This window comes from Phaethon aethereus, assembly GCF_964289735.1.
Source record: "Phaethon aethereus genome assembly, chromosome: 18".
Lineage (NCBI taxonomy): Eukaryota > Metazoa > Chordata > Aves > Phaethontiformes > Phaethontidae > Phaethon > Phaethon aethereus.
The window spans coordinates 7,074,801-7,135,867 of record NC_138594.1 but is presented as its reverse complement, the minus strand read 5'-3'; the positions used below and the strand labels follow the sequence as shown (position 1 = coordinate 7,135,867).

At 49.6% G+C, this 61,067-nt stretch overlaps 3 protein-coding genes across 3 annotated transcripts; 2 read left to right on the top strand and 1 right to left on the bottom strand.

Moving 5' to 3' along the window:
- Positions 1-2,538: 2,538 nt before the first annotated feature.
- On the bottom strand, positions 2,539-31,803 carry HID1 (HID1 domain containing; the record flags this gene model as incomplete). Its single annotated transcript, XM_082007962.1, has 19 exons — positions 31,186-31,803; positions 23,449-23,598; positions 20,957-21,127; positions 18,076-18,189; positions 15,109-15,215; positions 14,510-14,626; positions 13,540-13,762; positions 13,087-13,143; positions 12,831-12,971; positions 12,335-12,425; positions 11,549-11,700; positions 10,170-10,248; positions 9,334-9,498; positions 7,903-8,130; positions 7,276-7,409; positions 4,016-4,096; positions 3,541-3,632; positions 3,050-3,208; positions 2,539-2,602 (listed from the first exon to the last, which is right to left on the bottom strand). The coding sequence occupies exons 1-19, from the start codon at positions 31,249-31,251 to the stop codon at positions 2,539-2,541; spliced, it is 2,391 nt and encodes a 796-aa protein (XP_081864088.1). The 5' UTR covers positions 31,252-31,803.
- A 2,726-nt stretch (positions 31,804-34,529) lies between these two features.
- CDR2L (cerebellar degeneration related protein 2 like) lies at positions 34,530-52,264 on the top strand (the record flags this gene model as incomplete). The annotated part of the gene is made up of 5 exons (XM_082007960.1): positions 34,530-34,608; positions 47,129-47,241; positions 48,509-48,657; positions 49,666-49,830; positions 51,379-52,264. 5 exons carry the CDS (start codon positions 34,530-34,532, stop codon positions 52,262-52,264), a joined length of 1,392 nt encoding a protein of 463 aa, XP_081864086.1.
- Positions 52,265-57,365: 5,101 nt separating this feature from the next.
- On the top strand, positions 57,366-59,722 carry MRPL58 (mitochondrial ribosomal protein L58; the record flags this gene model as incomplete). The annotated part of the gene is made up of 6 exons (XM_082008320.1): positions 57,366-57,533; positions 57,856-57,892; positions 58,156-58,215; positions 58,841-58,923; positions 59,035-59,204; positions 59,495-59,722. 6 exons carry the CDS (start codon positions 57,366-57,368, stop codon positions 59,577-59,579), a joined length of 603 nt encoding a protein of 200 aa, XP_081864446.1. The 3' UTR covers positions 59,580-59,722.
- Positions 59,723-61,067: the final 1,345 nt, after the last annotated feature.

Sequence of the window (61,067 nt, the reverse complement as noted above, 5' to 3'; positions counted from 1 at the left end):
GTGGCCCAACTGCTCCTTTGTCATCTGCCATCTGCTCCACCATCCTTTGTCATCTGCCACCCGTGAACGACTTCCAGACCTCTCCCAGCTCTGATCCCGCTTGATCTAGTTCCTTTTCTATACCCTTTGAGGCAGTTACCTTGGATGGCATCTCATGCCATAAGCACAGAAATGGCCAAAAATGCACAGTTCAGCCTCATTTTCCAGAGTTCAGTCTTCATTTCTGATTATAATAAAAAAATAAATCCATGCACTGAAAAGGAAGCCAGCACACGGTCTCCTAAGAGCACAAATCACTCCAGCACAAGACAAACAAGATTATAATCCTAAGAGCACAAATCACTCCAGCACAAGACAAACAAGATTATAAACCTCTCTCTGGGGATAAAAAATAAAGCAACGAACTGCATGTTTCAGATAATCTTTATCTTTCTCTCTGTAAGTAAGCAAATAGTTTACAGTGCAAGTTGATTTCCACAGAACAAGGATCAGACTCCAAACACCAAGAAACAAACAAAAAATTTCCAGAGGAACTCACAAAGAAACAAAGCAGAAAAAAGAGGACGGAAGAGATCATGAGAACCAGCAGATCCACGGGAGGGAAGAGGCAAGCGCATGGGACACAGGATGCCCCATTCCAGCTGTGAGGTGCAAGCACCATACAACCAGAGGCTGGCCCCACCAAATCACATTCTTATATACAAGAGAGATTCCAAGTAAAACAGAGACCTCATCCTGTTGACATCTGAACAGAGATGGGGTCAGGATGGGAGTAGTGCTAGATGGCAAAGTGGGTTGGAGATGGGGGCAGGGGTGGGGAATAAACCTCTCTCTATTTCACATATTTCTTATCCTTCAGAAAATAATTCAAGCTTCATTTCAGCTATCAGTGGCCCGGGACTCCAGTCCCCTTTCAGTGCCCAAAAGGAGGAAACCACCCAACTATAGGCAGCAGGAACCAGCAGTACACTAGAGCAGCACTCTCTCTAGGAGAGGATGGTTGTGTTGCTATCACTCTAGCTTCAAAACTTAGGGAAGGGTTACAAGACACTGAAGTATGTGCCATACCTGTCCCCTTTAACACGTGAGACCAGTTTCCATGGAATGATCTCACTGATTCTAAACTGTGGCAAACAGCTCATCGCCAGTGATCCTCCTGAGAGCCTGAATACCAGAGCACCAAGGACTAAGCTTTGGTGGAGAGGGAAAGGTCTTAGTTCATGACAGGACTCCTCACATTTCACTGTCTAAAGACCACACAGGTCTAAGACAGCAGCCTCTCCCAGCAGAACATAAAATCTGACCCAAACCCCAGGATGTCTCTACCTACCAATGCGCAACCCTATGTGGCTGAACCAAGCCAGCAACAGCAGGTCTCCCACCAATTCTTGTTCCGGCATCCCAGGCTTCACATGCTTGGGACCCAATACATTCAAGATCTGACAACTTGGTCACTAGCAAAATGCCCTGAAGAATTGAACTTTGCCTCAGCACTCTCCACTCCCCAGTGATATGGAGATGCTTTTCCTCCTACAACTTCCAAATTCCTCCTACAACTTCCCTGAGTGCCTCCCTCAATCCTTTGCCTTAGACAGTAGTGTGCAAAAGACCCTTCCACTCCTTGCACTGCATCTGCCTGCCAGGCAAAGGTGGAAGGATATGGTTCCTTTCAAACCCGGGTGACACTGTCCTTTCAGTCAACAGGAGAAGACTGAGAGTTTAACAGTCACATCTCTTCTCCTTGCTTTCACTGAGCCAGTCCCTTCCTTCCTGTTGTGCTCACACAGATTAAGCAGGGCTTTCCAAAGTGACACACACTCCATTGCAACAGCCCACCATGAAGGACAGGCTGCTGGGCCTGGAAGCCAAGGAAAAACTTCTCACACCACACCAAAGCACCGGCTACTACAAAACTTCTTAAGCAGCTTTCCAGGAAAGGAGCAGAGAGATTCAGAACTGAGACACAAAGTTTTCCTTCAGCAACTTCTCCTTTTGTTTGGATGGGAAAGACTTCCCTACCAATATGCAACTGAGACAGCAGGGAGACACCTGCAGCCAGAAGGGATGCCCTGGAAACTTTATGGAGCCACATGAAAGTAACTGCAGTTTCCAAACCCCATCTCCTGCAGGAATAGCAGCTTCTCCCTTGCGCCCAATTTACAGCTAGCCTTTTTCAATTAAATGCTGACTCTGACTAGGGCAAGGACAGGGTCAGACTGGTTTCCAAACCACATCCAGGAGGAAAAGAGAAACAGAAGAGCTAAGAACAGCCTGATTTCTAGTGCAACCACAACAATGGACAATCCCTTAGACATTTTTCACTCAAGGTTCACGGTGAAGGGTGAGGGAAGAGAAGTGAGCTGGGGGTAGGGATGTCCAAGCAGGTCCCAATTAAAGCTTTAAATGACAAGGAAGTAAATGAAGTGATTGTCCTTTTGGTCTCTCAGCTGGATGTGAAATGCAGGAATAGCTGTGACGAAGCAGCACACAGCAGTCCTTAGATCCAGTGTACTTCTCTTAGTAGAGGTAAGTGCTCTCTTAGACCCGCTGAATTTCAAACAGCTTCACGTCTGTGTCATACCAGATAGGGGGATCCACATTCCTGAAAAGAAAAACAAGATCCACTTTACTCTCTGTGGCCAGGTACATGGAATTCAAATCTCACAGCCAAGATTACAGGAGCTGGCTATACAGAATGTCTTCAACTTTGCAAAAGAGAAAATGACCGGTTGAGAGACAATGGGCCTTAAAGGGATGACAATATCTACAACATCCTACAAAGCCAGAGCTTTGCATGAAATCTCTGCACCATGCCCTCTAAAAGCAGCAGCAGGGAATAGAAAAGCTGCCAGTTCCCAAACAAGCAGTACTCCCAGAACAACTCCCTTCATGTCTCCTGCTCAAAGTTTTGGAGCAGCTGATTCACAACAATATCTTTCCATCCTGCAAATATGAGACAATCCAGAGCTGGGCAAGTGCATGCAACACTCTCTACAGGCCCCGCAAAAGTTTGGAAAAGACCAAGTTAGACTGCATCCGGCTGGTTTACCTCAAATAAATAACTCCCCACATGTAGGTCCGGAACCACATGGCAGTGCCCGAGTTAGCCTGGTACTTGCGAATGAGGATGGGGTGAGGGACAGGTAGCAGCCCCACCAGTGTGCCATGCTGCAAGAACTTGAGGATCTCTGACTCATCAGTGAGACCCCTGCAAAGAGACCGATCAGGAACACCCTTAGCATTTCTGATAGACACCCCCAAAACTGCTGCAGCACAAAGTATCAGTCTAAACACAGAGCGGGCGACCATGGCCACCAAGAACACAAGAACACACACTCTCTACACTGAAAAAAAACCCAAAACACAGTCGAGAAGAAATCAGAAAAATAAGAAGTTTGGCAAGCAAAATAGTATCTCCTCCGCTTTCAGTTGTACTTTACAAGGTTCCTCCTAGAGTCCCTCCAAATTCATCAAACTCTGCCAACTTCAGAGAGCTCTCTACACACTGCATAGCCAGTTTCTCTCCAAAAATGTACTTACTTGTCAATGCAGATCTTCTCCACCTGAGGGACCAGCACCTGTAAGAGCCGCATGATTGTCTGCAGGGGAAGCTTTGACTTCCAAGACATTACCTGTAAGTAGGAAAGCCCACAGGGAAATCAGTGCACTGCACTAACTACTGTTATCTCCACTATCTCTACAACAAATGAGGTTTACAAAAACCACGAAAGTGGTGGATGAACTGAGTGCACAACAGCAACACAATAAATCCTGGAGCACTAGAATTATCAGCCACTCAATGAACCTAGCAGGGCATTGGTTTACAACAGGTAAATAAAAAATACTTCTTTGCAGATGGTAGTAAACTTCTGTAGCTTTGACCACAAGTCAAAGACATTCCCCATGGGAAAACCCTGCTCTGAAAGAGTCTCTGCTTTGGTGTGGGGGGCAAGGCAGGCATTGCTGCTACACGTCTTTTCCTCATTATTTATTTCCCCTGTCCAGATCCCCTTACCCAGTCAGGAGTTGGAGTCCACTGTCCACTGGAGGATGCACTAGAGAGACGCCTCCGATCCCGTTGGGGGTGTGATGCCTCCTATCAATAAAAATAAAAAAACCCCAAACAACAAAACAAAAGAAAATGCAAATGAAATCACAAAAAAGCAAGAAATACAACCCATTTTTTGCTGACTTCCCCCCCAGCTTTTCCAGAGCACAGCCTGTACCTAGAACAGATCAAACCCACCAGGCCTTCATTCACCTAAACCATGTGCTTTGACCCACTGAGTGGCAGTATTTGGTGGTGTTAAGTTGTAGGACCCTGTGGCAAGGTCACAACTCCAGTTACCACTGCTGACACTCTCTTGGAACAATGCACAGTGGGAGAGTTAAAACAGGACTGACAAAGACTGTTCAAGCATGCTTCTTTCTTCTAGCACAGAGATTAAACAGCTAAAGGCCACAGCTTTTCAGACCTCTGTCTACTGAGTACCTCTGGGGTTTTTGGTGCCCATCCTGGAATATCTTATTTTTTCCCAAGGGTGGGCTGTCAGCAACCCCTACCTAATAATCCCTGCCCCTTAAGGAACAATGTACTCATACCCCCAAACACGAACACCATCACTAGTCACTTTTTAGAAAGCTCTGGTCAAAAGTCCAAGACCCAATTCTCTCTTGTTATTCTTCTCACCATCACTCTGTTTTGATTTCTCTTATACTGAAGACATAATTATCACACTGGCTTTCCAGGTCTGCTAAGTAAAGCTCCAAATATTCATGGTGGGAAAGAAGGAAATAACCCTTTAAAATCACTGTTGATCTCTGCAGGAGGTAAAAATGGAGAGGTTTTTTCCATTTTGCAATGCATGCTGACCATTCATTACTACAGCCTAGAGCTGACCTTTCTATGAAACAAATGGGAACAGCACTTCCTTCCAAGAGCCATCCTGCACCTCCACATGCGTGGACTCATTCACACGTCACCTTCTCAACCAGAAACAGCAAGCTTGGGGCAGAGCTGTGCTGCAATCCACTGGAAGCTGACAGTGCAGTACCAGTCCTTTTCTAACTGGGGAACAGCTCAAGCCAGCTGCTGGACACAGAAATGTAATGACCCCTGATTATGTTTCATGGCCTGCTTTTCGTCTGCAAGTTCTCAGCAAAGATCTCACTTAATGGCAACATGGTGTGCTTAAGACACCCTGCTGACCATGGGCCTTCACCTGGTATCAGGGAAGGCCAGGAAAGATAAGACTGGTCCTGGGATATTCGGGAAATCTATTCATTCCAGCTTATTCAAAGCCTAAACAGCAATATTATTTTGCAGTGTTGTCAGCTACCACCTTATTGTTCAGCCTGTTCAGCTTCAGTGCCGTGTCCTCATCAAGCTTCTAAAAATAAAATTAATAAAAACATAAAAACCCTGATTTCCTTCCCACCCTCTTCCTCTTTCCTCCCCACTCTCCCACAGTCCTTGCCCCCTTACAGCTGCCATCCAAACGCTGGCATCCAGCTGACACATTTAGGAGAGGTAAGATGGATATACACTGAAATATGAAGGCTGTTGAACATTTCATGAGACACTTCTGAAACGGTTATGACTGATAGAGGAGAAAATTATAATAGATAAAGGAAGGAAAATAAATCAATCATAAGGGTGTCCATCCTAAAATTTATCCAGTGTCTCTTATTAATTTATCTTAATTCAGTAGGTTGGAACCAGGTTGGAACACAGAAAGAAGACAACGTTCAGATAGTCTGAAACACCAGAATCCCTGGAGACAGGTGTGTGCTACCTGAAGCGCCATGCGATAGCAGCGGTGATTCTCCCATAGCATATCCCACACCCAGCACTTTATTGCCCTTCACCTCCTGTCTGCTTTTTGGCCCCCACCCCACAAACATTCAGACATGCAAATAGCATTGCTGGAGCCAGGTGGGGCAGCTAATGGGCAACTGACTGTCTGAGACCAAAGGCCCCCACGTGCACACACACAAGGAGAACAAGCAGAGACGAGACGATCAGTAATATAGGAGGCTTCAGCCTGCTCCACTAGATCACGACGCCTTTGCAAACATCCCCCATTGTGTTCAAAAAACGTGTGGATGTGGCGCTTCAGGACATAGTTTAGGGGACACGGTGGCGTTGGATTAATGGTTGGCCTTGATGATCTTGAAGGTCCTTTCCAACCTTAGTGATTCTGTGATTTGCACCCCGATTCTGCAGTACTGTCTCAGCAAATGCATGTTGAGAGCAAAACAGACTGAAAGATTCTTGTAGCACCACCACAGTCCCTAACAGCCCATGATAAAATGCATCATCCCATCCCAACTCATCACCTCCTGCCCAGTTGGCTTCACACCTGGTCAGAGCTGGTGTGTCATTTTGGCTATTCCAGAGAAAACTAAGAGAGAAAAAGCTGGGAAAGTTATGTCTTTCACCATGGGGCAGTCATGCCTCCTTGTGCAACGTTCTTACTGCAGTGAAACAGCTCAGTGGACAGAGAACGCTCAGGCAGAGCGTGAGACAGTGCCAGATGTGTAAATGTGGCCTTGCTGAAGGAGGAGAGGACGGGCAGGACAGCCTTCGTAATACACCGCCTACAAGACAGCCTGGACATTTTTGATACTGGACAGGAAAGGACATGGACTGAGTTAACAGAGAAAAATAAAAGACTACTGCTCCACTGAATTTGGAAGAAAGCTGTTTTATCAATCTCAATGGGGAAAACTAGCAAATGCCAGAAGGCTGACATTGCCACCAGAGCCTAGGAAGCCAGTGCAGCCTTGATTCACAGACTGCAAAGCCTCTGTCTCATCTACATGGCCAAGCAGCCACCACTCTGAGGGCAGCATCTCAGCCAGGCCCTCATGGGAACACATTTTTCACAACACCAGCTAGACAGAATATTCTGGTAGAGCTCTCCATCCCAGAAAGGAGGGAGAGGAAAGAGAAGCAGCAGTCATAAGCCTCTGGATCAGGAACATATCCCTTTGCAATTACACACTTGCTGCTCTATCAGTAGCTTTCAAGGTGGAGAAAACTCAGTCCTCTGGTGTCCTAGCTCTTGTGTCACTAGCACAAACTTGAAACACCCAAGGTGATGCAACAGTACTTCTGAACCACAGTGTTTTCCAGCACAGCTCACGTGTGCATATTGCCTCTAATATGATGCCTTTCTGCAGTGGGCCAACCAGACCTCTCCTTTTAAGTCCCCCATTTTAGTTAATGTCATGCCCTTGACCTTCCCTACACACCAGAGCGTCTGGCCTTACCCCACTCCAGGGCTCCCCATCGCTCACAGCTGAGGGCAGGTAACCCTCAGGTGGAGGCTGTGAAGACTCGGGCTCCAGCGAACGCATGGTCCCGTCCTCTGATACCTGTGACTTCTCTGTGAGCTTGTCAATTCCTGTGTTCAAAAGAGAAAAAGCTCAGACACACGAGTGAATTAAACACACTTAAAAGCAGGGCGTTCTTCTCTGCCCTACCTGCACAGACACCCTGTGCATCTGCTGACATGTTGAGAGTGTTCCACAGGAGAAGCAAGATCTAGCCTTGATTTCACCACCCCAAAGGAGTTTGTTTGTTTCTGGGAAAATGCTCCCTGACGTAACAGAAACACAGGTTCCCATGGATATAGTTAAACTGAGGCAAAAGGTCAAGATTAGGACAAGTGGCCATGTGGACACTAAGTCTGAGAGGAGAGAAACTCAAGGCAGTTTACTTTGACTTGTTTGTGATCAGCTTGGGCAAACTGATCTGAAATGGAGACTGAGAGGCAGCAAGTAATTCACAGACATAAACTCTTAATCTCTCCCACACCCAGTGAAAGGGTGAGTCCACACCGTATCTCACAGAGAAAACAAACCTCTCTCCTGTTACAAAGGTAAACTATAGCTGACCTGGCGTGGCCACCAAACTTGTCTTCAATGTCCCTGGTTCAGCAGGGGCAGCAGGACGTGACCCTTCCATGGAGACCCCATCCTGGGAGTTGGTGCGAGAAATAGGCTCAGGAGTTTTCTTCTTGCGCTGCAGACCTTTCTGGATGGACTGTGAGTCTGTGGGTAAGTTGGCCAGCTGGTGAAATACATTCCGCTTGCGGATAACAGCATAGACCAAATTTGAGTTCCCTGGGAATCACAGCAGCGAAATGAGAAGTAAGACTCAAAGAGCTCTGCCAATACAGTACAGCTCACTGGGTACACAAAGCATGGTTGTGGAGACCCTGCAGCCTCAGAGAACCATGTTTCCACCCACAAAGGCAATGGCTCAAGGAAGAAAGAGCAGAATTCAGTAGCCTCTTATCCATTACAAAGCAGTACAGGAAATTCAGATAAATCCTTTCTATGCTGGAAGACTGACAAGAAACGGCTTAGTAACTGACATTCAAACAACTGAGAAGAAAAAGGACAGTTTAAACCACATATTAGCACCTATCTTGGAGGAAAAGGTTGTTAGCCAATATTCAACATTTCTCTATCTTCAAAAGAAATCACAAAACATATCGGGGCATTCCATTTGAGGAGAAACAGGCTTGAAATAGGAAAGCCAAAAGGCCAGAATTCTTACTGTCTGCAAGGTGGCAGAGAACAGAATGAAACCATCTCCTACAATAAAGCACAAATCACAGCTGCAAAGGCTGTTTTAGGGTCTGGCAGCTACCACTTGCTAGATTTCCATTAGGGAAGCGGAATGGCCACTCTTAATTTGCAGTTTTAAAGCAAAACATTAAATTTTGAGCAGAGAGAAATAAGAGCTCCCAGCAGGTTAAGGGACCTCACTATTATTTCCTTAAGGTAAAAAAACTGTTTGTGCTTTTAAGAGGGAAAGAATAAGGCATTTCCTAGAAAGGTAACAAGTAGCAGAACTTTGTTTGGATTGGGGCTGTTTGGTCTTCAGCTCCAGTGACTTGCCAGAGCACAACTCAGGGGCACTTTTAAACATTTAAGGAGATGGAAGTTGTTTTGTCCCCTCACCTACATTGCTGAGCAACATGAGCAGTTTCACAGCAGCATCCAGCCAGTCACAACTTAAATGCTACACTTTCCCTTCTTCTTCCCCTCTACCCATCTCATCTTCTGGTCTGCAGGAGGTTGACATTACGCTGATAATTAGCTGCCATCTCATTTCGCTGTAACCCAGCCTGTCTGGGCCAGGACCCAACACTGATTATCTACTAACTCAACTTCTCAATTCTATGCAAGTCTCCATGTGGCTGGTTTCTACACTTCTCCCCTATGCTCATCTGTTTGGACTTTCTCTGAACTTCCATCTCACATGCTATTGGATTAAAACTAGTGCAAACCCACTAAATACAGAAGTCAGTCTCTTACCATCAAACTGGTACTGAATGATGTTGTTGAAAACTTCCAGCAAGAAGAAAACGAGATGGTGGTTCTGGACAGCAGAGAATAGGAACCAGGTGGTGGAAAAAGCCTCCAGGAGATGCAGTAACTTGTTAGCAGCCACCATGGAGAGAGACTTCAGGTATGGAGACACTGTGGAAGGCAAACAAATGAAAACTGGATAAAGAACCATTTCACATAAATACACCACTAAAAATGTTGCCCTTGCCACCTTCCCACCCTGCAATTCTGAGAAAGCCTCATGGAATAGCCGAGACAAACAGGGTTCCCCAGAAACATTTCCAAATATAAAAGAAGTTAAACAGAGATAATTGACTAGTAAATGCAAGCATTTCTGCTTTTAGAGGGTCTTGTGTAGTTTTACAGCAGTATCATCACCTCTGGCTTGCTTCCTGAAAAGCTTACACAACTGGAGCCACCTGGAGACTCACTAAGCCTGAAGGAAGCCACTGCCATCACGGGGTGGTGGCACTCCCTGCTGGAGAGGGACAGCACTGCCAACCACCCTCACCAGGCCTTCTGGCAAATGCCCTTCTGCCACCTCAGAGGGGCTCCAGGGGACTCTGCTGTCCCACCCTCTGCCGTCCCACCCTCTGCCCCATCCAACAGCCCAGGCAATAACGCTGCAGGCAGGTCTGATCTGCAGCAGGCACCTCCAGCACAGGCTAGCAAGCATCAGCTTCCAGCAGCTGATCACTGGTCCATGCTAAGGGGCACAGGTAGGAGCACGGGGAGAGGGGAACGAGAGCAGCCAGAGGTGTCCCCTCTGTGGGCTGTGGTTTCACACTGTGCACAGTGCTTACCGTTCACGATGATGGTGAGCAGGCAGTCAAAGAGAGGCTGCAGCCGCTGATGCCCGCTGGTTATGATCTTGTGAAAGACCTACAGTAAGGAAAGAGTTCTTGAGCAAGGTAGTACCCTACTGAAAGCACCCTCTCAACCAAAACCAGTGCCACCCCCACACTAATCGCTTCCTGACACCATTCTTTCCTAGGCAGGGCCCTGCACACTCCACAATTACACAGGTGGGGAAGGCTGCTCTCACTACAGACTTGCGCTCCATGAGTACAAGCTTTCATTTACAGGAATCCTCTGGGGACCTGATTAGGGCTTTACAGCACTACAAACAGAAACTGACTGTGAACTGTTCCAAAATACACAGGCAACCCGAGACAAAAATAAACCACCAGGAAGTAAGAAACATCTTCACCTCCAATGGATTTTGACTGTGAACCCTGATGATAATTGCTTGAAATGCCACAGAACTAATCATTTCACATTTGATTTTAGTGCAAAGTTCTAACTCAAATGTTTGTCCTACTTTTCTTAACTATGCCCTCAGACATGGAAAGATTCAGCTGCCTCACAACCAGTTCAGACACTCCCAATCTTGGCCTTCCTACCTCTAGCTGGCATGCCTGTAGAGAAGACCTGCAGCATAATGAAAATACAGAGATGATCTAAAATTAATGGAATGTAATAGCAAAACACATAGCATCAAAAACAGTTCTGGTGGAACAGTTCCTACTGCTTCTAATGGGAATCTCCTTTTGGAGGTTGATCAGAAGCTGCCGAGAGATTCTTCTCTGGAAAATGAGCACTAACATGACAGGAGGGTAACCTGAGGCTGGTACTGCAAAACACACAACTATTTGTAGGCAGTATTGTGGCCCTCAGCACTAAAACAGACTGAAAGATGAATGAAATCTTGAAATAACCCAAAGCTGTAGGGTTGAGCGTGGTATCACCGGTGTTCCCATTATGACAGACTTGCTCCATGCAACTCTGGTTACTTGGGACAGAGCCAGCAATGCAGTCAGATCTCCTGCCTTCCCTACCTGCAATCACGTCTGGTAGAGACCATGGACCCATACCACTCATGCCAGTTCCAGAGTCCGTTAGACACCAGCCCAGCACCATCCGGGATTCTGCTCTTTGGGATCATTTCATACAGAGGGAATTGCATCTCATGAATATGCACCCTGCCAGACACATCACCTCAGGTTAACAGCACGCAAAGATCCCAAATGCTTGGATGCATCCCACACACTTTCTAGGCTGCTCAGTGGGCTAGCAATCTAGGAAGGATGAGTATATTGAAGGAGGAAGGAGGACCATTATTTGTGGAGGTATGAAACAGGAGTTAGCAAGGACAGAAAAGAACTGCTGGAGCTATACTCACTATGATGAGCAGGTCTGCATGTGTCCCTGTGAAGACAGGGATGTCCATAGGCACTCGTACAGAATACGGCTTGTTCAGTCGAACCCCAAAGTTACGCTCCCCACTGAGAAGCAGGAGGATAAAGACCCCAATGTGCATCAAGCCCACTCGAGCTGCAGAAAACAAAACAAGACAAACACACATCACAATGAGGCCAGTGGACTCCTGAAGACAGAAGGGCAGCGAGGAGAGAGGAGAAACACTATGGGACTGAAAGGAAAAACTGCACAGACCAGACCATCCTGATAATGGACATCCCACACAGAGCTCCCTCCGCTGCCAGTACCAGAGTCCTTCCCAAACATATCTATGGGGCCAGTACAACGTTAAGTCTTGGACAGATCATGCTTTTCTTCATTATGTTCTTGATGTAAACCCATCACTGCAGTAGGAAAGATCTGACTTCTTTCCACTACTCAGTTATGGAGTTATGCCTGATTTACATCCAAAGCAAGCAGATTGCTCATTTCTCCCTCTTCATGGGATCAGGGACAAAGATTTTAGCAAGTTAATATATGCTAAGGAGCTCACTTCCCTGTGTTGTGGCATAGACCATGTCCTGCTTCTAGTCTGTTGCACACATTAACACCCAGCTAATTGAACCACTCTACTCCGTGCCTGCAGAAGCCTAGGAACGCGCACTCAAGATGCCATCACATCTCAGTGGTAGGGAGGAAGCATCCTAGGAACATTCTAGATCAACTGCCAAGCACAGAACATCCCAAATATTGAAAGTAGCCAACTTACACTGGTCTGCTCTGGCATCATTGAGAAAATACAAGATTGGGACAAGGATGTCCAGAACATCGCTGCTCTTCAGCACAAAGAAGAGGAATTTCTGCAAAAAAGGCGAGGATTTCAGACAATCACAAGCATATTTCTTTTTCTGCACCATCTGCAGGACTTGAGACAGGTAGCCTCAAGCTAATTAGTCTCTCAAGAACATGAAAAAGGCTGGTGTATGCACCAGCTCTTTAACTCATCTTATTTGTAGAGTTATTATACCACCTGCTCCTGCATTTGCCTCAAGCACTGACCTTCAGGAGCTGCAGCCTCTCTCAAAAGCTCTCCCAGAAACCCACAGCCCATATAGCAAAGAATAGTGCTGCTGACCAGAGTAGCAGAGAGTCACTACTAACTACCTGCCCAGCACGCTTCACCAGGGCTCAGTCTGGCCACAGCCGCAACAGGCTCTGGGCAACAGGCAAGGTGTGGCAAAGCTCAACAAGAAGCAGATCCACACCTTGTTGAAGTCACAGAGTTTCCAAAAGAGGACGAGGAGCTCCTGATGGAATTGGATCTTCTTGGCAGAGTTTGGCAGGTAGGTCTGGACCAGCGGGTTTGATAACAAGCGGGCCACTCCTTTCAGGATGAACTGGAAATCCTGCCAACAGACCAGAAAAGAGACTGTAGTGGGCCCAGGGCAAATGCAATCAGCATGAAATAGTGATTCCTGTCATGAAAATGACAGGAAATAGTTCAGCACAGGAGCATGTTACCTCCTCTCGATGTATTCTTGAGAGGTAATTCACAAACAGATTGTCTGGTCCGGGAGGCTGCGTTCAAAGACAAGGAGTGAAACACTTACTGGCAACTTTACTCAAGAAGTCAAGTGTAACCAATGGCTCTGGGGGCTAACATCTCTCATTTCAGCTTTCCTCTTTGAATGATCCAGTTTTAAATGCTAGGAGACAGACCACCTCAGGGAACAGTAGAGTCAGGTGCTTTTCACGTACATGCTCCTGATTCAAGTCAGTGACCAAAACCAAGTGGTTTGGTCATGTACAGCTGCTTAGTGACCTACAAGAAAGAAGCAGGACTGGGACAGAGATAGTAGACTGCAAGGAGAGGAGTGGTGCTGCACCCTACAGGTCAACATTCAGTGCAAGCTGGTCTAAGACGACCACAAGGAGTTCAGGAGAGCAGCAAATACAGCTCCCAGTGTCACTCACATCTACATCATCCATGGCCGTGCCAGTGGTCGTGCCATCCACAGTGGGACTTGAACTGGTGGAGCTGTCATGGTCCAAAGTGACAATCAGCACCTGGGCTGCCTCCTCCACCAGCGGCTCACGGTAGTCAGAGAAAAGCAGGTGATTGTAAGGAATCCCATAACCCACCGGGTCGTAGGCACAGACCACGTTCAGGAGTGAGGTGAAGAGTGGGAGCGCATGTCTGGGGAGAAGAAAACATTCTCAGAAGGCAGAAGCAGGAAGCAAAAGGTTCTGCCTTGCGGAGAGACAGGCATCTCCCCAAGAGTCTGGGGTCATGACAAAACACTAGCATCTTCTCTAACCTGTAACAGTGGCTCCTGACTGAACAGCCCAGAGACAAGAGCTGACACTTCAGCTCCCAGCTGGTCTCCTAGACTACAGCTGGGAGCAATGGGGAGGTGAAAAAGGCCATGTGGCCTCCCAGAGGAATCCTGTGCAGCACTGTGAAAAAGGAGACAGGACCTCAAAGCTCTCTAGACTCTGGAAAGACAAAACCAGAGTCCGCCTTCAGCCAGGATTGTGCTCCCCAAGGCGAGCAACTGCCACCCGGGAAGCTGCAAGTCCCAGAGGAGACAATGTCACTAGAGGGCAGCATTCGCCTGCCCCCAACACCACAAACCTCTGCAGTGCCAGGCCACCACGCCCAGCAGGGAACAGGATCTGCCATTTCCCACAGGACAAGGATAAGTCCTGCATCAAACTCCAGTGACCACCATGCTTGGCCTCTCCTTTTACTGCTAAGGAACAATTCTCACTAAGCAGAGATGCTAATGGGGCGTATGTAAGACAGGGACAAAGGAGAAAAAAAAAAAAAGACAAGAGCCCCTAGGTGTTGGAGACGGCAAGTCCCCATTACCAACACAATCCATGCAAGAGATTTGAAGGTATTTTGACCCCTGGCACCCAGTTCCCCACCCTTCACCCTCACCTGTTCTCTGTAGAGCAGAAGAACTGCACCCAGGGGTTGGTGTTGCTGCTGTCTGAGGAGGGAGGCAGATACATGGCCTCGGAGAAACAGGTCAGCAACAGCTTAAGCAGCTCTGTCCTGAAAGAAGGGAATAAGCAAGGCCTGGAGCCATTCAGGAGCAGGGCTGGGCACAGGAGGCACAATCACTCACCACAACACATAAAGAAGGCTCAGTCCCATCTAGAAAGTCTTCCCCACAGAGAGCTAAGCCCATTTAATTTCATAAGCAACACTGCTGTCACTGGCACAAAGCTCATCAGAATTGCTGCCTTATGAAAGAGGAATACAGTACACAGCTCCTAGGCATTTTCAAAGCAGCAATGTTTTGCCAGTTCCTGCTGCAGACATTCTGCCTCCCATATCATACTACAAAAAGCCATTCAAAAGGTCAGCTGTTGGTTTTTTTCCTGTGTTGCCAGTCCTGTTAGCTCAAGAAAGGAGCAAGAAGAAAGCCCCTTGGGAATCACAGACACCAAAGGCGGCAAGGAGAGCCCATCTCCCCCAGATGTTCCTCTCCTGAGCCCAGCTTCTTTCCATTCTGCCTTTGCAGACCCGCTTACCTATTCAAGTCATGGATGTAGTTAGGCTGTGGAGAATGAGCAAAGCCCACTCCTGCCTCCCAGATATATTCACAGCTGTCAATGGAGTGGATATCTTCTGCTGTGTCCTGTGAGGAGAAATAAGAGGTTGGACCACAGAAGACAAGAGCAAGAGTTCACAGCACTAGTGGTATCCAAGGCAGATCAGCACCTCTTTAGCAATAGCAAAGAAACCAGTACAGAAGCATCCAAACCCTTGGATTGTACATACCAGCCCCACCCAAGGGGATTCCCTGACAAAGGACCTCTCGTCTTCAACAGGTACTGAGCACCATGCAGAATGAGGCCCTTCCTCTAACATGCTAAGGTGCAATGCTAGCCACCTCCACTGGGAAGGGCACCCAAAGCCAAAGGATCCAAAAATATATTCTGTTCTCATTACTGGGTGCATCACTATCTCCTCTCCTTTCCTCCACATCTCATGAAACACAGCCCAGGTCAGGGCTTTTCCTTTGCAGATCAAAAGCACCACACAGGGGTTCAGTCCTGCTTGACACCTCAACGCTATTTCAGGGCACGTCATGTTGAGTTTACCCACACAAAGGCGACTCGCAATGGCTGCACCCCAAAGGCAGGGGAAGCAGCAAATGAACCCTCATTGATAATAAAAGCAGATATGGCTGTGACTTGCTTTTCAGAGGGTAAAGCAAGAAGGTGACTGCAAAAATGTTATTTCTCCTAGTGAGAACCCTCCCAGTCCCTTGACATCTTCTGGCATGACTCCCAAACTCTTGCTTTGCAACCTGAAGAGATGAACCACAGCAGTTTGCCCTTCCTCTTTGTCATGGTCAGGCAGGTCAGGGTTGAGCAGCTTTGTGGAGACAAGCAGCTACGGAAAACTACCTGCCGACCCTCCAGGAATGAATGACCAGGAGCAAGGGCCCAGATAAATATGTTTGCATCAAGTGCACTTGTTACACTTTGGTTGTCTCCTTTCTGGGATTTAATTAACCAAATTCTACCACCTGCCTTTTCTCCTCCCTGTTCTTGGGGAAAGCAATCAGAGGACTCTTTGTAATTGCTCTGGGTTCCCATTGCACAACCTTCCTCCCTTCCACGAAGGCACTGATCTCAGGGCAGTAGGGCTTGAGGGCAACCAAGATACACTTACCACCCCAACCATGACTCCCACAAAACCAGCATGTTGACAGCAGCTACTGCTGACACAGAAGCAACTTCAGCTTCTTCCACAGTACCAGCTTTTCATGCCTTGCCACTCACTTCCTACAGAGAGGCCAGAGCTCACCTGCTGTCAGGTTTCTTACCAAGGTCCTCAGAAGAACCCTGAGACTGGAGTGCCCAAGAGCTCCCTCCACAACCAAATCTCAAACATCTCCTGCCAGGCACAGGCTTCATGGAAAGAAATGCTATTACATCCACAAACCTGCTTCTACCGTGTGTGACTAAGAACACTAGGAGGAGACAGCATGTTACTAGCCATCATTAGAGCAGTTCCCCAGGCCTAAAAAAGCAGGTGCTGATGTCTTCAAAGACCTCACCCTTGGAAGTAAGCAACAAAACACAGAGATGCAGGCACTGTGCATGACAGAGGGATTCCCAGTTTCTAGCCACAATTCCAGGGCTGACTTCAACAGGAGGGCAAACAGCAAAAGAGTATGGGCCACTCCCGGGTTTCCTTTGTCCACTCCCTCACAGCTCTTCCCCTTCCTCTTCACTCAGTTCTGCTCCAGCAACCATCCACCACAATCTGTATCTCTGGGGCCATACGCTGTTCTGCCATGAGCATGAGGTAGTTGTACCCATCTCTCTGCTCTTAACATGCAGTCAGACCCAAGACCGCAGGTCATACCAGATCCAGAGAGGGAAGACAGCTAGGCAAAGACTACAGAGGCCGCAGGCAGCAGACAGGCAGCAAGGAACATAGAGCATTCACAATCTCATTGTCTAATGCAGCTTGCCCAGAGCCCTGGAAAACCAGGCTGGCTGCTGCCAAGGGAGAAAGTACAGGTGCAGTGGCAAGCACTCTGCCAGAAACAACTGTTGTCACCCCTCTTGTGCAATCCACCCAAGTGACAGCACAATACAAGTCCATCTCTTTCAGCCACACTCCCGCTTACTCTTAGCACATACCCATGTGGCTCTGATCCAGCCTCACCCCTTCATCTCCAGGTGACAGATTTTAACCCTATTTCTACTACCCAGGAACTTCAAGCAAGCAATTTAGTACTCAGGTTTGTCAGGGAATTTTGCAGCCATCAAATACACAGTGATTTAGCATGTTCATTTTTAATTTACCTCATAGCTATGCCAAAAAGGAGAGATGCCCACTTTTGTTTATAGACTGGACCTACAAGAAACACCACAATCATAGGTGGGGAGAGAGAAAAAGAGAGGGAGAGATATACACCAGAATCTGTCCTTAGGTAGGAGATCCCTGCTTCAGGGAACTCCTCTGAAGTAAAGAAAGTCACCATAAAGATCAGAACACATTTGTCTTTTCTGCAATGATCGAAAGAGGGAAAGGAGGTGGAAAGACACAGAGACCATCTACTCATTCACATCACAGCACCTCAGATCAGGCAAACGGCTGCTTCCTGCCCCTGACTGCACCAAATCACCAGTAAAAGGAACAAAGTGCTGCTAAAGGTCTCTGCTCTAATGGCAACTACAGAAGAACAATTGTTTGCCAGCACAACCACCTTTTCCTGAGGGGCGAGTTGTAGTGTGGGGATAAGTGCCAGCCACTCCAGCTGAGACCCACCCAGCTGTCTCAGAACATCTGTTTTAGAAGGCACAAACACCACAGAGTGAACCCAAAATGTTGATCAATATTAGTCACTGCAGGTTCAAGTTCAGCAACTCTATAATATTTCCCTGCCTGCAGGTTTGCAGGAAGCTGCTGGCGTTTTCCAGGGTACCCCCCATGCTAATCTACCTCTATGCAGATAATCTCATGATTCAGCTTACCACCGTGCTCCTCCGGTGGCTCTGCACAGTGAAATCAGGGCAGAAGAGCAGATCTGCGACAGCAAGGAGCAACGACTCGGCCAGTGGCCGGGCATTTTCATCATCTTCATCTCCCTAAAAGCCAGAAACATAGAAGAGCACTGTCAGCATAGGGTTAGCAAACAGCACACAGTAACATTAGTATAACACAGCAAGAGAAGATACGCTCCCCCAACAATGTGCAGGGAGGCAAGAAGTTACAAAGGAATAAGAGGGAGAAACACACAAAACCCAGCCAGCAGAGGAAAGAAATGCCCCCCAGAAGGCAATGACTAAATAGGAACAAGCTCTTTAATTACACCAAACTGAGCAGACAAAGGCCTAGAGATGTCAGGGAAACAGAAGAGTAGCACTGGACCTTGTCATGTAGAGATGTTTGACCTATTGAAAAGGAAAGGGAACCATTACAGAAAAGAGAGTTTTACAGTCATGAAGAAGGGTGATTTGGGTAGTGCACAGAGACAGCAACATGAAGAAGCCAGTCAGCAGTGATAAGGTGTAAAACCTCCCAAAGTCCTGCATGGTCTGCCCAGAACTGGAGGTGACAAAAGCAGAAGAGGCTGCATACACCATGCTCAGCAAGGGGCCACCTCAGCCTGCCATGGCAGAGCAAGCATGACAGCAGAGGGGATTTTGTCTCCAGCGTTCAAAGCAATCACTCGAGTCATGCATGGCTACTCCTCTGCAGCCGTTGCCATGGGAAACCTTGCCAGATCCTGCCTGTCAAAGAGCATCCCGGATGGGAGGCCTTCCCCACCACACACTGGTGCTGGAGGGAAAGGCAGGGAGCAGGAATGGCAGGAGCTTATCTATCTCAGCCAGGCCTCTGTCAGCCTGCGCACGACACACGGCTCTTAAATCACAGCAGGCAGCTGACAGAGATAATAGCCTGTGCAGTTCTGACGTCTGTCTCAGTGACAACAGGAAGACTGCCGTCAGACAGATCCCGGATGCAAGGAGAGGCCCAGGGAGGATGGATGGTGCCAGCACAGCAAAGATACTTTTATTTGGGCTCACAGTCAGAGATGAAATGAAAAGAGTTAGTGTCCAAGGGGATTTATTTTCCAAGAATGATCTTTGCTAACATCACTTCCGTTGCCGGAAAAAGTCCCTGCAGGCTCTGGGTACCACCACATCCAAAATGGGTAACATGCAACAAACCAATAGATCTGTACACAACACAGACCCCTTACAGGAGAGGGGCACCCACCCCCTAGGAGCTCTGCCATCCCTCACAGCATCACAAAGCAGGTGAAGGAAAATCGCAGAGATATTTACTAATGGTCCAGACTTACCATCATCTTCCCCTTCAGTTCCCAGGGAGAAATCAGACTTCAGAAAGCAAAGCAGTTGCCCCTAGATTAGGCATGACCCCAGCTTCCCTAACATCTTAGGGCTTTATTTGTTATCCCTTGGCACACAGCTCAGCCAGCGTTACAGCTGCTTCTGCACATGGTTAAATGATGGAGCACACTGAACCACAACAGCTCCACTGACATTCAGGAGGCACAACGCAGCAGGAGGGCTCCCAAACCTAGCACACATGCACTGGGCTGGATCGCCTTGGGGTGACCCCACCACTGTAAGGCTGAGAAGCTCTCTCCTCCAACTACTGAAGAAGGTAGAAAAACAGTTCTAACAGCAGCCTGGCTGGATCAGAGCACCAGGCACCTCACATGTTCCTTCCCAAAACGAGCCACTCCATTGTTAAGCCTCTCCAGTACTCTCTGGCCCCTGCAGGGATGAAAGGGTGGACAACCACCACCCTCCCAATCACGCAGATCACATAACACAGCAAGGCTAGCAAAGACTTCCCTTTCCACCTGAACTGGCCTCAGGCGAAGCAGATGAGAGGTGACAGGCAGAGACAACGCAAGGTGCAAGGTTTGTACTGTACCAACCACTGCTGATCCTTTATAACCTTCCCCAAAAACACTGCAGTACACTTAAAATTCAGAGGAAAACAACACTCGTCAGTACAGCCACACTGATCTACAGATTCAGAAACTCGTAGGAGAGCGCTCTCTATGCACAGAGCAGGCAGCTGCTGAGGGAGCAAGCAGGCAAATTTCTGGCCTAACTCAACTGTATTTTCAGCACTATTTCTCCTATTTGCAGGAGACTCATAAGCATTTCACCCTGTAAAAGACACAGAAGACACTCTCTGAGAGACACAGAAGAGCACTGCTGTGCCTGCTCTCCAGACAGAGAAATGCAGGGAGGTTCAGAGACTCTCCTGAGATTATACATGTGACTGACAAAGCCAGAAACCCTAATTCTTTAATGAATCTTGCTCAGTTGTGGGCTTCACCTATCAGGCTAGGCCTCTGGTTAAAACTGTATCACTCAGCTCATAAGCAGGGTATTGAGTCACGCTGCTGAGAGCTTCTCTGGCACTATTTGCTTTTAATGTGGCATTTTAAGATCAGTGGAAATGGCACCTTCTTTAAGTTTAAAGTCAAACTGTAATCAACTTTAGTTAATGGAATAAGGTCATTTCAGTTTAAGAAAAATCATACAGCCTTTAGTACCACGCTCACGTTCGTTTCTATTCACACCTTCAGTTATACTGTAAAAGCCTTCCCTCACATACCAGTACTCTCCTACAGCTATACACACAAGTGAAATATTCAGATGATGCATCCACCTGTACTAAATAAAGCTGAGGGTGAGAGGAAAAGTAGCAAGAATCCAAGGAAGGAAAAGAACTTAGAAGGTGCTACCTAATTTCTGACCAAATAAAAATAACTGGAATAAAGTTGTCCCCCAAAGTATATAGGGTCTCCTCGCTGCAGCCTCCTCTTTACACTCCAGAAAGAAGAATAAGTGCCAAGAGACAGACCCCTCCTCGGCCAGCCCCAGGAACAGTTGACCAGAAGAAACCTCTCCAGTCTGGGTCCTCAAAGATGTAAGGCAGGATACGGGTGAGGAGCCGGCAGCAGTTCAAGACGATTTGCCTCTCCTTCTCTGTGTGGCAGCCACTCTCTGCTCCCTGCACCAGCTTCTCCACAGCCTGAAGGAAACAAAATCAAGGTAGGCAGCATTAGCCTGGACACGAGCTAGCAAGAGTTCGGCAGGTCTGTCCTGCTGCACAAAGAGTTATAAGCAGTTCTTGGAGCCCATTTTCTCCGAGTTCAATGGTACAGGCCCCATTGCTCTTTGAAACACCGCAGAAATACGGTTAATGATCTTAAACAGACCTTCCTGAATTTCCACTGTCCTACTGCAAGAGACCTCACATGCTAGGGCTAACCCATGCAGCACACGTGTCGTGTCACCCGAGACAGACAGCCACAGCACCAGAAGGCTCCTTCCAGCACTAGTCCGTGGCACCACACACTGCACAGAGCCGCATCAGGTACATGAGACACAGGCAGAACCGAGGCAGCAGAACTGTGCTGCATGGTGTGAGGCACTGACAGGGGGACATTATGCAGAAACACACCAAGTCTGACATACCTGTTTGTGCTGTTGTGATTACAGCAGGGACCTCTCCTGACTCAGGAGGTGGGAGTTAAGCTGCTGCCTGTGACTATTAAGTGTACGGATAAGGATGCGGCCTCCAGCAATCTGGCAAGGTCCTGTTGCAGAGGAGGGCGGTAGCCCAGGTTTCCCCCACTGACCCTGTGACTAGAACTGCTCTGGAAAGAGCTTCTGGGCTGAGTCTCTGTAGTCCATGTGATCCCTACTGAAACTGCCAATGGAGACAGTCACACTGGGTTTTTCAGAAGAGGATGTGGGTCTTGCCAGGCAGTAACCACAGTGGCTAGAGGTTTTACCCATAGACAGAAAAGGGCAGCTCCTTCCCCCAGCAGTCGCACCCACTTGCTCTTACTCCCTAATCCCAAGGGGAAACAGAGGGGGAATGAAAGCCAAAACATCTACCAAGGATTCACCTTGCTGCTTTTTAATTCATGAGGTCATGTGTCTCTGCTTATTTTCATAGCAGACTGTCTGGGTCACTGACTCCGCTAGCCTGCGTCACTGCCTTAATGGGTATTTAAATGTTGTTTGCATAGTTTCAGTTTGTCCACACTGTGACCGAGCTCAACTAATTTCAGGCACATTTATGACTCTGCACAGTCCAAGTCTCCAGCCACGACTGCAAATGACATTCCAGCCATGCTGTTGTGCTCTCCACAAACATGCAGCATTGCTAAGTCCAGTGGCCACACTGCACCTGGCACAGGTCAGGGCCCTCAGCCTGGCAAAAGCACTGCAGGAGTCTGCAGGCTCCTCTGACCCCTATATCCCAAGATCTAGGGCTCCTGACTAAACAGCCCTGCAGCAACCAGGTCTCCCCACACATCTGTTTCCAGCAGGAAGAACGGCCCATATTTTAGTCTTGGTTTGGGGGGAAAGCGGGCACAGAGACAAAGGGGTTGTGTGGTCAGTACAGGTCTCTCCAGCCCTCCTCGATTCCCAACCTGCTGATTGCCAGAAGGCAGGAGACAGCACTAGGGAAGAACCATTCAATTTTTCCTCATTTTTGTATTCTTTCTCAAGTATCGACTACAGACTTCTGTCTGAGGCACAATTCCCAGTCAGAAGTACCTTCGCTATGATTCAGTAGGTCTCATTCACATTTTGTAGAGCAGGAAAGAAAAACAGGATGACAACAACCATTTAAAACAGGGAAAACGCCATTCCAAATGTTTCCAACACTACAAATTCAAGGCTACTCTTTGCATGGCTCTAATCAGGAGCATTATTCACACCTGCACTTTCCCAGGTGGAATAAGTTGCTCACCAGCTTGACAGTTTGCCAAACCTGGCAGGGTAGGAAACATGAGTCACTGTCCCTTGTGCTCTGCACAAGGACATGGCAAAACCAGGAGCAGCATCAGGGATGTTCTGATGTCACAGCAGAAGGAAGAAAAGTCTTACAATCTCCCCCCAACTTCACCCAGGCACTTGTACAGTGACAATCTCCACATCCCTCTGGGATCTATCAGCTAGAAGCCAGACTGATGTATGGCGAGGACCAATTAGATGCAGACAGGGAATCGGAGGTACCAGCCTCCCCACAAATATGCAGCCTTTGTACAAAGTCCCCTAAGCAGGAAGCAGTTTACACAGCAGGCAAGACCCAAGAGGGCAGGGTGAAACACAGGAAGGGGACAAGAAGAAAAAGGCTCCAAAGTGAGCAAATGCCAGCTTGGGTCTGTGCTAAACCAAGAGAGGAATGGCTGAGAGTTACCATCAGCAGGAGGCAGAGACAAGCAAGCACACCATGTGGCACAAGGAAATAATACGATACCTGTCTCCCCTAGGGAGCCATGGGGCACCCCCCTACTAGCATAGCACCAAGAAGTAAGACAGCACCAACCTTACCTTATAACACAAAGTAGCCAAGTTTGAAGGCGATTCTTCTCTCACTGCTCGGATCTCCGCAGCTGGTACAAGGGCAAAGACATCCTGCACTGAAGTGGCTGTGTCTGCCCAGAACTGATCCCAAAAGGCATCATCTGTTGCCTCCACAGGCTGTGGAGACACAAACATGGTTACAGATGCACAACTACCATTCTATGAGGTCCAAACATCAGCAGTTATGCCTGGCTTGGGGACAGGACCAGGCATGGAAGAGGGTCAACAAAACATACTGGCATTGGTTTTTGTACCTCAACCTCTTTGTTACCACGGCTTTGGCCAATCTGATCTCCCAAAAAGATCATTCCCTCAGCAAGGGGGTGAGCAGCAAGACATTTATGTGACCAACTGCATCAGACTGTGACTCTCCAAGTCTTTCATGGAGTCACAACATACATGAGGCCTCCTGCTTGTCTGCAACCTAGGGCATGTATTATAAGATCTTTACCATGTGGGCCAGGCTGCTGTCATTTACTATGTCACCTTCAGAGCAAGCCAAGAATACCCTGGGTGTGCACTGGAATTACTTCTATTGTAACCAAAGTCTTGAGGAAGCAATCAGGGACATCTCACATTAAGGCACAAACAGAACTGATAGACCCATCCCTAAGTACTTACGGATGCAAGGGAATTGATCTTTCTGAATCAAATATTTATGGGACACTGGACTCAGTGCAGCTGGTCACTGCCCAAGCTTTGTTCTTAAAAAGCACTAAGTGTGCAATTCAAAGATGAAGATGGAAGGAGGAGACTGAGGTACCAAAAAAAGCAATCCATTTCAGATCTGTGGTCAGGGAAGCCCACTCCCCATGCCTGGGAACACACCCCTCCCAGTTACCATTTCTGGCTCTGCAGATGCAGACAAGCCCCTCTTACCGGCACTGTTGTCCCCTTTTCGTAGTGAGATTCTCCTCGAGCCCACCCTGAAACCCCAGTGCTAGGTATGCCGGCCATGAGGATGGTCTGTTTGCCAGAATGCAGCTGGAAAGACAGCTCTGTACAGCTGGCTACAGAGTCCCAATGTTATTTCCCCCAGCTTCTTCCCGACAGCATGGCATCAACTTAGAAATCAAAACAACAACAATGACAACCTGGGCGTCAGGTTATATGTGGCTGAACAACGCAGACTGGACTTGCTTTGCCCTTTATGGCTTTGCAGAGCCAGAGAGCAGTGCTGGCCATTCAAGGTGAAGCAGAGGCTCAGACACACAGGGCCAGCGGTGCCTCCAGCCCTGCGGAGTGTGGCGATGACCTGCCACTCCCCAAAAGGTGAAAATGCCAGCACTGTTTGCTGAACAAGAAGGCATCTCCATTACACAACATCTCAGGCATCCAAAGCCTGGGAGCCTGAACAATCAGGAAAGACTTAACTTTTCAGGCAGCCTAGAACTGAGCACAGCTCTTCCCGTCTAAATGCTGACACTTGCCAAGAGACAGGCATTGCCCAAAAATGGTGGGAGCGCTCATCCAGCCCAAGGGTCCTGCTACAGGAGTGGGATAAATACATGTGTATTTATGCCGAGCAGTGTGAAAGAGATGGATCCATTATTTCAGTCAGAAGAGGAAAATGGAAGCGTTTCCCCAGGACTTTCCCCAGATGTGGTGGCACTTTTGGCAGGTGGGAAGAGCCGTCTGCCTGAGCACTCCCAGCCCTTGGCTTGGGGTGAGAGGGAGCCTCCTGCCTGTGATGTGCAGCAGCTCCAAAGCAAACAGCAGCTCTCGCTAACTGGGATAATCAGCACCATGGGTGGGTCTACCATGTCAGATGGGAAAGGGGCAAAAATATGAACATATGTTTAACTTAAACAATTCCTGCCCACTCCCAGCTCTGCTGTAGTAGGCAGAAAACTTGCCCGGCTCTATGCTGTTTCTAAATGCAGCTAAGATGCAACTCCAGGGAGAACAGCTCATTCACAGCTCTGACACTGAGAAGTGCTGCATTTCCCCCTTTGTTATCACCTCCTGAATTAAACAGCCACAGTCTGTGAGCAGGTGATGTGTCACTACCACCCAAAGGCCAAAAAGTTAGAGGGGCAGGCCGGCAGCCTGCTCCCAAACTGGTATAGCAGGTTACTGCCCTGCAGCTCTCTGCCTTAACCCTCCAGTGCCATAAAGGCTGCTTATTGCTTGTCCTGGTCCTTCCAGCCATGCAATGAATCAGCCCAAGCAACTCTTCAGTCTTTAAAAAGAAAAAACAAAACACTCACACGTGTTTAGGCATCTTATTAACTTCTGCTCTAGTGCTGAAACCTTCTTCATTTTATCACCTGGCCACCAAAGCAAGTTCCCACTAAACCTCTTCCCAAGGGAAGAGTAACTTTTTCCAAACCATTCAAGATCACAGCTCCTCAGAGGGTATCTGTAGAAACAGCCAAGTGTTTACAGCCTTTCAGCTTCCCAAGTGTGTGAAGGAGCTGTGCTCTTTGTAACCTGGGCATAAAATGCTTAAATGGAAGCAAAGCTATTTTGAAAATCTCATCTCTAATTACACTCCTCAAAGAGAGCTAAGTATCTGGAAATCCAATCTATGTAATGCATGAAACATCCTACACTTCCTACACCCCCTTTCAAACCACGTACCACAACCGCATGTATAATTGCCACATGTACTACTGGCTGCCTGCCACAGCCACTCCCACTAACAACAGTGAGCAGCAACTGTGGCTAACTGGAGATCATGCATAAATAATTCACTCTCAACTAGAGGGGAAGAAGAAAACCATTTGCCTCCAGCAGACACAGATCCCTTTACCTCCCACTAGCCTGAGGCCTCCTCAGCGGTTGAACACAGCCGCTACTTTACAGATGGTAACACAACAGCCAAGGCAGATTGAAGAACACGCTCTCCAACTAAAATTACTTAAAGAGGTATAGCAGTAATTACTCAAGCTGCAACATTGGATGCTGCAGCCACATTAATGTCACGGCTGCCGTCTTGGCAAGAGGATTATGCTAAAACACCATTTCTTTCATTTTTAATATCTGCAGCAGGTCAGCTCCTCATCCAACAGATGGTATCCCATGTACAATCCTGGGACATGGATTCAGTGCTGAGTCACTCACGTCCCCACAGCCCCGTTTTAATGAGCAGTCTGGCATCACGAAGCTACTCGATCCACATAACATTCATCTCCTTGACAGAACATTACTGGATGTTTTTAAGCTGATTGTATTCTGCACACAGCATCTCTGGGGATCTAAATATGCATTTCCTCATGCTGAGCTCACTAACAACCTGTGTCTAGCTCACAGAGAAGGGAAATACAGAGACCTAGAACACTCTTGTTCACCAGCCATGGATACCTTCATTTGGAAATGTCAAGATTTAGTTACAAGTGTTGGTACTGCACATGCTGCAGTAACAAATCCCACAGCACCGCTGCTAGCTTTGACAGTGCTTTAACCAGAAGAGCTCATGAGGAGCTGAATCCTCACCTGCTGGATGCCTCCAGTCTTTATTTCCCAATAGTTATAAATGTTGGGTTTCAGGTTCTTTAAAGCACAACACACACACATGCTGTAGGAGTCAGAAAAGGAAGCCTTTCGGTTTGCAAGCATCTTGCCAGTTACTGAACAGAGAATCACAGCCCTGAACAGGCAATCCCCAGGCAAACAGGATACCTCACAGGAAACAGGAAAACAGAGTTGAGCTGACCATATCCTATAAACAGGAAAAGGTCCAAAGGCACAGCCTCCCCCCACTCGTTACTGTCCTCAGCCTGTCACTCGTACCACCTTTGCTTTCTCTTTCAGATATAATCCCTCACAAAACACAGGCAGGGTGAGTGTTTGCACCCTCCTGCCGACCAAGAGCTCTCTGCACTTACACCTTTACATTGAATGCCCGTTCCCAACAATTCCTCCAACAGGACCCTACCAGAGGACTGTCCTTAAATCAATTCTGAGGTTGCTGCAAATCGCCAGCAAAGAATCAAAGGGGCAGACACTAGTCTTGCTCACTTTGCTTCTTGCCAACACACCAAGTGAGCATCCCATCAGCCGAGGCAGCGAGGCATTTGGGGCAGGGTCTCTCCTTTTCCCAGGACTCAACAGCACAGCAGATCCCTCATCCCTCACGGGGGTTTCTAGGCAGTACTACGCAAGCTCGGATAATATGTAACAGCAGCGTGCTCCTTTCCACCCCAAATGAGGCAGAACTGTGGAGTGTAATGACCACAGAGCCATTCATGCAGCACTTGATTGAGCCCTGGGAGATCAGGCAACCCTGCAGGGCAAGTGGATTAGTTTGAGGCAATTCACACACCTTTGTACCACCTGTTTCTGAGCCACTGTGCAAACGGAAAGTCTGTGGATGGATTTTTCAAAAACATTAATAACTAGCAAGATTTCATCCCTGCTGCCAAGGACAGCAGCTCCACACAGATTTCAGAGCAGAAATAAGTATTTCTATAGGATCTTTGCGGTCAGCAGTGCAGAATCAAGGAGAGGTTCCACATGAGCCTATTGCCAGTTCTCTGCTCCCACAGCAGAGAGTGTTGCAAAGGAAACTGGAAAATGGGAACTGTTGAAGCCTGGCAGAGAAAGCCTAGGACAAAAGTCAGCTGGGTGAAGTATTAGTTACAGCTTTGCTTTTAAGACAACTTTGCTTCTGATCAACCTGAGAGACTTGGATACTTGAGTGCCGTCAGAAACAGGCTACCAGAAACCAACCTCTCCCTAAACACAAGAGGTACTTTTTATCAGGCTCAAATTAACAGCCTGTTGTACTACTGCTTCATCACATCAGGTAAAAAGAAAGGACTGGAGTTTGTCCCTCATGTCCAATCCTTCCTGTTTCTTTAAAAGCAGATTTTAATGCTAGCTATGTCTCTAACAAGCTTGTTCACAAGATCAAAATTTCTTCCAGTCAGTTGCTTGCAGAAACCGTTTAATCGCCAACTGGCTAAGAAAAGAAAGCGTGTTTCCCCAGCAGTTAAGGCTCCCAGCTTCAGTTCCCTGCTCTGCCACTGACCAGTTGTCCTACTCACAATCTACGTTTCCTTTCACCTGTTAAGCAGACAGAATTTTTATGGGTAATTTGGGAGGGGTCACACAGTCTCTATGACAAAACACACCTGTTTTATTACTAAAAGGGTGGGCCCTCCCTATCAATTTAAAGGTGTGAAGTGCAATGTAATATATATGTATCACACAAAAATCCTAAAGCCTATTTCTCCTTGTGTGACTATAAATATACATCTGTAGCATAAACTAAATCCTTCCTTCTGGTACTCCTGCCCTTTTTTAATCACTGAAATCATTCTGAAGTGATTTTTATTTTTTAATACTATTACACCGCCAGAGTTTCTCTTTGGCAATTAAAAAATCAATTAAGTCAATTTTATTTGTGTTCAGACTTGGTTCAACTTTCCAGTTCTGGGCTTCATGTGTGCTACAAGCATTCAAGTGTTACGTTCCTTACAGATTTTTTTTTTTTTTTTTTAATGTTCACACGGGAACATTCACATTTTTTAATTAAAAGCCTGGAGATAGTAAGAACTGATTTTTAAGAAAAATGTAACTTCAGTGCCAACTCTGAACCTTCACTACTGAGCAAGCAGTGCTTCCTACTCAACCACTTCCTTCCATCAGAGCCTTAGGAAACACCGCATAATGCATTACTAAGTTCACAGTTTCATGTTACCAACGATTTGACAAAAATCTTTTTGTCCAGCTACCTAATGTCAGAAGAGAAGGCTGCTGAGAAAGCAAAGTATGTTTTGAACTAATAGCTTTGAAAGATTTGACTCTGTCCATTATTGCAGCCTGGTTTTGAATCCAGGGTCTCATGGACTAGGAGGTTACATGGAGGTTACTGCTGGTACAAGCTCAGAAGGCTCCAGGAGAGTCCAGTCACGCATCCCGCACAAGCAAACACCAGTGCCCTTCTACGGTAAATATGGGAGCGCCAACACCCCACCCTTTTTCCACATGGCAGTTAGTCTCACCTAGACCACACAGATATGAAATTAATCCAGCCAAGAATTAAGCTTTTTCTCTTTCTTTTATTCAGGGCCCCAGTGAACCTTCTTTCATTAGACACGTCGATAAAGCAGGGGAGGGGAGCAATCTGAAGGATTGCCTCATACAGGATTTTCTTTGTGAACAGCAGGCTAAGATCCCTATAGGCTTGATTTCCCACCCCCAATCTCATTTTATAAGCATATTTCGCAGTGGAGGAAGGACAGTCCAAAGCTGAAGGCACTACTTGACATCCAGAAGAGACTTTGGAAGAATCCCTAAACGTTAATTCATCCACTTGTCTTCTTGCCTAGGGATGCTGTGGAACATCCACAATTGGACATTTTTAAGAACATGTCCACAGAAGCCATTCCTGAGGAATGCAGACAGAAGTGATACTGCTTTAGAAAGTATAAACACAGTTTCTCAAAGGCTCCTCCAGTCTTACTTTTCTTTGAATCATTTCCCAGTCCTAGTCTTTCTCTCAAATTTTCACAGATTTTCTCCTATTACCCTTTACATCCATATCCTTGCCTTCTGAATTCATTCCCCATTGTTAAATCTCCTTCTGCCATCATCCACAAGTTTTATTAGCAGCTGTTATTCTCCCACCACCAAAGGTGGATCATAACAGCAGTTCTCTGTTGTAGCTCAGAAGATCCTGAGATGTGGTTTCTCAACAAAGCAAAATCCCTCTGCTCCTTAGGCAGGAGGAGAGTCTACTAATTTTCTGCCCATGTGCTGCTGCTGCTGGGCTCCAAACTTAAGAGAACTAAACTAGCTCCCAGGAAATAAGCAACATCTGTTAGACCTCTAGGCAACCACCCTCCCTATACACAGTCCTGACTTCATTTCATTTAATTCCGTCTCCTCTTCGGCCTGCAGAAATAAAGAACTATTTCACAGGTCATAGATGGAAGCTGCTTCTGCTGCAACAGCATAGATGGCCAACAGCCCTCCCAACCTGCTACTACCCAAAAACAGAGCAAGATTATCCACCAATTATTTGGGGGGGATATATAGCGAAGGAGGCATTGCCAAACCTTGCAGTGATGTAAACCTGCAGCTGAATACGTTAGTAGCTGTGGACATCCCTTACAACAGCAGCATCTCGGTCTGGTAACACAGGACACTGCAAGATGTCAGAGGAGGCAAGTGCTGTGATAGCGGCACAGCCCTGCTAGACCTGACAGCTGTACCCGGGAATCCGCCGCTGCCCTGAGGCAGAGCATGGCCTCACCGCCTATCTCCTGCTCCTCCTCCATCACCATTAGACCTCTGGAGACCAGGGACATGGCAGATGGGACCAGTTTGCCTGGGATCCCCCATCGGCTCCCCAGCCTTAGAGCAAGGCCTCACCGCGACTGCCTGGACGAGGGCCAGCCACGGCCGAAGCTCCCGGCCGCGGCAGCGTTGTCACCTCCACCCCGAGCCCGGCGGGTCCCCAGCAGCGTGCAGCCCTGTCCCCGCACACGAGGCACCATGGTCGGGCCGCGCGGGCAGCGGCCCAGCTGCCCCCTTCCCTCAGCGCCGCGGTGCCTCGGGTGAGCGGGAGAGGGGCCTGCCAGCCCGCCCCGACTGGCTCCGAGCATCCCTGGCCACCCCACAGCCGGGGAAGCCTCGCCTCAGGACGGGCGGACGGGCGGCTCCCGACATGGCGGCCCCCCCCTCACCTCACCCACCTCCCGACATGGCGGCGCCCCCTCACCTCACTCCACCTCCAGACATGGCGGCCCTCACCTGGGTCTTGGTGGTGAGCTGGATCACCGCCTTCCTGAAGTTGAGCTTGGAGTCGGCGCTGCCCATGGTGCGGCCCGGCTCGGCGGGGCTGCGGCCTGCCAGCCGCGGCGGGCAGGGCCGGGCAGGGCCGTCCCCTCACGCCACCGATCCCGCCTCCCCTGCTCGGGCCGCCGCGGCCGCCATGCCCCTTCCCCGCGCCGGCGGCTCTTCCCTCCTGTCAAACCCGGCCTCGCAGGTCCCGGCCCTCCCGCCCCTTCTCCCGCATCCCTTCCTCCGCCCACGGCCGCGGCTCCTCCTCCGCCCGCCCCGCCGCCAGCCCTCCATCCCGCCCCGCCACCTCCCCGCAGGCACATCCCTCCTCCCTGCCCAGTCGCTCCCTTCTCCCACCTCCGTCTGCCATGCCTTCCCCACTTCACGCCCTCCCTCCCATTCCGCCCGCACTCGGCCCTCCGTGGCCGTGCTCCCCCTGCACCCTCCCTCGTCTCCCCTCTCTGTGAGAGCCCCCGGCAGAGCACGGCTTTCCTCGTTTTGCCCTCCTCCTCCAGCCCTTCCTCACTCTCCCCTCCAGCCTGGGCTCCCTCTGCCACCTCTCCTCTGCTCCTCGCCTTCCCTGGCAGCCCCCTTCTCCTCTTCCCTTGCCTTTGCCTTCTCCCTCCCATCAGCTCCCTCCTCCCCAAGTCTTGCCCCCTTCTTTCTCCCCTCTGCCAGCAGCCTTTGTCCCCTGAAGCCCCTTTGCTCTGCAGCTCTCGGGCACAAGCCCCACGACAGCTCCATCCAGCCACGGCCGGAGAGCCCGGAGGTGCAGCGGGATGCCGGGGGAACGGCCGGCTCTAGCCTCTCCCCGGTCCAGGGCTGAAAAGCGCCGGGAGCAAGCAGGCTTGTAGCAAGTACCCTGTGCAAGCACCTCGTAACAAGCTCATTGCACGTGGTGGCCCATTAACCCCAATTAAATTCTACCCACCTGCAACGAGAGGATGTTTTATAACCCTGGGGACTGAGGATTCAGGATTTGGCTCTCACTGAACACCTCAAAGCAGCTGTCTGAGGTGATTCAGCATTGCCTTTGAAGCTATCAACACCGTTTTCTGCACCGAGCAGCTCTATGAACGGCAAACGCACCTTTTTGGTGTCATTGAGTTACATTTCACATGCTCAGCTCTGCAAGTCTCCCTTCTTCAGAGGAAATGAGGTAATTCTTATCATTTTGCAAAAGAAAGCAATGTGCCAATTCCCCTGCTGGGGCAGACTGTGGGAATTCTCATTTACTGGCATATAAACTTGCACAGAAATCAGCAATGTTTTATTATATCGAGTGACAGGTCAGACCTGAGACATTCTTGTAAAACCTATAGGAAAAAGGTATTTTTACAAAACCGTGTCACCTGGCTTTAGCTGCCAAACAGCCTAGGGCTTTGCATCCCAGCACTCACTCAGTATGGCCACACTATACAGATAAATGATAATAATTTATTGTTAGGAACAGAATACTTTTCACAGGCAATTATTTTTCACAATTAATAGAATAGTTCAGTTGGAAGAGACCAACAACAATCATTTAGTCCAGCTGCCTGACCATGTCAGGGCTGACCAAAAGTTAAAGCATGTTATTAAGGACATTGTCCAAATGCCTCTTCAACATTCACAGGCATAAGAAAATAAAGATTTTTTTTTTCCTATTTCTATGTTAAAATTGCTCAGAAAAAGATCTAGGAGCCAGTCAGAGATGGCTTTCTCCCAAACACACCAAAAGTGCTTGATTATCTTTGCTGAGTTACAAATGCCAGGTTAAAAGAGACTCCTCGATTTTGGTCTGCAACTGCATTAAGGCAGAAGGCTTTCCAGGCAGTCACTGAATTTTGGGACTATGTAGATGTGTATAGAGAGGTCTATGAGGAGAGAAGGGGAGAGCAATCACCGACAATTTCTCTTATTCCCTGCTTTATTTCCCTCCTCTGCTGCTGTACAGGAAAGCTGAGTACTAGCCATCGCTTTAATCATCCAGGGGCTCTCAGCTGCCTGCCACTGCTGGATTGGACAGAGTTTTCTGACACAGATCCCATCTTTTCCGGATGCACACTCTGCTGCTCTTGGGTAAACATCCTATATTGCGTTTTCTGTAGGCACTGCTGCAAGGTAATGCCATTAAGTATAAATCCAGACAATTCCATCACACAGAAGGCAGAAAAAAAAAATCATCTTAAATCCACTGTCACATGAGTTCATTTGGACCTTAGAGTCTCTGATGGGCTGACAAGGACAAATAAACCCCCTTGGACCAAACTGCACACTAGCAAGTGGAAGAAAGGCCACCTTCTCTAATCCTTATTCCCTTAAAGTGAAAAGCAAGTACCAAAATCCCAAGTCCTTTCTGAATTTACTTGTAACAGACACATTTCCTCAGAACTTCACAAATTTCCCCCAATTTTAAGTTCCTTCCACCCATCAGAAAGAAACGGGAGTTTGTCCTCAAACATAAGAGAAGAGCCTGCATAAGAAGCATCAATTTCTCGTCGGGGTGCAAAACAGGGAAAACAGAGTTGGAGGAAGAGCCAGGGAAGACAAGGGTAAGGCGATGCTCTGGGGGCTGTTTGTATGGAGTTTCTCCCGTCACAGCCCCAGCTAGGGAGCCATCTGGAAGAGCAACCCACCCGAACCCACCAAGGCAGAGAAGCCACCGACATCCCCCCTGAAGGGTCCCGAGACTTGCCCAAAGTCACCGAGAAGCCCGTGGCAAGGCCAGGACACCCTCCGCATCCCAGCAGGCGCTGGAGCAAGCCCTGCTCCTGGCTGCCCTCCCCGGCGGGTGCAGGGACTCCGTCGGAGGCATCATTGCAGGGGGGACTGCGGGTCACCCCCACCTTGCCAGCCCCAAACGCCGCTCCCGCCAGCCCCACGCCCGCCCCGCTGTCCGCGGCAGGGCTGGGCGGAGAGGAGGAGGAGAAGGAGGAGGAGGCGGCCAGTCTCGCCTCGCCTCCCCCTTCCCTCTCGCCGGGTTTCCTTGCAGCATTTCCATGCTAGAGGTCTCCACCGAGCTGCGGAGAGAGGCTGTGCCGGGCTGCGCCGGGCCCTCTCCCTTCCTTTGTGCATCCCCAGCCCACGCCAGCCGTGCCCCCCGCCCCGGCCGCCACGTCCCGCTTCATTCCCCGCCCCGGAGCCCCCGCGGGCAGGCAGAGCCGGGGCAGCGGCGAGGCGCCGGGTGCCACGTCGTGCCACCCCCTCCTCTCCCCGGGCTCCGAGGCCGCATCCCCGCCCTCATCCCTGCATCCATCCCCGCTCCGCGTTCCCGGCGGCGGCGGGGTGGCCTTTGACGGATGCTGCGCGTCTCCCCGGGCCGCTGGTGCTAAATGCTGAGCGCCGGCAGGATGGAGGAGTTCCAGAGCGAGGAAGAGGAGCCCTGGTACGACCAGCAGGACCTGGAGCAGGGTAAGGATGGGGGCACCCTGCAAGCTGCCAGGGAGGGCGGGCCAGGGGGATGCGGAGGCAAGAGACGAGGCGAATCTCGGGTACGGGAGGGTGCGATACCTTCTCTCCAGGCTCATATTTGCCTGGCAAAGCCAGCGCCTCGTCCTGCCGCGGCGCCTCCGTGGAAATCTTGACTCCAAGCCACTGTCCTGGCCATGGAAAGTTTAAAGCCGATGGGTAGAGGCAGGGAGCCCAGACCTGTCCTGAGCACCAGGGGGGTAAAAAATTGGGTGTGTTACATCTACAGGGAACCTGGTTCCCCAGAAAACTTACCGTGGGCAGAATCAAACATGGGTAGTTATGACACTGCTTTCATCTCAGAGCAGGTAGAGTTAGCAGGCACACTAGTTAGAAATTCATACTTCGGAAATAATGTGTTGCTAAGCTGAGGATGCTGAAAGTGTTTCCCAAAAGCTCTTGCTGTCCACGCCTAAATCCAAAGGGATCTTTCAGCTTCTAAGTCCCCTAATTACTTCTGGAGAATTTTCCAATCAGCCGTAAAAACAGGAGAAATTGGAAAGGATGGGGGGAAAAAAAAAATCAAGGCCAAGTTTCAAACAGTAAAAATAGCCTCGTTAGAGGATAAACATTCACTTGTGTAGTTTGTTTTGAACTAACTGTAGCTACATTTGCACTAGCTCTACGTAATGTTTATCCTACAGCTGGACAGTTGGTGGCTGTATCTGGAGCTTTTTTGGTGGGGTTTTTTTTGCTTATCTTAATATTGTATATTGACTCAAAATAAGCAACAAACTGGAAGAAGTCCTGTTTCAAGCCAGTGGCCCTGGAATGAACTGAACTGATTTGTCAATGTGTAGGGGGGAAAAAAATAATTCCTACCTAAATACCATACCCCTCCAACACGCTGCACTATAAGTACGGGACAGTTATATATTTGCTTTAGCCAGCTGACTGTCAGCAGGGACGTGCGGTCCAGCTGCAGTGCCTCTGCCCACCATCGCTCCAGGACATTATGTGGTGATTTAAAGTTTACACAACTTCAGCTGCAGGGCAGAGGCCCAGCAAGGAATGATAACCAGCTCCCCAGGGATTGCTGCAGCTGGTTTTTAACCCCAATTTCACAGTGAACAGGAAGTATCAATAGCAGGATGTTGGGCCCTGTTCTTTGAAACACAACGCTCAAATTAAGCCAGGACAGAGCGCAGAGCTGGAGCTATCAGCTGAATAAACAGTGCAACCTTTGAATGCTCAGAAATTCACATTTCTGGGTGACGTCTTCCCATGGCTCACAAGGGGCCCGGGCACTGGTCCAGGGGCAGGATGCAGGCTGAGGAAAAGCAGAACTACGGATGAATATAGGGAGTGTTGAACAACACGGGACCAACTGATTTTTAGCCTAATGCTGTCCCTGGTGTCAGGTTCATGAGTCAGCACTGGCACCGTGCAGCTGGTTCACAACAATTAAAAAAACACCTTCCCACTGCAATGCCAGCTTCTCCAGCTCTGTCCCGGCAGCATAAATGCAGAATAACTGCCTCCAGATGATGGATTGATGCTGGGGATAGACTCCACCTTTGAGCACATACGGGACTGGAGGAAAACAGAAACCCAAAACAAAGCCTCCTGAACAAATGGGGGCTGCCCAGGCTTGCACAAACTCAGAAGGAGAGATGGGGAAGGCTTTAACTAAAATCAGCCAACTGGAAAGGTCCTACAGGGTAATTACAACCGTAATTAATTTGCATGGCACACAAAGCATCACGAAGGACAGTGCTAGACTTTGTCCACGTACACTGCGCCTTTGCATTACAGCCATGGCAGCATCCAGAGGTCTTTGGTGACGGCACAGCTGTGAAGCCGTTGGTTTGGAAATGGGGGGTGGAAGTACGGTGGAAGACATCCAGCGTAGCACATTTACAAGGCGGTCGTGGGCCAGCATTACTAAGAGGATTGGCATGCCAACAGCTCGGGGTCGCACAGAAACCCACGCCTGGCAGCAGCACCAGGAAGGCAGAGGACGAAAGCATGAGCTTAAGGAGTGTTCCTTGGGAGTGAGGGGTGGGAGAAATGAGAAGCGACCTAAGCTAGGAGAGCAGAGAAGGTTCTTCTGTGAACCAGTTGGCTGCTGGGCCTTTATTGTCATTTCACAGCATCATCAAATATTTATTACATTTACATCCAAAACTGTTTGCTAAGCAACGGATGGCTTAACTGGGAGCTCTGTGATGATTATGTTAATTAACCATTTTAGCACCACAGAGGAAATCATGCCTCCAGCTCCACTCCAAGCACCTGTTACTTTCCTCTCCATCCTCCACAGAGCTTTGGCTTGCTGAAATAACTCATTTTTTTCAAGAAAATAAATCCCAATTGTTCTTCCCACCCCCCCTCACCCCCCAAAGTGCCCACAGTGACTGACTGCATTGATCACTTGCCTTGGAGGCAGCAAGATCTGGTCCCCAGCCTCAAGGGCCTTCCAGCCTTGTTCAAATGAGGCTGTTGCCTTTCAGATTCCTTTACCGGTTCCCTAACATGCTGCAAGCCTGCATGGTTCAAGGCATTGCACCAAGACACCCGAGCGCATAGAAGCAGAGACTCAAATCCCAGCCAGGAGACTTAGCAGTAACATGGAAACAGTAGTGGTGTCCTCCGAGGTGTACCATTCTTACAATGTTCCCTAAGGGAAGGCTTTCTGTTTTGAAGAAAGTGGTAAAAATGGAGCTCCGATTGCTTGGTAGCGTGGCTTTGCTTATTGACAGGCTTTCTAAGCATGAATAAATATCAGCACTGCTTTGATTCAGCCACAGCCTCACTTTCCACAGGCTGGGGAATCTGTGCCTCTGACCATTAGAACCAGAATACAGTGACAGTGAACCTTTTTCCAGCCATTGGGAACCGATGATGTGACTGCAGTGGCATCATACCCTGCACACAGGGCATACGTGCAGCCAGACCCCAAGAGAATGAATGAGCTAAAATTAGAGAGTCTGAGCTGGGCATAACTGGGGACACCTTTTCTGTTCATCAGAAGCATTTGTGTTCAGAACAGCCGTGTGCCAACTCAGTCGCATCTGGATCCAAACAGAGCAGAGACCAGACCCAGCAGCTATCTCCGCCAGCCACTTCCAGCTTTCATCTCCCCCGCAGCAGTCGCCCAAGACGAGTTCTCCTCAGTGTCATCCCGCTGCATTCCCTGATCTTCCCAGCCTCCCTGTCCCCCTTGCCAGCATTCAGGTCTAAGCCAAAGAGCAGAGTACAGCCCAAGAGGAGGATTCTCAAAGCCACCCTTGCAGTCCCTGGAGCCTAAATACAGCCTAAGTGCTCGGGCAATTCCTCCTGCATAAACAAAACGGCCTTGCACTGCTCTGAGTTAGCCAGCAGGACCAGAGGTAGTACCAGCACCAGCACATCATCTCATTCCTACTGCGAGACCAGCAGTCCTCTCCTCCTGGGCAGCCACAGAAACTTTTGGGCCAAGCCATCTGCAATGCAGGCTTAGGACTTCACGGCTGTAACCTCTAAAGGTCTCCAGATTTAAGTATCTTATTTTAATTCCTCCTTCTCCTGTCAAGCATCTGATTGCCTGCATGCTAAGAAGGAAAATGACACAAGGTGCTGAGCTTGCACCACTCCCAACTCACCTGTGTAAAGACACGGGGTCACCAGGGCAATCGTCCCCCGAGGTTGGGATGAACCCAGGGGATCTGTGCAAGCACCCGCTAGCACCCATACCTGCCTGTTTTCTGCATCACCCAGCCGGCGTGGGGTGGTCCATAGAGCTGCAATTCACCATCGGGTTGCCCAGAGGATTCACTGCAGTGGGGAGCAGTGGTACCCCAAATTCCACCCCTCGTGGTGCAGTTATCCCGGCAGTCCCGCTCAGGGGACCAGCCACGCAGCTTGCCTGTTCTCCAGGAGCGCAGCAGTTAACTCGCTGTCCTTCCTCCCCAGCGGCAAGCCAGAAGGACCGACTTTTGCCTGCAGTAGCTGAGCCACTTACTTATTTAGCAGCACAGTACAGCAGGTAGCTTATGGAAGTGGAAAGTTTTCAGTGACTAATTGCTGAGCTGCTTGGGAATGACAAGAGGGACTAGAAAAGTCACAGGGGACAAGGAAATAAGATGACAGGTTAGTCTGAGGAAGGGATGAAAGCCTCCAAATCTGGGGAGAAAAAAAAAATAGAATATATATGTATTTTCCTAGAATAAAAATTCCCTGGTCCTGAAGGCAGAAAGAAAACGGGGCACAAGAGAGCCCCGTACAGCAAATTCCATGATCTCCCTCCTAGTTTCTCATGGAAATTCCTTCCAACATCTGCTGAACCCCAGGCACATGCTTCCAGCCATGAGAGGGAACAGAATTAGAGGAACTGCTGGAAGGGAGAGGCAAAGCGGGGGTGGGGAAAGATCAGAGTTTTCCGTATCTTCCATCCTGAAACAATCAGCTAACAGTGGCATTTCTCCTTGGAAAGGCCATGTGTGAAGGATTTAAGGTCTGAGTCCTAAAGGACATTCCCCCCACAGCAGCCCTGAGCCGGAGGGATTGGGAGCCAAGGCACCGGCCGCTAACTCCCTGCCTGTGGAGGCTGTCCCCATCCCTGCATTTTCCAATCCTCTTTTCTTTCCTCCTGTACCAGTCAGTGCTGGCTGGTGACAGGGCAGATGCACTGACTCAGTGTGACAGTCAGGACCCTCTTAGAGCTGTGACAGCACCAGGGTCCGATCCTGCTCCTGCTAAAAGCAGTGCCAGCACTCGGGCCAGCACGCAGCTTGCTTGCTCCCGCACGCACTCCGTCTCCTCTGCTAAAATGCCTTTCACAGAGCAGCACAGTGGTATATTCCCACCTCACCCAACTAATACATCTGTGTGCTCACACCAAACGCACCATCAGGGCTTCCAAACCTTCTGCTTAACCTGCTCAAAAACACATATGTGGGCCAGGAATTTAGGAAAATATCTCCAATACAAAATACTTTGGAGGAATGAGACCAGATGTTACACAACTGCCAATCTTCGCACAGCAGGGAATTTTAAAGTGATTTTATGTTAGAGTTTGTTCTTTAGGTTTTGGGGTTTTTTTCCCTCATGCATATTTAACAAACAGTTGTAAAACTTCTCTCCAAAAGGTGACAGCTCTTTTAATGGTTCGAACAGCCTGTTGCTCTGCAGCCTCCTGGGAAGTCACTCTAGTTTATCCCATGTGCAGCACAGCTGCCCTGGCACTCCTCAGTTAACTTGTCTCATCCTTGAAGATTAAAGTCACTTGAATGTGTAGTATCCAGGTCCGTGCTGACCTCTTCCCATTCTGCAGCTGCAGCGATGGCAGCTGGAACTAGGACATTATCATGCCGTCCTCCAAGTCTTCTTGGCCTGCAAGCAAGCGTTGAGTCCTGGGAAGGCACACTGGACTGGGAGGTGGTGGCTGAGCACTGGTCTCTGCAGGAGGAGGCAGAGCAAGGAGCAGCACAGCACATCCCCCAGCATCAGTCCTTGCGGCAGAGTTGCTCCGGGAACACCGGTTTCGGTGTTGGGCTCCTGGAAGAGGCATTGCCCTGCATCCTGCTCAGGACTAGTGATGGACAGAAATAACACCATCTTGAGAGCACATCAAGTATTTCATCAGCTCCTTTCCTTGCAAACTCAGGCTGGGAGGAGGCTGCAGCACTGCAGTTTTCCTGCCTAGCCCCAAAAATGGCACCGATCACTCACCTGAAGTCAGGCCTTCTTCCCACATGGACAGCATCTCCAGCTGGTACCAACAGCCGGGCACTAGCCAGCGGAGCTGTGTGCGAGCTCAGCACCTGGATGAACAGGGCTTCAGAGCCTTTCCCAGCAGTGGACGGGAAGGGAGCGGTACTGGGGCAGCAGTGTGCAGGATGACACGCTCTAAAGCCAAGCAGAGGGGATGCTAGAGAAGAAGTGGGCAGGTTTTTGGTGTTGCTGCCAGAAGGTCAGGCTGTTTTCTGCATTTAGCCGTAACACATGGCTGTGGAAGAAGGATCTTCCCTGTACCTACATGCCTCTGGCACATGAGAGGTAGCAGACAGCAGTAACCAGCAGCCGCGGTGCTGACAATGGTCTTGGGGGCTGCTGCAGCTGCTAGTGGCAGTTCTGCTGAAACCTGGTTGCTCCCCGAGACACCAAACCACTCAGGACCAGTGGTCCTGCCTGCTTCCCCCCAGCCAGAGGGCAGCAAGGGCTGCCGAGTTGGCTGGCAATGGCTCAGAGCAGGAGAATACGCTGTGTGAGCGCGAGATGAGCAGGAGAGCTGACATGGTTGCGGCAGCCCGTTGCGGTGGGCACCATGCCCTGCTGCGTGAGCACACCGACCCGTCCGTCCTTCGCAGGCTGCCTTTGCTCGGGGCTCCGCACACGCACGTGCACAGTACTGTGGTGCAGCAGCAGCAACACGTAAAGTCTCCCCAGAGCTAATCCTCCTTGTCCATCCTGGGTCACTTACAACCTCCTGCCCCCAAAACACACTGGGGAGGTGAGACTCCCACATGGCTCCAATCCATGTGTCTGTCTTTAGCTTTAAAGAGTAAAAGCCTCTATTCACGGCTCTCTGCATCCCAACATAATTAATTAGTTGGAGCTTTGCTGCCCAGAGAAGGGCGCACGCAGGAAAGCTCTAGCTGCCTTTCTCCCTCCTCTTTCATCGCTTCTTCTCCCCAACAACTTCACTTGCATGTGTTTATTGAGGATGCTTTCTGATCCAGGTGCACTATCAGAGCCCTTGAGCCACCAACCACCGAGCTCTTCGAAACCATTTTCACCTACAAGGCAAACACAGGCACTGAGGCTGTTTAGACAAGCAGGGAAAGATGCAGATGGGGCCCCAATCATGGTCTAATAACATACTCCATGTTATCACACTCTAACAACTTGGCAAAATGCACATTGATTGCTGTGGGCATGGGGAAGGGACTGCTGTGTATGTGTTTGTATAGACACATACGGCTTATAAGCAGAGGTAACCATCCTAGGTCTCAAACGTGAACATATAGGGAGCACAGGATGATAGGGGGCAGAAAGAAAAGGTGAGTATCAATTAAATCAAAAAAGTCTGATGAGCATCTGAGAAGGATAAAAAAGGAGCTGTTCAAAAGGAAATACTGAATAGGACCGAAAAATACAGAAGGCAAGAAAGGGAGCAGCAGGGGCTAAGAAGGCTGGAGGGCCTCCCCGCCACACAGCACGGTACAGCCAGTGCACCCTGAGCCCCTTGTCGGGGTTTTCCTCTCCTTGGTGGTGCCACTTTTGCTCAGGGGACTAGAGACAGCCCGGAGAGAGCCGCTCTCATTGCGCTGTGTTTGCCTCGGCCCCTGCAAACCGCGTCTCTGCCACAACCCAAGCTCCCCCCCGCCCAGGGAAGCTTGCAAAGCCAAAGGCAGCCCAGGGGTACGTGACAGATTACACAAGAGAAAGAAAAGGGAGAGAAAAAGAAAAAAATAAAGCAAGCAGGAAATCCAGCAAATCTCATTAGGCTAACAGAAATGCCCGTGTACCCAACGTCAGCTCAGCCCAGCGAGAGACACAGTTTGAGACGAGGAGGGGAAGAGGGAGGATGCGGCTGCGCTCGCAGGGACTTCGCGCAGCCCTTGCCTGCGCTCGCCCAGCCCTGCCGGAGGCATCTCTCCCCTTGCCGCGTTGGGCTGCCCTGCAAAGCAAACGCTGCCTTTGCGGTACACCCCATTACATCAAAATGTAATTCCTACAAAAAACACACAGAACATCAAGTGCAAAGCTGATTTGGGTAACGGCGTCCAAGTTATGCCAGTGTAAAAGGGATGGAGAATCCAGCTCTCAGCAGTAACAGCGGTGGCTCTCCAAAACCTCTGCCTGGCTGTAGGAAACGCTCTCATCTATGGAATGGGCACGTTGGAAAGGCTTTTCCACATCCAGACATGCCGGCAGGTTGTTGGAAGATGCTGTCAGATGGCACTTGCTTCTCTGCACCCCAGCACGTTCCATTGCAAAGGTTTATAAGGGCTAAGTACACAGATTGCCTCCATCACCTGTCACGGAGCAGCAGTAAGTGATATACAAAAGCTGATCCTCATTGTAATACACCCAGATAACACAATCCCTTGCAACTAAGAAGAAAAATAAATGAGTAGCAAGTACACCCTACCCTGGGGTAAACCAGCATAGCATCATTTATTTAGATTTTGAAAGGAATAATTGCACCTACCCTTGACTCCAAGTACCCATGTGTAATGGAGCAGACAGCAAATGCAATTAAATTAAATGTCAACAGCATTAAACATCAGTTCTTAACTCTCAACCTGCCCCATCCATCAGCTAACAAGCACCCTGAACTTCCTCCAGAGACCTCCACGCCAGAGCTCCGCTAGCTGCTCCTCCCCGCGCCTTAGCGGCTGAATTCACCATCTGCAGCAGGAGAGGAGCAGCCCTTTCTGCCGGCCCAGCACCAGCCCTTTAGGAAGGGACAAGTAATTCCTTAACAGATGCTTAGCTGAAGAGAACCTGCAAAAACATGCTCCGTAAAACCCTGCCTTTTAGCTCCACGAGCCAAAAGGCTTCTAACAGCCCCCACAAGCCTGCCCATCTCACCGCACCCCTCACCTGCGCGCGAAGCGGTGGGCACATTCTCTCACAGCCCAAACACAAGAATCCCTCGATGCAAGACAGACAGTGGGGGAAAGCCCAAAGCAGCTGCTCCAGATGGTGGCTTCCTCCGGAAAGCCGTATTTATGAGGACCGTCCAAATAGCTACCAGATCACCGTCATGCCAAGAAGAGCCGAACCCCCCTGCCCGGCATGAGGCTTATGCTCCCGCGAAGCCACAACCAAGAGAAGCCGGGAGGAAAAAAAGACCTTCAGGGAATGGGCTGTGGCAGAGACTGCTCTGCCCGAACAGATGCAGGCCAGCACTGGGAAGGCAAAAACGGCTCCAAACCCTCTTTGTGCCTTATTGCAAGCCGCTGCGAAGCACTCGGCTCCGCACATCTGCCTGAGCCAGCATTGCTGCGGGATGCTGCAGCGGGGGAATACCCTGCAGTTTGTTGCTCGGCCTCTTTCAGTCAAAGAAAACCTGCCGCAGCTTTTGGATCAGGATTTTTTTTTCAAGTTTGTCAGCAGAATTATCGCTGGGCTGACGATGATCTCTGCAGCTTCAGGACAGCCACCCCCGGGCTGTATGGAGCCCAGCCATGCTCCCCTCTACCAAGCACTGCTCGGATTCAACTCCCGCTCCCCTCCCACCATATGGTCCCTGTTCTCTTCCCCTCCCTCCTTGCTCAGGCGCCTTTCCTGCAGAAGCTTTTCCTGGGAAACGCAGCCTCCATCCCTCCCTCCGCTTTGCTCCATAGGCACGGCTCTTTGTTTGGGGACGCGGCGCGTCTCCTTGGCTGGTGTTAATTAGAAGGGTCACATCAGCGCTTGCGGTGCTGGGAGCCAGAGGGCACAGAGCTGGTGCTGCCCAGGACAGTTTGCATCTGCGCTCCTCTCCCAAATAGGATTTGGGCAACATCAAGGCCCCCAATTTTTGAAGTTGAACGTTGGCCGTTTCATGGCGGTGCCTTCAGTGCAGGCAGGCTGCAGAAGGATCCGGCACATCGAGCGGACACGCAGCACAGCCGCTCCCCACCACTTTATTTCTCCTTCTGTGTCGCGAGGGGAGGGGGAAGGGAGGCATCAGCATATCTGCTAAATTAGGGCAAGCTGTACGGCACTGGCTGGCTGATCTGACAGTGGAGAAGCAAAGAGGAATACAAAAAAAATTGTGGAAAAAGCACAGTGCTATGCAGAGAGAATCCCCAAATTCCTAAACAGTTCTTCTCCCTCCCAAACCACTTACTGAAATTCCCCATTCAGCCTCAGGTTTCCGAGGTCTCCAAGGAGAGGAGCTGCGTGCTCCCCGAGCCCGAGCAGAGCCACAATTAGTGCAGAGATCAAGAGGGATCTGGTCTAAAGATGACATTAAAGCACTTCATGCAGTGTCCCCTCCCTCCCCACACTCCCACCGCCCGGGCGGAGTCCAACAGGTCGGGAAGAGGACTCAGGCACGAGGGGGATGGATGAGACGGGATTACAGAGGATGCTTTGACTGGCTGGCAGGCAGAGAGCGAGCGAGTGACGAGGGCTGAGGCAGTTAAAAGGCACTAAAAGAACCAGCTCCCCTGTGTCCTTCAAGCCTGGAGTCTCCCAGGCCCTTACGCTCAAAATGAAAACGAAGAATCAATTTCCTCCTCAGAGCTCAGCCCCCTTCTTCCCTCTTTCCCACTCGTCCCCAAACGCTGCCCATTTCCCCCATTAAATTATTGCTGACAGAGCCCTTTAAATTACAATGCAGGATCTTGCACCGCCTAATCCACTTAACTCGACCCCAGCTGATTAAATTGGATGCCATATGGTGGGAGAGCACCGGTGTAATCCGCAGGGATGGGGACGCACTTGACTCATTACCTGGAGCGCAGCACGGAGCCCTCGCTACACACCTCTGTGCCGGGGCCCCACTTGCTGCAAGGGATGCTATTTGCAAGGTGCCAGTCTCCAGCAACGACACCGGCTCTGGCAAGGCGGTGATGCCATTAAATACAGCCCCAAGCAGCTTAAAGGCACAAATTGTCCTCCATCTCTGCTGGCATCTGGCTGTTCCCCCATCCCCAGCTGGTGTAGCAAACACTCGGTCTCCCAAGGGCACTTTGGAAACTGGGGAAATTTGGTGCTTGGGGGGGAAAAAAAAAAATAATATGTGGAGGAGGTCTGTCCATGGGGAAGCGTGCCAATATCTTGATTGCACTGATAGCTGGGACTGCAGCCCTCGGACCAGGTCACCGTGCAATGATGAGGATTGTAATTAAAAAGGTCACAGCCTAGAATAACACCCTGCAATGCAGCACACAGCTGGAGAGCACATTCCCATGGCAAAGGGGAGACTCGAGGACACGCTGAGCAGCTGTTGGCTGGACCACTCCAGCCAGCCCTCCGGCACTGCTGGAGCCGCACAGAAGGAAACACAGCCATCAACCAAACCAATAACATATCACCACTTCCCACAGTGCCGCATTATCCATCAGAAAAGCCCCATCCCAAGCACTGACAGCACTAACAGCACTCCTCCCTGCGAGCACTCGTGTCCGAGAGGTCAGTGTGAGCCTCATTTTGCGGTGTGCCATTTGAAGTGTGAGAAATCAATGATTTTCCCAGGCTGCAAACACATCCTAGGCATCCTGGTTCCCCTTTTTGTCCTAGCAACCAAGTATCCTTCTTTCCCAGTCAACTGCATGGCCAAGTTAACCTCCGGCAGGACCTGTAGCTGCTCTCAGCCCTGGCAGAGCCTTTGCAAAGCACATCACCAGCCGCAGACTAGAGAGGAGCATTACAATGGGCTGAGAAAACACCAGAGCAGGAGACCCAGGTCCCCTCCCACACTACAGGATTGCTACTCCTTAATTATCTAAAACTGCATGAGAACCATACCAAAGACAGAAAGAGCAATAACACACACCAGGACCTGCTTCCTTACCTTTTTGAAGGTTTAAAGTCAGAGTTTTTCAGTCTGCCACTGCAAGAGCAAGAACCTCACCCCTAAAAGCACCAGGGGAAAAACAAGAACCCACATGATCACAGCGGGTCAGGCTTTAAGAAGACAACCCATTCCTGTGAAAGCAAACAGATGTTATCTGAGCCAGCTGTGCCATCCCAGGCCCACAAACAGCATCACCTGAGGGGCTCAAGCTTTGGCCAATAGGACCCATAGGGTGCTGGGGCTTTTTCTTTGCCCAGGAAGCAGCAAACCCAGTATTTAAGCCAACTACCCTGTCAACATCTATTTTTCCCTGCGCTTCTGAAGTCCAACTATTTCAGTAGCTTCCTAAGGGCATTCAGAGGTGGCAGAGAGTGAATACAAAGTGGTTCATCTTCACCCTGGAGCTGCCCCAAGGAAAGAGCTGCAGACCCGGCCGAGGCAGTGCTGCCTGGGCGGCAGATGCAGGAGGTGCTTCCAGCCCCCTCGGGCCACGCGCGGTTTTATTACTCATGTCAGTCTATTAGCAGGTGATGGATGGAGGCTGACAGGGAAGGCACGGCACTCCCTTCATTACAGATACTAATATAATTTACAGAGCATCCCCGAGACCCCACAGGGCTTTACCAACCCGCGCTCATTCTGGCAGATGCTGAGCCCCTCTCAGCCCCACAGGTCTCAGTGAGAGGGGATGGAGGTGCCATCACCACGGCCAAACCTGGAGCCCGATCCAGGCTACGCAGCGTGTAGTGAGTGCAGAAGGGTTCTGCAGCCAGCCGGGCGCCTCATCGCATGGAGGAGCCGCGCGTGTCCCGCACTCAGCCTCCCCTTGCTCCTGCAGCTCAGCAAGACGAAGGCCAGATCCTGTGTATTCCATAAACATGCATCTGTATCAAAACCCGCCAATAAAACCAGTGCCATGCAAAATCTGCCACTGTGTTTGGTGCGGTGACATTCGGGGATCCCTACCGCATCCACCCGCGGAGCTACGGGAGCTGCAGCAGCTTTGTCCCATCTGCTTTTCAGACTTGCACTTGGCCGCGGAGCTGGGGAAGACGCTGCTGGAGCGCAACAAAGAGCTGGAGGACTCCCTGCAGCAGATGTACGCCACCAACGAGGAACAAGTGCAGGAAATCGAGGTAGGAACGCAGTCGGGCTGCGGTGGGGACGGGAGCGGCTCGGCCACCGCTGTCACCTAAGGGTGATGGTGGGAAAGGGGCTCTTCCACCAATGCCAACAGCTCAGACAGCAGGAGAAAGGAAGGGATGTGCCATGGGGATGGAAGTTAAAGCCCATCCCAGCCCTGGAGAGGATCCCCTTTCCCCACTAACTGGGATTTTCCCCCTTCTCGCATCCCCACCCCTGCCCAGATATGCACACCAGATTTTGGGACCAGGTTGCATTTGGGTCACATTCAGCCTTTTCCTGGCCATCACAGGCTTCACACTTGATTCTCTTTGCTCTGCTGCTACTTTCCCTTGATTCCAGTTATTCATAATCGCGTTTGTTCCCAGCTGGCCCCTCGGCACCCCCATAACACAGACCCCTTTGTTAGAGGCATAAAATAGCTCTTTCTCCAAGAGCTGCAATCTAAACCACTGTTTCAAGCATCCTTTGGGGTCAGGGGCTAAGAGTCCAGAGAACTGAGCTTAGAGGCTTAAACCTGCTGTGCCAGGAGGGGTTTCATCCGCTGGAAAACTTCTAAGGATCTGTGAATGAAAAAAGATCGGAAACCCTGTGATTTAAAAAGACACAGGGCAGGGGAGGGCTCTGAGCTCCCAAGAGCAGCATGTGATGGCTGCAGGGATCTGACAGCTGATGCCCGAGGAAACTGGTGGATGGATTTAGCTGTGCCAACTTAGGATTCGGGATCTGGTCCCAGCTGAGGGCAAGCTCTTGGGTAGATGCCCCTTTCCCAGGATAAAATCTTGCGATGACAGACTCAGAGAAAGGGGTCTGCAAACACACAAAAACCGCAGGTCTCCTCGCATTTCACAGACTCAGAGTTTTAGCCTGAATTCCCACGGAAACGCAGCTTCTGCAATCGATCTTTCAGACGATCCAGTAACCAACTGGCCGATTCCAGTCAACTTTGGTGAAGGGTCACAGTCCCAGAGATATCAGCTTTCTTTGGGTACTGGGAAGAAAAAAGCAGCTGAATAGAGACAGATTGAGCTTAGTGCCCTTCACAGAGGGCAGGGGAAGTTCAATCGTATTTCATACACAAAACTATTTACAGTGGGCAGGGTTATGAATATTACACCTGCGGAAGAGGTTTTAAACCAGGCAGAGGATAAATCAGCCACAAAACACATTATCAGAGGAAGCAAAGTCTGTAGGAATTTCTGCCTGTGAAACAACCCGGATTTTGCACGTGGAGTGTTTCTGTTTCACTTTTCCTTGCAGTACCTGACCAAGCAACTAGAGATGTTGCGGCAGATGAACGAACAGCATGCGAAAGTCTATGAGCAGCTGGACCTGACAGCACGGGACCTGGAGCTAGCTAACCAGAAGCTCGTGTTGGAAAGCAAGACATCCCAACAGAAGATACAGTGGTACGGCCTCCCCTCCTCCCACCACAGCGATGCTGTACCCGAGAGACCTTCATCTCATCCCTCCCCTGCCCCAAAGCGCAGCGTGTCCTTGCTATTTAAGCAATTTATTAATCTATTTAACAACTCTTACCAGTCAGGTTGTGCAGCTATTTACAAGACAAGCTCATTGCGCCGATGCGGGTTAGCAGAGGTCAGCCACAGCACAGGCAGCCCTGGGACGAGGGCTGGGTAAAGGAAAGTCGGAAGCTGCCAGGCACAGCAGCCTCTCCTCCTTCTCCTCTTCCTCCTCCTCCTCCTCAGATGTGTTTCCTTGAAGAGGGGGCACATAACCATGTCAGGGAGGTCCCCAGCACGCAGCCCAGCAGGCACACTAGGCACAGACCCAGCATTTAGTGAAACCCTGGCTAGTCCATGCTGAAATACCAGTTAGACAATAACTTTTTCTTTCCTAAAACAGGCCCACGATCAAGGTCATCCCTGGAAACAACAGACTAAGCCATGTCCTTGCAATGCAGCATCTTTTGCAAACAACTGTGCAGTGAGGGAGTTTCAGAGCAGAAAGTTTTACAAACTGCATTCACAGCCAGAACAAAACTAAATCTCTGCCCGGTCTGTCTGCGTTTATCTCTGCAAGAGAAACAAGAGGAAGAGAGTAAAAAGCTCGCCTGCTTGCTGCTAGTGCAAAGATATTCCGGGATAGTGCTTATGTCCCAGAGGTGACTCTTTTAGCCAACTGATTTGAGGACAGAAGGTCTCAAATTAATACAATCCCTTGCCAACTGCTTCAATCCCCGACCCTTTTCTACAAACACATCCATTTAAGAGTGACCACACAGAGAAAGACCGACCACTGCCATGAAAAGCAAGTGCTGTCATGGTCCCAAGCCACACACTAGAAACTGGAAGCACCTTCCATAGACTGGCTTTCTCTATAGGGGAAAAAAACCCCCACCTTTCAAGGACCTATAGTGCCCAAGTCCTCACCCGTGCTCCCTCCTCTCTCCACAGCTTGACCGAAACCATCGAGGGGCTGCAGAACCAAGTGGAGGAGCTGCAAAAGCAGGTGGAAGAAATGCGGAGTTTGGAGCAGCTCCGCATTCGGCGGGAGAAGAGGGAGCGGCGCCGAACCATCCACACCTTCCCCTGCCTTAAGGAGCTGTGCTCCAGCCCCAGGTACAGAGCCTCGCCTTCAGCGACCCCTCCAACCTTCTCCCCCACCTCCTCTGCCCTTGAGCAAGGATGCGGTGGGTGCATGTAGACCCCCACAGGGCTCTAGGCTCTGCATCAGAGCCTGAAAGGCGATGCTGGAGGTGGGGCGAAGACCTCCCGCCCTCCTGAGTAGATAGTGTTGGCAAAGCAGAGCCTTCACGCTCCCAGCGTCAGAGGGACGGTGACTGTCCCGGCACGTGGGCAGACAGCTCTGCAGGAACGCTCACCAGACAGGATTCATTGCTTGAGCTCCAGATATCTCACACCAGCCTCTCCCAGTACAGCCCACCCAGTAACACATCACGCGAAGAGGACTCTCACCTCGAGCTGCCTGCGCAGCTTCCCTTCCCAAACCAGCACAGCCCGTTTTCCCTTTGCAGCTGCCCCCCAGCACAGGACCAGCACCTCTGGCACACCGAAACCAGTCGAGCGGTGCATTCTGTCCTGCATGACTCCGGTCACACACCAAGATAGGCCACGGGCTGCCAAGTGCTGTACAAACACCTTCAGCACTATTGCACACTTGATCCTCCTTTAAACCCAGCCACTGTGTTAATTCACTGACCTCGTGAGGGCATTTCTTGCTCAGCTTTGTCCATAATAAAGGATTCTTTAAATAGATAAGCAATCAATGAACTTTGTTACTGAAAGCATCCCCTGCCAGAGGATACGAACAAAAGACATTTTCACTGCAGCAGCAACAGGGATGTTATGAGGGCATAACCTAACCCCCCAGCAAAATCCACTTAATGTCTCTGTGGCTCTTTTCCCCCCAGTCCCACTCTCCCCCCAGTGCCTCGGGACCTCAGTTCGGCTTCCAGCTCTGCAGTTGGCTCTGAAGGTCAGGCTGCCCTTCAGGAACTTGGAAATGTGTTCAATACCCCCCGCTGCAGTCATGCCTCCCAGGGGAAGCCACGGTGCTTGCTTTTTTCCAATCTGTTCTAACCAGATAGGCTGCCATGGGCACTTCATTGAGGAGGAGAAAAATCTGATTTCCCGACAGCGGCATGCGGGAAGGGGGAAGCGCTTGTTATCGCTTCCCAGGCAATGAAGAAGGGGCAACTGTCAAAAGTCACTTTCTGTCTCCCTTGCTGTACAAATCTTCTCCCACTCTCTCTGGGGCACCTCCCAGACACAGGACAGCAGAGCCTGTGCTACTGGGTTTTGGCTGGGTGGCGTTGGGAGTTGTGCGCAGATGCAGTGAGTAGTTGGTGAGCTCCATGATACAGTGGGTAGCTGATGAACTCCAGCAGGAAAAACTCAAAGCCTTCGACTTTCACGTAGAGAGACTGCAGGTTCTCTGAGACAGAGCCTGGTCTCTGTGTTCAAAAAGAGCCACAGCCACACCTTGTGGTCTTCCAGCACACAGGAGGAGGCTCATCTCACTCCATGAGCTCAGGTCACCTCCTTCCTGGGCACCAGTGGAATTACTTCCATGACAAGAAGACACAATCTGAGTTCTTCATGGACTGTCACTTGGTCACTCTTTCAAGGATCTTTCTTTTCTTTCAGGTATGAGGATGCATTCCAGGTCCACAGCTCTTCCACAGAGTTCAACCAGAAGCCACTGGAGAGGGAGAATGAGCGTCTCCAAGCTATGGTGAACTCCCTGAGGTCCCAAGTCAACCAGGAGAAGCAGCGGAAGGAGAGGGTTGAGCGAGAGTACACCTCCGTTATTCAGGAGTACTCGGACCTTGAGCAGCGGGTGTGCGAGATGGAGAACTGCAAACTGCGCATCAAGGAACTGGAAGCAGAGCTCCTAGAGCTACAACAGATGAAACAAGTCAAGAAGTATCTACTCAGCAGAGAAGACAACTTGTCTGAGGCCCTCCTCGAGCCGCTGAATAATGCCCCAGAGGCAGACTACATCGACCTCTCTGAGGAGGAGGGAGGGAAGAGTCATGGGCCATCAATGACGCCTTCCCCAAACCACCCCGTTCGGAAAAGCTGCAGCGACACAGCCCTCAATGCTATTGTGACCAAGGATGCTGTGAGCCGGCACGAGGGCAATTACACGCTGCACGCTAACAACGTGCGCAAACGGGGCATGTCCATCCTGAGGGAAGTGGACGAGCAGTATCACGCCTTGCTGGAGAAGTACGAAGAGCTCCTGAGCAAATGTCGGCAGCACAAGGACAGCGTGCGCCACACAGGGGTCCAAACGTCCCGGCCCATCTCTCGCGACAGCTCCTTCAGAGACTTCCGGGGAGAGGGACACGAGTTGGAAGAGCGGAAAACCATGGAGAAGACCATCAGCAAACACGTGGAGGCGGTGGACAAGCGGCTGGAGCAGAGCCAGCCTGAGTACAAGGCTCTTTTTAAGGAGATCTTCTCCCGCATCCAAAAAACAAAAGCAGACATCAACGCCACAAAGGTGAAAAACAAGAGCAGCAAATGACTTCTGCCTCTCTGCAAACTCCCATGTGCAATCGCAACAGCCAAGTCTTCTCTTCAGCCCCTGGAAACGCCACATGGCCCCACTGCTTTGAAGGTTCAAGAGGTTTATAAGCAAGAAAACATCACAGAGACTCAACTCACTTTTTTAAGCTTGGGCTCTGGACAACTCGCTGGGACAATTGTACATTGTAGTTAGAGGATTTCAGAAACAGTATGATGGATCTCTGCATGAGTTGCTGCCGCTGCCAGACATCACAACAGCAACGTAAACCACACCACGAGAAAAGAAAACTGATCACCTCCTCCACCCTTTTCAGCTTGTCTGACAGCCCGATTATCTGCAAGCAAAAGCCTGGATCTCCTCCAGCATCCTGCCACAGCTGGAGCGCAGTGTTTCAAAGTAAAACAAAAAGCCATCAGAACTTCAGGGGCTGCTCCAGCACACCAGCCCAACCGTCCGCTTTGGTTTTATGGCTAAGAACCTATGCTTGTACCCAACAGACTTCTGTCTACACCTTCCCCTTCCCCAAAGGGCAGTATGTTCTTGCTATTTAAGCCATTCTCTTATCAGTCAGGTTTGTCAGCTATTTACAATGCAAGCTCGTTGCAACTGGAAAAACTTGAAGAGAAACATAAAACTGATTGATTGTTCTGTCTTCATCAGCGTCACTTAGTATTTCAGTCCATACTCTCCAGACTTTGTAGGCATATGGGATTTCCCTGTTTTAAATCTGCTCCAGTATTTCAGCCCAAGTGAAGCACTGTGCCTGGTAGGAACTTGATGACCAGGACTTTCCCATAAGCTAGACAAGAAGTGCTATTACAGCATCAGAGACATGCTTTCATCTAATGGTCTGGGTACCAGCCCTCTGTGCCATGCTCTTCAAGAAGTTGTCACTACCCCATTGTAGCAAACTCCTCAAATACAGCTTGCACGGGCTTGCAAAACTGACCACCAGTGACTTGCATGCAAGCAGAAGGATAAACCATCACACCACACTCGTACGGCGTCAGGAGCTCTGGCCCTGGCAGTAGCACCGATCACACGTTGCCCCACACTTGCTCTGAACATCTCCCCAGTCGAGAGGACAGATTTCAGTTTTCTGCTGAAAATTATCTTTCTTGGCTGAGATACTGTCTCCAAAGGTTGTCACCTCTCATGTTCCCGTTCACTTTCCAGCACTGAGATCTCCTCACTTTTGCTTCCACAGACATGCAAACACACAGCCAAAAGGCCACTGCAGTCTCAGGAATCACCAGTTTCCATTTTTCATGAACTAGATGTTGACCTTGTATGGTCCGACACGCATTTTAGGCAGAGAAGCAGAATTTCATTACAGCTTAGGCAACACCGCGAGCATTGAGCCACAAGAAACGAGCAGTTCAGTGTAAGCTACCTATTCTGTACTTGCCTGGAGACAAACTTCAGGCCAGATTTGGATTCTATTTTTACCAGCTTACATCCCAAAATCTTGGGGAAATGGTTGGGATTTTTTGCAACACTGAGATAAATAAGTGAGAATCTGGCTTTGGAGGGGGAAGACTGTTAAAATGTAATTATCCTCCAAGTCTAGGGCCTTGACATTATGAGGAGCTACCTTTCTTTCACCTACCATGGAATTAATACAAAAATACACCCCGCAAAAGTACCCTCTTTTGTTAAGCTGAGTACTGTGGAGGTAAGTTGGCAGAGTGCGATGCCCAAAGCACACCCGCTCCAGAGGTCTCCTCCTCAAACCACCCACCACCAAACGCTCTGCTCTTCCATGCTCTGCATTTTCAGGGGCCCCATGGCCCCAAACTCAAGAAACATTAGGAGCCGTACGCACGACCGTGGCTACCAGCTCTGTAACAGTATGGAGAACCTTCATGCCTTATTTATTTATACAAGCAGTTGTCTAATAAAATAAAATAAATGAAAATGAACAACAACAGCAACAAAAGCATCATTGTTGATTTTCTCGAGGCATTCACCACCCTATTCAGCATTTGTAGCAGGAGATATCTGAAGCAATGTTGGTTTAAGTCAGCCAGTATTTACTCTTGCAGTCAGCTAGTTGCTGCAGAGGTGTGGGAAGAGGATCTCCTTCACTTTCCATTTTAAACAATCCTGGGTGAAGCAGCATCGCAGTTAAGTGTACAGCAGGTTAAATATATTTTCAAATGCTTTATTCTCTTCTTGAATAAAAAGAAACACAGGTATTCTCAAAGCCGAGACTTTCTTTACAGCTCTTTTTACTTTTAAGAACTGCAGAAGAGTTATTTCTTTGATTTTCATGTATGATTTGGGTCAAGAAAATGCTTCAGGCTTCTTTGCAGAAAGCAGGGATAATATGCCGAACCATACTGCTGCATTATTTATATAACATACATTTTATGCACTTGGACTACTAACATTTGCCACACGATAAAAACCCTTCTTTTGTCAGCTCTGAAGTCTGTGTAAAACCGCACAATTTCTAAGCTTGTAATTCAAATGCTATTTTTGTTTTGGTCTTTCTTGAAAACCACACATCCAAAAATGACTGATGGAAGTAACACAATATTAGTATTTGGCTCAACAAAGGAACAGCTGCCATATATCAGCAGTTTGTTCAGCAAAGTGCTGAGGGCACTTTTCCTGCATCCAAAAATATTAGCGGCCATATATATATATGTCCTGATGCCTTGTGTGAGTCAGTCACTTGATTTTTTTCTTAAGTGAGGCTTTCGGCAATCAAAGGAGGAAAAAATAAGCATCTTCTGGCCTTTTGTCCCACGTTCTATCTCAACTTTTCAAATTGCTTTAAAAATACCAAGGAAAACTACACAACTCCATTACGAGGTAAGAAGAGAGTATTAAACCACCACACTGCTCACCACAGACACCGCTCCAATAGAGAGCAGCAGCTATTTAATAGCACACCCCCATGATTCAGGACAGAAAGAAAAATACTGCATGCAATTAAAATGGATGAGAAAAAGTACAATGTAATAGGAAATAATGATTAATTTTAGAATTTGGCAAAACCAATTACCCTATTCAGCTCACACCATTAAGACCAATAAGCGCACAGCTTGTCAAGAATTCAGTTTTATGCTGAATTTGAAAGATAACATTTAGGCAAGCGCATCTCCATCAGATCTCATCTGGCTTCTTACTTTACCACCAGTTTGAATAACCCTTCAGAAAAGCACCCATCATTACAAACAGGGATGGACCACTTGAAGCACAAATTCAAGTGTTTTACAGAGCTCAGACTCTAACAAAGAAGGAAATTTCCTGATTCAGCAGTCTTCCCTCGCTTACAAGATCTGAGACCTCTGGAAGGTCCCTCAAAGACCAGACTTGCTCCTACATTAACGGCTTGTGCCCTCACTCACACAAGGAGTGACCAGCTCCTTGGACTCATCAGCTTCTGCATCACGTTTCAGGGACGGCTCCTCACAGCTCCTGCACACCGGTGACCACCATCGCCAAACGGAGTGAGCTTGCTTTCTAAGCCAGCATCAGTACTGAGGCAGTTGATTTCTCCAGCGTAAATGTCAAAAGCTTGTCTCTCCCTGGGTCATGCCAAAGCAAGACCTTGCCATCCCAAGCCCTGCCTGCCAGGCAGAGCTGTTTCCAACCATCCAAGTGGAGATCATTCTGCTTTTTCCCAAGGCTCTTGGGATGTCTGTACCAGCCAACACAGTGTGGGAATGAAGCAAAACCAGAGAAACATCCTTCTAGGTGGGTCTGGATTTGATTGTGTGACCTTCAAGCCCCTTTCCCAGCCCCTCTGTGCACTCTACAATGACACCGTCCTTGCTGTGTGTTACCAGCACAGTAACAATGCGGACATGTTTGACAACAGTTGGTAAAATGAGTCATCCTGCTTTGGATATTTTACCCATCCTTCTGGCTACAAACCACAAACGTTTACCTGTTCCCTGTTTGAAATTAAGGTCACCAGATGGCACGATTTGTATCTGACAGTTCCTGTTTTTTTCGTTAAAGCATTCAGTTTTCAGATGAGTTTTGATGGGGGAAGCAGAGCAGAAGAACCCCAGGACACAGAGATTCAATTAGAACAAAGTGTGGAGCTCCCCATGGCCCCCCGAGCGCTGCTCAGCCTCAGTCAGGGCAGATTGACCATCGACATCTGGGACCTGCTCCTCTCCCGAGGACCGAGTTTCCTAATTTTGTACTGATTTTCTACATGGGACCCATCTCAGATTCTCAATCACATGCTGTCTTTATATCAGCTTCGAAACACCCACAGTTTTAAACAAAAGATCGTCAGCTCCTGTCAAAATCCCAGAGCTAATGACAGCCCCATCCCTGCCTGTGCATTTTCCTGCTGCCAGAAATACCAGTCCCTGCCCCTCTCGAACGCACACCCTTCTTGTCAAGCCAACCTGACAGCTCCAACAGGAGTAAGAGCCAAAGGATTTCCACAAGTTTTTCACTCCCGGGCATCCCCCTTCCACCTCAGCATCTTTTTTACAGACCTGGAAACACGTACGTGCTTCTGTAACAGCATTCCAAAAAATAATGACATATATGTATGTATACAGAATTTTTTAGCACTCTCGAGCAGATAAAAACCTGAAACAACTCAGGTGCAAAAACTAGGTAGTACATAAAAAATGCTGGATGTATCTTCATTCACTTTGACGCCCGTCTGTCAGCCGCTCAGCTTGTGAAGGCGCAGGGGGCAGGCAGCAGCACGCTGTCCCCCATCGCTGCCTGCCCACGGACCCCATATACCACTCAGATGCCCCACATCCCCCACGCAGCACCCCACAGAGCCCATATACTCCCCCAGACCTCCCACATCCTCCCCGCGGTGCCCCACAGAGCCCACATAGCACCCCCAGACCGCCTACACCCCCCACATAGTGCCCCCCAGATCTCCATAGTGCCCCACAGACCTCCCTCCCACCCCACAGACCCCCACATACACAGCCCCTGGATGCACGTTCACCCCACAGACCCCATATATCCCATATATCATCACCCCTCCGGCCCCCACAATCTCCCCCCGAACCGCTGCCCCCGCAGGCCCCGCCCCGGACCGCGGCGCACAGCCGCCGTTTCCGTGGGGACACATTGGCGGAGTCGCACCGCGGGAGCCAACATGGCGGCGCACACGCTGCGGGGCCTGTGCCGACCGCGGCTGGGGCTTCTCACTGCCCGGTTTTCGCAGCGAGCTGCCGCCGGGACCGAGTACCGGAGCGCCTACAGCCTGGACAAGCTGTACCCGCCGCGGCAAGACGGCGCCGCTGGCGCCGCCGCCAGCGGCCCGGTGAGTGGGGCGGGCGGGGGGGAAGGCAGGCGAGGAAGGGGCGGGGCTTAGTGTCTGAGTGACATAGAGTGGATGGGTGTGGTTTATGCCGAGGGGCGGTGCCATCCCGGGTGAGCTGGGCTTAGGGCAGTTGTTTACGGTTGGTGGGCGTGGCTTAGAAAGGACGGTGCGGTGCGGTCGCGGGTGGGCGGGGCCAGGCAGCCTCGGGGCGGGGCTGTCCCGCCGGGGGCGAGCGGGGCCGGGCTCGAAGCGCCCGGGACGGGCTCAGGCTCCCCCGGGCCTCGCCCAGCGCCTAACGCGGGCACCCCGCCCTGTTTTCCAGGAGGAGACGCAGCCGGCCGCCCTCGACATCCCCCTGGGTGAGTCTCCCCCCAGACGGACCTGGGCCCAGGTGCTCAGCTGGGCCTGTCCTGGCTTAAGTGCCCGGAGGTGGGTTGGGCTCCAGACTACAGAGTCCGTGCTCAACGCACGGAGCTAAACTCAGAGTGGAAGCTCCACCGAGTCACAGGCATCCTTCAGGCCTGCGCCCTGCAGCCTGGATTGTCCCCGTTCCCTGCTGCCCATGGCAAAACCGGCTGGGGACGCGTCTCTGGCTCAGCATGCTGCTGCTCTTCTCTTCCAGCTCGCCTGACCGTGTCCTACTGCCGGAGCAGCGGCCCTGGAGGGCAGCACGTTAATAAAGGTGAGGAAGAGACTTTGACGGAAAAATCCTAATCTTTAAATTGCTTCTTTATACTTTGTGGTGAAATATTGGGAGATTGACATTAAAGAGCATCTTTATGCTGCCTGATGCTAATTTTTCAGTCTCGTAAGTCTTCACAGTGCTCAAGAGCAGCGGTACTGTATTGGATTCTCCTAGAAATACTCTTACTAGGATCATCGATGCTACACATGTCACACAAAACACCACTTCTGTCTAATCTGTTTTCATTAATCAAACATACAACAAGCCAACTAGATTCGGAAACTTCACAGTGCAATGAATTCTCAGCTTAATCAAGCAAACTAAAAATCCTCCCTGTTCTGCCATTGCCATTAAAAATAAGGTAGTTAGTGACTGGCAATAGCAATAAATCTTGTAGTGTCTAGAAAGGCGAATACCATAGCAGAGGCTCCATACAAATTTAGAGTTGGTCTTGTAGAGTGGTGTGTAAAAAATGTAGCAAGAAAAAAATTGTGATCTTTGATTGATACTGGAGTCATCCTGTGTTCAAAGCCAGCAATGAACAGGCTGAATTGTCTCATAAAACTTAGGAAGGCAAGCCATTACATTGAAAGAAAAAAATTAATCCTGTTTTTCCTCCCAGTGAATACCAAGGCAGAAGTTCGGTTCCACCTGGCATCAGCAGACTGGATCCCAGAAGACACAAGACAAAAAATGGCATCGATGGTAACTGCCCTCCTTCCCCTTCCAGCCATGGTTTAAATTTCACACTTTCAGACAGAACATGACAAGTCTTAACAAGGTTTCAGTGATCACATCACGTTTTCCTCTCTTTAGCACAGGAATAAGATAAACCGAGCTGGTGAGCTGATCGTGAATTCTGAAGAGAGTCGCTACCAAATGAGGAATCTGGCGATTTGTTTAGAAAAAATCAGAACCATGGTCACAGAGGCTACTGAGAAGCCCAAGGTGGTGTCTAAGGAGACTACCCAGAAATTCATAGAGAGGTATCTTTATTGAAATGGCCTTTATGTGAGACAGATTCAGATCATGCTCCATGATTTAGTTTGCAGCCTCTTTAAACAATCTTTTTCACACTCATTTGGATTTCCTTTTTAAAAAAAAAAAATCACGGGTCCATTAGACCTTAACGGCTTTCCTGGGTAGCATCCCAAGAACAGGGACGGGTTTTTCTGTCTGTGGACATTTGTCAGCTCATCTACATCTTAACTGTGCTCAAAGTTGAATATTTAAATGTTTTCTTTGCATACTAAAGGATCTTTTCATTTTGTTTTAGGGTGGAAAAGATGAACCGTGAACGACTACGACAGAAAAAGATACACTCAAATATAAAACAGAGCAGGAAGGCTGACTTTGACTGAGAACAATAGAGATGGAAGTCCTTGGCCTAGCATCTTTTTAAAGAAATGGCATTGGCAGCTGTAGATAATGGTAAACTCATGAGCTGGATTGAATAAAACTGGTGTAAAAACATAAATAAAAACATTTAACTTCTTCTTTTGAACTTAATGATACACTGTGACAGTCTGTCAGTCATTTTACAGAAAAATTACTGTTCATGTTTGAGAGAAACTAAAAATTCTGATTTTTGTCAGGTACTTTTTTTTTTTTTTTTTACTCTTTGTCCCCTTCATCCAGCCTTCTGCTCTGTGAGAGCACCCTCTGCTGCTGAACACATAAGCAACAGTAGATTTTGGGGGAAGAACGGGAAGAGTAAAAGCAGTCTAACCACTTACCTGAGTAGCGAATGGAGTATTCACCATTTCAGGCACTTCCCTTCCATTTTAGTCAATTTTTTTCCAAACCAAAAAGGGGTGCACGACATTTTGTTAAATTAACCTAAAGTCTCAGCAGGAATTTGGCAGGAGGCAGTTGCTCTCCGTTAGCGCTAAAAGCCAGAAACTGCCCTGTAAGTACAGGAGGCTTCTGGCCCTTGGGGTGGAACACCAAAAACACCCAAACCCAACCCAGGCTGAGCCTTACAGGCTTCAAGAGTTGCTCATTAGTGGACCCTGCTTAAAGAGAATGAAGTTCTGTGGTGGAATGTGGGTTTTAGCTCCACCAGATCAGTTCACTGGAGGTCTCAAAGATACCAAAATTACACTTTTTCATCTTCTTGCGTGGCCCCAGTGGCCTAATGGATAAGGCACTGGCCTTCTAAGTCAGGGATTGTGGGTTCGAGTCCCACCTGGGGTGAGGAGAGGTGGTTCTGTTTTAGGCAAAAACCCAAATAAGAGAGGACAGTGCTGGCTGCTGCTCCCTGGAGTTCAGCTGGGGCACAGTGAGGTGCGTGGGGCTCTGCTGCAGCCACTGCTCGGTCCCCTTTGGAAGGGGGACCTCGGAGTGCTGCCCTAGACACAGCCCAGCTCAGCATTTACATCTGCAAAACGCAAGAGAGCTCAAATCCCACATCCTCCCCAAAACAGGCTGCCGGGGGTATGCAGGAGCACAGCGGTGCATCCCGACAGCCCGGCAAAGGCTGGCTGCCTCCACCCCTGTGCCCGCCCTGCCCAGCAAACGGGAGCAAAGACAATGAACTTCTCTCCTGCCGAAAGCTTTTTGGCGTGGGAGGGGGTGGCTGCCAGCTCCCTCTCACAGGCCAAGGGCTCCATGCTCTGCCCTGGCCCCTACAAGCAGGGGGGTGTCTCTGCTTCAGACGTATTTCTGACACCGAAAGACATCACGTGAAGATCAACTGGGACGGCAACAGCCTCTCCCCGTGACCGGGAGACCTCACTGCCACGTACCAAAAGGTGCTCAGGTCACCCCTCCCAGATTTTACGTAAGATTTGAAAAATCTTACTTAATGCCTTGGAGCCAGCACATGCCCCCCGGCTTCGGAGGAGCTG